Raw genomic sequence first — 71,663 nt, 5'->3', positions numbered from 1 at the left:
TTCCTCTCATTTGCGTACATTCTTTTTAATATACCGACAATATATGACAAAGTGAGAAAAGGAAGTATATCAGGTCAGAATTTGTCCACTTTGTAATGGAAATTATAAATAATATTTTTACTAAAGAATGAAAGAAAAAAATATCGCAGCTAGCTTGTAAAATTGATAACGCGCGGTAAATGCTGAAATAAGTACATGAAGGTAATCATCACATCTTTAAAACTGACTAGTGTACTTTTTTTTTTGAAGACACGATTATTTCATTTATCCAAACAATAATTATTTATTTTTTGCGAATCAAGTAACCTCTACCAAAAAAAAAAAAAAAAATGTTCCAGTCTAACATAAATATTCTCGTAATCTCCACTGCATAAAAATAATACAAGTTTATATTAAAAAATGTAATATATCAATAAAAATAGATATATATCTTTAGAAGTTTATTGCGTTTCCTTATTCTATAAGTTGATAAATTTTACCCTTTTAAATTTTACTCTAAACTTTGGAGTGCTAAAGTAAACTCTATTCACGCTAGTGAATAACTTGAAAAATCACATCATGTAAATTAGGGTTTGCAAAAAAAAAAAAAAAAAAAAAAAAAAAAAAAAAAAAACAATACTTAATCAATAGCACCTATATTATTTTTTAATATAAATATTAATCAATGACTTAGTTAAATTTATGCTATACATCTTAATTTTTTTAGCTGTAGGCCGACTCTGTTATAGTCCGAGTTTGTGTAGGCCGACTCCGTAATAGTCCGACTTAGTCATAGTCCGAGTTTGTTATGGGATGAGATCTCACGTAATCGTCGGGTCACTGTGCAGTGATATTGTACATGTAAGTTAGTTATGTATGTCTGACAATTTAATTTATAATTTTGAAATTGAATTACGTGGTTTTTACTGATAAATGGGAATTCGCAAGGATATTATAGATTGATGTATTTCGTATGATGTTCCCCATGTTCCCGCGACTGTTCAACATTTGATGATTAAATTTTATCATTTCCGCGTGTTCGTCAGTTTTATGAATAATAATTATTCACAAAAATAGCATTTTTTGTATATAATTACAACAAGTTACATTACTAACTAGCCTTATTTGTTAAAGACACAGCAATCATCAAGTTGTTAGAAAAGTAAGGTGTTCCGTTGGGGTACAAATCAAAGTGAAAAATGAGTATATATTGTGTGGAAAAATCAATAACATTGAGACAAACAGTTGTCTAATTTATGGAGCAAAATGAAACACAATGGTTCAGAAATTATTTATATTAATGTATTTTTTCTGTGTTTTTAGGTTTAAAATGTTTTTTTATAGTACAAATTTAAATAAGACATTATACACTGTTATACAACGTGGTGTATAAAATAAAATATATTTATTAAAAAACTTCATTCATTTTTTTATAAATCAATAAATGAAATACAGATAAGATTGAATGTTTAATCTTATAACCAGTTTTTGTTAATTTAAAAACAATTGTCTAAGAACTGTTCATGTTTAATTCTTAGGAGCAAACAGCCCTACAGTACTTAATTTACCCAGGAGTAGACTACTTGTAGTTGAAGGTAGACAGAAGGCCAGACTTAGGCAGGATGATTGAACAAAATCTGCTTGCAGATGGACTACTGAGGTACATAATTATAAGAAATATGAACACAACTGTATCTAACTATTATATAAATAGTGCATGTTTTTGAGGGCTACAATCCAAATTGACACCCCAAGGAAAACCATTGTCAACTGATACAAGGGATGTCAATTTTAAATATTACTGACTGAGTTCAAGGGCAACTTGTGTTTTATCAGACCCAAGATCCAAAGTGTCTGCCTGAGACAGATAGGCCAAAGGCAGACAATTTGGTTTGGGGATCAACAAAATTTATTTGCTTGAGAACACAGTCAGTAAATGTTTTGTTATACCTTTCATTTTAATATTTATTTAGATGTACGAGGGGTTATCAAAAAGTTCGTGGACTGAGGCTATAAAATTAGTACTATGTAGTCTGCGCTTTCAAAATTGATTTGGAACATAAAGCAACACAAACTAAAGAAATGTTGAAAATTTTAGCCTGATATGTTCATTATTTGCCAAATTATTATAAAATGAAAACAACATTATATCATCACCTGGCGCTGTCGTCGTTTATTTTCATGACGTCAGATAACGTCATTTTTTTTTCACTGTCCTCTTCTTATACCTCATACACTTTTTGATGAGATTCCCTGGAACTGAGTAAGGACTTAAACCCGCCTTGTTTATATGACTTTACAATGTCATGAACAGTGGCCTTCAATGAATATAATATTCCAGATGGATTAATACATTGGGAGAGATACGCGCTTGATTGTGCCGGAATATTTTGCTTTTGGGAGATCAATATCTACAACGCATGATCAACGTCATTTTTGATGGGATTGATTTTTCCCACCTTGAGTGCAAATCGACATTAACTGTGTATCCCTTTTTTCTCTGAATCTATTTTGATTTTTATACCAAATATTTTTTGAATTTGATTTTTCATTTCGTTTAAACATTCTTCATGCAATTCATTGAAATACATTCCTTGTCTCTTCAGAACACATTTTTAAAATGTTTTATGCATAGATTAAAAAGATAATGACATTAATTGTTTTCTAGGAGAAAATTATTTTTTCTAATAAAATTATTATTAGGTATTATGAGGTATTTTCACTTTGTATACTTGTCTTAAGAAGATGCCCATCATTTGACACTGAAAGTTCTGAAATTCTGTGAATAATAAACCTGAAATAAAACATTTCACTAAAATAAAACAAAAACTAAAAAAATTCTATAAAAAATATTTATGATATCAATACCCCCATCTGGATATTTGACATCTACATTATAAGTGGTGCTGTATTGAAATCTAAAATAAACTGTGGATGTAATGAGCCACCTTAAGCTCCGCCAATTGTGTGATGTACATGTAAGCGGTCCAACATTTCATCGACCGGTCCAACATCTCACTCAGTGGTTTAATTAATATCAATTGTTTTATGCCCGCTCAGCAAAACATTAGAAATGTATAGATTTGTATAGGAACAAATTTTTAAAAGTATAACAATAAGGATTGTTAGATGCATCTATACTAATCAGATTTTAGTATTTAACTTGAAAGTATAATACACTGTAACATGTAATGCAGCATTTTTACTGCTATGCATATATTTAATCCTTTTTTTATAGTTGTAGGCAAAAAAAATTGGACTCTCAGGAGGTGAACAGATGTTCAGCAAGAAATTCGCACATCAAGTGAGTGATGAACTAAAAAGATTTTCTCATTTTTCAGCAAGTTAAGATTTTTCCTCAAATTCATTAAAAATCATATCTGAGAAGCATTTAAACAAATAATATCAGATCAATATTCAAAAGAGAAAAGGTTCATAATTCACCAAACTAAAATGTTATCAAGTTACTGTTGTTTTTGATGATTTCAGATGCTGTGAATTACACTGATATCCCCCCCCCCAAAAAAAAGAACAGAGAGACCAATCATTAGCAGCTTGAGACTTGGTGCACATAACCTTGCCACAGAAAAGGGGATTTGCCTATAAACACTCCCTAAATGAAAGATTTTGTAAATTATTTGTTACACAGGAGAGATTTAAGATGTATTTCGTTTTTATTTAGCTACCAAAAATACAATAATTATAAGTTAACTTTTGAAAGGAAGTTGATGTATTTTTTTCTTGAAAGGAAAAGTATCAAATTTGTCTCATATACTTTTGATAGTCAATGTACAGAAATACTGAAAATAACACTTATTTATTAAGAAATACCATATATTTAGAAATCATTGTAATACATATTTGTTGTGTATTATTGTGTAAATTATATTATTGTGTGATTTATGTATAGCCTCAAAATCTAGATGCAGTGTATTGTATAAAATTGTATGAACAATTGGTGATTCTTATACTAATATGTTGCACCCTTGACAATTATTGTAATTGTGTTGGCGCTGATAAATATTTATATACATGTCATATATTAGTTCATGTACAAAACATATAAAGATTCTATAATATAACATAAAGTTTTGGCCTTTAACATGTTTAACTCAGCAAAAATATACATGTATTTCGTTCGCCAACCTTTACTTTTTTGTAAATAATGAAACCAGTATATTTTATAACAGAGGAAATTCGAACTGAATTTTTAAAAAGTTTTTTTGGAAACATGGCAATAATTTCAACAATTATATTCAAAATAATACATTATATCACATTTCAGAGAAAATGTATTATCTAACCGCCTGTCCTGTCTCTTAAATTATTAGCCTATATGAGATATTGAAAGCATATTCTTTGTTCAATAATAATTTTTAAAATGAGGAAATTCGAGCTAACCTGGCAATTTAATAAATATGAATACCCCTTTATTTTTTTGTTGTAAATGATTCATTCAACATCTATCTTTCCTATGGTTGTAAAAATATTTTTTTCTGAATATTTGATTTAAGTAAAAAAATTAAATGAAACAGAATGATTGTCAAAGACTTAATTATCACTTTATAAAGAGTACAGAGGAAATTCGGAATAAATATTTTGTGTCATTTGTGATCAAAAGTTTGTTATTTATTTTACTTTAGTACATTGCTTTAACATAAAACTTAAGACTTAAATTGTTTTTTTCATATCTAAACATCTCCATTTTTCCAAAACATCAATTTTAAAATACCACATTGGATTTTCTCAATTCCACAGGAGGAAAAAATGTATTTTTAGCATCAACTTTTCAAATGACCTTCAAGCAAAATCAAGGATGATGACCCCACATCTTTTTCTTGTCATTTAATTGTGCATATCTTGAAATGTTTCCATGCATAACTGCATTATTTTCTGAATATATAAAATAGGAAAAGAATCCAGAATGTATTTTTTGTCAAACCTAACTTATTCCTAGGAATAAAATGACAGAGGAAATTCGAAATAAATATTTTAAATATTATTTGTACAAACTATCATAAAATGAAATGTATAAATGGAAGTGTAACAGGAAAGGAGAAAATGCATGGCTGGACCGGGAATCGAACCCGGGACCCCTGTATCTCTAGTCAGGTGCTCTACCAACTGAGCTATCCAGGCCGATACCCACGGCCCTAACCATTACATTCCTCCCTCCTTAAATGGTCTTCGCCCTCGAAGACACAACCCAAGTTCTTATTGCCCCTGGCAGGACTTTCACCTGCAATTCCAGGGGTGGTCAACGGCACCAAATCTGTAACAGGAAAGGAGAAAATGCATGGCTGGACCGGGAATCGAACCCGGGACCCCTGTATCTCTAGTCAGGTGCTCTACCAACTGAGCTATCCAGGCCGATACCCACGGCCCTAACCATTACAGAAGAATTGAATGTATATATGTGTCACAATTACACCAAATTGCCTGTTTTGGGGGGTTAAGAATCTTTCTTATAGATTTGAACACCACTCTGTAAAATGGAAGATTTCAGAAACTGTTGAGTAAATTCGGGCTAAATTTGTTCTATAATTAGCATGAATACCATATCTTTTCTACCTTGTAAATTAATTTTCAAAATTTGAATACTCATCTGACAAAAATCTAAATATTTGACATTATATGATCAATTGTAAAAATTGAGATGAAATTTCATGTAAATTTATGAAAACTGAGAAATTTGAAAGAAATTATCAAGGAAATTCGGATTAAATGTTTTTATTGAATATTGAGGATTTCATGTTTTTTTCCCACCATCTCAATTCATGTTAGTTAGTGATCAAAAATAAGTTACAACTTTAATTTTATTGAGCAAGATATTTTTTTCTGTCAGCTAAATTTATTCCTATGTGTAAATTTCAAAAATTTCTCTGTGTAAAAGTACTATTTTTAGGACTGACTTTCAAACGACCTTGACCGAAAATCAAGGCTGATTACACCGGTTCATTTGGATGTTTAATAAGTGTACACATTCTGAATATTGAGTATTCAGAAAATCAAGATTCTGTGATTATAAGAAATATGAGAAGAATCCATCCTTAAAGAATATATAGTGGAAAAGCGAGACTGAGATCAAAGGTGAGCTTGTCTAATATAAGTCGTATGCCCCCAGGCCCGGTTTGATGAATGTAGGTCTAGTATGTTCTAGTCATGAGCCCAAATGGCGGAATTAAAAGGGGCCCCTGGCCCCCTACCTTTTGAGTCCAAAAAAAAAAAAAAACACAATATTTGATAAATGAGTGTTTTAATTGCGGCTGTGGGCCCCTTCCCTGACCTCAAACTGGCCCCCCTTTTCCAGAATTTCTGGATTCAGCAATAAGCCTCAGCCAGTCAAGAGTTTCCATATTTCAAGATATCTTCTTTATAGGTCACAGAGACCTACTGTTAACATAATTATGACATGTAACAGCTACCAAAATCAAAAATTTTCGAGTTGTATCATTCCTTTCCATTGGAAACGGAAGACCTTAATTGGGTACATCCCACTTATTATTTTTAGAATCGGTAGGAGAAGAAAGTAGTGCATACAAGTTCCTAAATTTGCAGACTTGCATAACAGAAATCTGGCAGATGTACTGAACTGAGCCTCATACTTGTTAATTGTTAGTATCTTTCCTATCATAAAAGCTTGGGAAATGTAATTTATGAAGAAGATCAGCCGAATTATTTTTTGCTAGCGCTCTCGAGCGCTAGCAACTACGTTAGTCCAAATTCCTTGAATACGCATGCTCGGCCGCCATGGTGGTGCATTCTGGGAAAACTGTGAGATCTAAGTACAGATAGACCGTACGATAACAATTTCGTTGAATCATGTTATTTATTGTGTAGCTTACACTTTAAAGATAACTTCATATTCATAATATTTCAAATTCTGGGTTTTTTTTCTTGCTGACGGAAAAGCCCGAGTCATTATCTGATTGTTCTAAACAATGACAGGGAGTTTTTTTTTTTTTTTTTACATCTAAGCACAACCAAAGATAGATTCTAATTTCTGATTGGTCAATTCAGCCAATCTTACAAATTCCAGAAACTGAAGCAAGAATTTACACTAAAAACAACGAATAAATCCACTATTTGTGTTAAAAAAATTCTGATGTGTATGGCTTTTAACCTAACACATTTCTTGACAAAGATGACCCACAGGACCAAGCTATTTCACATGCATGCGTTCCAAACTCTCTGGACTCTTTACACAACATACACTTTGAGTTATTTTCTATATTCCTTTCAACTCCCATGTATTTTCTTTGCTTAATTGCCAAGAAATCAGCTCATACATGTAATGTCTCAATCGGCATCCTCTTCATATTATAGAGAGCCCCCCCCCCCCCACCCTCTCCAGTAAAGGTCATGTATGTTCCTTTGCGCCAAAACTCCAATAGGCACCCCCCCCCCCTTGTTTCTTTACCTATGTGTCTATAAAATACACTTCACAAAACAATAATAACTTTATCACTCTCCAGCCTCGATAGAATTAAAGAATTCAGCAAAATAAATCACTTGATCACGGATCTTCCTTTCTATGTTTAAAGATTGCTATGGCGCTAGCTCACCTATCTTTTTAAAAGATAAACTTGGTGTATTGTAAAGCCAGTGAGAACTCTGAAATTTCCCTCTTTCACTTTCATTTTAGAGGTTCTACCGAAAAACGAATCTAACATGCCACCATCAATTCGAGCATTTCTGCATTGCAGAGAGCTGATGTTGTTATGAGAAGATAAATCATGTGTAAACTTTCTCAGTTTAGCGGAATCATGAACATTTTCGGCAATATGAATGTTTTGTATACAATGGTGATCAAGGCTTCGCGAACCTGCAGGAGCGGATCAAAGGATTTATGAATGAATAAAAACTATGGAAATGACGTACCAATTTTTTAATTTATACTTGCACTATCTAATGAAATGAATAATATACAAGTGATAGATATACAAGAAAACGCGAAATGATAATAAATGCAGCTGACAATCGTTATTTTTTTTATATAGATAAAATAAAATATTTATAAATTCAAGAGACAAAATAGAAGGAGAATGAATGATGGCAAAATATCACATGACGGGAACTGAATTTTATGAATGAAGATTTTAAAAAGTTACTTGTAAGTTGTATATGTTATATCTGTGTATTCTACCTGGCTGTGTGCTTCAAAAAGGGGGGGTCGTCTTGAACATAGTAAATAGCCATAACGTTTGAACGGTAAGTACTAGGGCTTTTATATTTCAAATATGTAATCCTTGTGAAAAGAACTTTTATTGGATACGACGAACTTTGACCCTTTGACCTAGACCTTGGAGAACACATGTGTACATCTGAATCTTTTTTTTATGTTTCGTTTCTATGGCAACTGTGAGCGACTCATTACAGTTATTTTAAAAGTAAAAATCACTTTGACACATTGCAAGGAATAAACATTGAAAGTTTCAAAACGATTGCCTGAGTAGTTATTGAGAAAATCGAAATTAAAGAATTTTAACTTTCACCTGGTTTCCATGGCAATAATCGATTATTTGAAAATTTCAAATGCGAGGCGCACAACTACAGATACTAATCATTAAAATAAGAAAAGTTTCATGACGAACGTTTAAGGGACCAGAGAGAACACTCTCGGACAAAATTTGTCACTTTTTACAGGTTTCCATGGCAACGGTAGACATATTGGAACTGAACGACCTCACTGCACAACTACAACCAGTGATCGTCCTTTGAGGAAAGTTTCAGGAAGATTGTCCCAGCCATCTCCGAGAAACAGCCTGGATAAAAAAAACATGCGTACAATATCAATATGTCGACGACTTCGTTCGGGGTGACATAATTATTTCAGAAGATATAATTTTTAATTATTAATTAGGAAATAATGTGATAAATCATGTAAATCCTATGAACCAAGATTTGGGTTGTACCCAAAGGTCAAAAGTTACAAATGCATATTGATCTCAATGTCAGAATTGCCGTTTGTTTCTCTCTTATCTAATGTGAGGGTACCCCCAAACATTCAAACCGCTTGTAAAAAAGTGTAAATCTATTTTCATGTGTTTCCTAAAATTATACATAATTACAAATAAAGAATCCAAAACTAAACTGTTAATATTCCTACAGATAAAAATACTATGCATTTGTTCATTCATCGATCCTTTTCAGATTAAAAAACTCCTTAAAACCTATTGATGCAAGCGTCAAAAATCGGCTGCAAACCAATTTATCGGCCCTTTCAAGAAGAAATTAGAAAAGGAGTGAAAATGAGATTACAAATCAGGCACAAAAAATTTCATTAAAACTGAAATGCTTGATCTATTATTAAAATATCTTATATTTATACGAGCGACATAAAAAATTTGCATGCGGCATTAAAGGATATATCTTTAACTAGAGATAGTTTTTACTTTAATAAAAGAAGCAATTGATAAGTGGGGTTCCTCGATCACTCTCCGCGGATGTTAACCCCCCCCCCAACTCCCTTTAGATCCGCCACTTCATTTCTTCTCGTTCTTGTTTTGGTGTGAGAATCAGTGGGAAATGGCTCGGCATATTGTAAAACACGTTTTATCATCGTCTGTTGGAACTAAATCTCCTAATATTCTGTCTGATAAAAAATAAACAGTATTAATCACATTCTTTGTTACATACTCCGTAGAAAATGTATTTACATACACGTCATTTTTAAAATATTAGACAAATCCTCTTTATTTAGAAAAAAGTAAAACTGTTTGTTTATACTTGTATGTGACGCGATCTTTGTTTTAGACTATGCCTAACCTTGCGGTCGGTGTTACTTAGGGCGTGCTTGATTGGTAGCTGGAATTACTGGAATTGGCAGAATTACAATCAAGTTCGCCGGAATTCAATTCCGGCACAGTTCTATCAATTCCGTGTTGAGAGGTGGTGTGAAAGGAATTAAAGATGGTGACTACTGTGTACATTTGTCAAGAGTGCCGATTAAAACATGTATGCAGTTTTTCCCTGTATTTGAACCCAAATACAGTCATATAGTACGAAAGCCTACAAGGGTCAAATTGGAAAATGAAGAAAAAAAAAATTAAGTCGTAATAACGACTTTTTATCTCGATATTACGACTTTCCTAAGTCGTAATAACGACTTTTTATCTCGTAATAACGACTTTTTATCTCGTTATTACGACTTTCCTAAGTCGTAATAACGACTTTTTCTCTCGTAATAACGACTTTTTATCTCGTTATAACGACTTTATTAAGTCGTAATAACGACTTTTTATCTCGTTATAACGACTTTTTTTCTCGTTATAACGACTTTATTAAGTCGTAATAACGACTTTTTATCTCGTTATTACGACTTTTTTTATTTTCAATAATTTGATATTTTTTACCTTTCCGTATTACGGAAACTTATGACCGCGCCTCGTGAAGTTGATTTATACATCAAACTGACAAAAGAAAATGAGTATCATCTGCTTATCAGGCAATACGACGGGGGGGGGTGGAGGCTTCCTCATTATTTTCTCAAACATAACTTTCCTGCTGATGAAAAAGTTTATTGCCGCCCCCAACACTTTTTGATGCAATATAGCCAAATAAGGGTGATGTGGTAGTTTAATTTAAATCTGGTACATAAAAGAAGTTGTTAATATATGGTAATTTGGTTATATATAGCATAGACTTTCACGTTGATATTTTTGAAAGTTTTTGTCTGTGAACGAGGAATGTAAAAGTACATTTGAACAGCAATTTAAGCCCTTTTTTGCAAAGAAATACATAATGTAGTCTACATAGGCATTGATAATTGGGGCTTACTGAGTAGCCCCCGAACATTTTTTGTTGGTTTAGCCCCCCCCTCTCAGTTTGCTTTCGACACGCGCTTATGTATCATATATAATATTTTGAAATGATTTCTGCAATGTGCAACACTAATGTCTTCAATTTAGCGGCATAATGATTTAGATTATAAGTGTGTAAACAAAACAAGTCCAAATATTGTCAATATTTACAGATTATAATAAATATGAATAAATAAATTGTCAAACTCTGGTGAAACTGTTTTGAGAATTTTATAACTAAACAATCATCGCATTTTCAGCTTCACGACACCGTTATACCGTGCACGTTTCCGTGTTATCTCCTTGCAGGCACGTAGCATCGTTTATGAAGGGGGGGGGGGGGCAAACCTGAGAAAAATATTTACTTACCTGAAAAAGTTGACAAGCAAAAAAAAAAAAAAAAGTCGTAATAACGAGATTAAAAGTCGTAATTACGACTTAAGAAAGTCGTAATAACGAGATAAAAAGTCGTTATTACGACTTTAAAAAGTCGTTATTACGAGAAAAAAAGTCGTAATAACGAGATAAAAAGTCGTAATAACGAGATAAAAAGTCGTAATAACGAGATAAGAAGTCGTTATATCGAGATAAAAAGTCGTAATAACGAGATAAAAAGTCGTTATTACGACTTAATAAAGTCGTTATTACGAGATAAAAAGTCGTAATAACGAGATAAAAAGTCGTTATTACGACTTAAGAAAGTCGTTATAACGAGATAGAAAGTCGTTATAACGAGATAAAAAGTCGTTATTACGACTTAATAAAGTCGTTATTACGAGATAAAAAGTCGTAATAACGAGATAAAAAGTCGTTATAACGAGATAAAAAGTCGTAATAACGAGATAAAAAGTCGTAATAACGAGATAAAAAGTCGTTATTACGACTTTATAATTTTTTTTTCATTTTCTAATTTGACCCTTGTAGGCTTTCGTAATATAGACCTATTTGCAAATTAAAATTTAATATTTTTCTCATAATATTATTCAAATCATGTTAATTTTAAGTTCACCTAAGAGCTGCACACAGCATGAAATTTTGTTCTTTACAGCATTCACTTGCACTTTCATCCTTCATTGCATCTTACAATAAATCATTTAATAAAATAGGAATAAATTCTTTATTTCTCGAGCTGCAGCCATATTGTGAACTAATTCTAATTCCAGTTTTACTTGATTGGTAGAATTTTTGGAACTCTCGGAATTGAAATCTGACTTTACAATCAAGCACACCCTAAGAGTCGATTCTCAAGGTAATGAAAACAATTCCACCGATAGATGGTGCTTGGGAAATCTTTCCTGTTTACATTCCATGGGCAAGACAATCCCTATAACCGGAGGCTGTAGGACAGCCTCCGTCTAAAAAAGTATTTCAAATAGAGATAGAAAACAATCCGTGTGTGAGAAGGTGTGGGACCACCCTTCATTTCACAGCCACTAGATCATAAATAATGTTGTTACTTTAAATATTGAATTTTTTCTATGATTTATCATATATTTTAAACTTTCTCCTGAAAAGAGTAAAAAATATTCCTTTATATAAGCTTTATATGTCACATTAGAAAACATAAATAGTTGGTTTTATACGGGAATAAAAGGTACGGAGTCATGGAAATGTTTTCAATGAATAAAGCTTCAGGTTTTATATTTCTTATTAATCATAAATTCAACTTAATAAAACAAAAACCTTCCTATATTTGTTGGGGCACTGATTATACAAAATGAAAATGACGAAGAATAACTTATTGCAAAGACTATCAATTTTGTTCCAAATAAGAGGTTTTCGAATTTTGTACAATTGAAACATCTAATGAAATGTATGGAGACAGCGAACAGTATTCAAGCTTATTATTTCCTATAGAACGTACGAAATGAGGACTTTAGAACGAGGTTGTTGATAGTCTTGATTCAGCAGTTGACTTTTTTTTTGGAACACCATTTTTTTTTTAAATTTATTTCTGTGTTGTACACTTGGGAAATCCTCACCTGGAATTTATGTTTCACAAAGCCAGAATTATAACAGTTTAATCGTATTTAGAATTAACTTCTTTATTGAAATTATCTGCTTTGAATGAACATATATTAGTATGTAAACAAAAACACGTACCCTATTACAGAACAAAGGTTTGGAGTTCAAAATCTGTCATTTATCTCGAAAACTGAAGTTCAAATTATTGATGATCATTAGAAAGACCTTAGTTATAAATATTTGTAAAAATGGAAAAACAAATTTGAAGTATGTAGCTGAAACTGTGACCTTGTCCTTTTAAAAGACATTGCAAGACCCGTAAAGAGGTGAACTTAAGAGATTGTGTAAAATTGCTTACTTCAGTATTTCTTATCAGACATACATCGACAGGGTAAAGGAAACCAAAGAGATGTCGATCTCAAACGAGTAAATTGCGTTTTCAGGCACACGGCAACAGGGGAGCCGGGGGGAGGGGGGCCCACTTTTTTACCCAACATTACTTTTACTACAAGAAATGTTCATTGAAATTGAAGGCTGTTTGCCCCCCCCCCCCCAACTTTATATTTCAGGAAATGAATTGAAAGAGATTGGCATTGAAAAAAGTTGGCCTCTACCACCCACCCCACCCCTAACACGAAATAGGGCAATTTTTTTTTTTTTTTGGCCAGTCAACTTTTTCCTTTTTCAGGTAAGTAATTTTTTTTTCTCTCTGGTTGCCCCCTCCCCTCACTTCCAGAACTATGCTACATGGCTGGTTTTAAAGATTTCTATTTGTTGATTTAAATTCTTTGTTTTTAATTTCAGACTCTCTAATTAAACCCATCACCCATCCGTCGGGGAAAGAAAAAAAATTGATTTATAGCAAGCGCAATTTTTAGGGGTATTATTTCATTGTATGGCCATTCTAGGTTTGTGGAAATAGAATGGACACAAAACCCATGGCTTGCGACGATGCTCAAATCAAGGAATGAAAACTTCAAATCGAATGGGTTAATGTACGGGGTATCAAAAAAAATTACGGTGCCCGAGCCCGATTTATTTTCCTTCTGAAAGCATGATTTGGGGAGCAGAATAATAACTTAAGCTGGATTGGACATAATTATCACAGAGGTATTGTATATAATTAAAATCATAATGGAATCATATTAGAAAAATCAAATAACGTCGTCCCTATATAATATTCTGAGTAATTCTTCGCGAGATGTATAAACGTTCGAATTTCCTCCAAAGACACACCACTTTTCTATAAATGTTAAATCGACAAGAAATGCTTGTAACTTCATACATTATGCACTTAATATAAGAAAATCTATTTAACAAATTGATGAGTATTTGTTTACTGTATGTATGACTTGCGCCACATGTGTTTTTTAATGATCAATTTAAAAACTTAACGATTTTTTTTCCAGATGTCGCTTGTACAACAGATCTTTCTCAGGAAATTTAGGTAAGATGCCAGCGCACTGGATTTGTGTTGTTCAAAGATGAAGTTAAGTTGTATAAAGGAAAATCTGTAATTTTCCCTTCAAACAAACAAAGGCAAGAGAAGTGGACATTCAAAGGCGAAAGCTTGTCCATTTCTCTATAGAGAATAGGTCATTAATGAGAAGAATCTTTCAATATGTAAATATAAGGTAGTGCAGATTATATTTTCGTCCAAATTATGACTGTGGGATTTACTGTTCAAAGTTCCAAAGGGGTTATATTTAAAGAGAAAATCTGTTTAAATATTCTTCTCATGTCAGAACAGCTGGTTCGTAATTATTCTACATAGTCCTCTATGGTACCAATGATACTGGAGGGGACTATAGGTTTCCTTCATGTCATGCATTTGTCTGTCAGTCTGTCCTAAGCTCTGCTTGACAGTCTGTTCTACTTGGTTTTATGCACTTATTTCTTAAACACTTAAAAATATTGAGCTGATTTAATTTTTGATTTGTGAGTGTGTCTTGATGAGTTCCAAATCAATGATTTTTGATGCAGTAATGGTCTTTTGAATTTCTAATGGTAAACAGAGTTCCACTTGCCAGTATGGGACTTATATTGCTAATGCAATTCTCTCAACAGCTGGGCTATGCATCTTTTTGTAGTTCTAGGCTCCTATGCCATTTGGGCAAAAGTGTGGCCTCAAATTCTGTTTATGTTTTTGGTGTTCGACATTTTTAGGAATTTATAGAACGTTTTTTTACGGGGATGTTTAAAGCAGACAATTTAGTGGTATTTAAGAAGCTAATCCTGTTTGTTGTCAGAAAGTTTGAAAAAAGGTTTTGCACAAAATACAGTGTAATTTAATTTTTAAATTGTTCATATTTATTAAAACTCTTTTTAAAAAAGTAAGTACTGATACTTATTACTAGCTGCAGATCTGTAGCGTTATGCTTTTACATATTTGTCTTTGACCGTAACGAGCTATACAAAAATGAATTCAAAGAAACAATCTCATATTTTATTTTCTCCTCAACTCTGTGATGAAACCTGTCACAAAGCATACTCTATGAATTCCAGCACCACTTCTCATGTTATATTCATTGTGAATAATATAGTTGATTATATACATTATGTACCTGTGTGCAGTGAAGATTTTTTTTACTTTTGCGATAGAAATCTTGACAACTTGAACATTGATCAATTTATAACTACTTTGATTATTTTAAAACAAATAATTTTATCTCAGACTTGAGAAGGGAGAGGCCCGCTTCATTAAAATTGATTTTTCTTCCGGCAAGATGTCCTTTTCAGTTCCCACTAAATTGACCATTCACACTCTTAAAACTGCCGGAAAACGTCCTGTATCCTGAATTTTCATGGGAGTTAGGAGGGAAAAAATCTGAATAAAATTTCCTTCTAAAAAGCATTACTACTAGCACTCGTGTATGCGTTTAGTCTATAAACCTTTCACTGTTAAAACTTTTTTCTTCCGTTGATAAACAACCAAAGATCAAACTATGCATATGTGTACTTAAATATGGAGAATTTAAATCATTTAATTTTGAACAAATATGGTTTTCTAATCAGGTTTATAAATAAAAGTTAAATAAGTGAATAAATTAGGCTCCTTCATGGATTGTGATTGGATACTATTATCCAACGAGTTACGTCTTCGTCGCTGTGCCTTTGCCGGAGGTATCCTTTTGATTACATGCAAAATTAACAAAAGAAAATCGTCTACTTTCAGTACCACAACGTCCCTGAACGAACTTCGACTCCTTAGCAGAGTTAAGGTGGTGGATAACAGCAAAATAGGAAGAAATGCCAAGCAATCTGGGAGACCCGTACGGATAATTCACGTGTACAACAAAACGCACGTGGGTCGCCTTGGCGACAGAGTTCTTGTGACCATAGAACACGAAAAGAAGAAAGGTTACATCGTGGGATGTAAACAGAATCAGCAACCGCTGATTCCTAAATTTGACAGTAACAATATAGTTCTTGTTGACGATAATGGTCAGCCATTGGGGACACGTATTAGGACACCGATTCCTTCGTGTTTGCGATCCAACACGGACCCTAACTTTGTTAAACTGTTGTCTCTAGCTACCACATTTGTATGATTTTATTTTGTGTATAGGTTTGCATGTTTGAAAGTCAAATAAAGAAAAATAAATGCCATTTTGAAAAGCAATGTCCTCATTGTTATGGGAACGATTGGTGCAGGAAAACTGAAAATGAATGATAACTGTAGCAGCAATAATATGCATATAGATAAGAACTTTATTGAATATAATCATGCAATTTAGTATGAATGTTTTGAACAGTATTTTCTTCAGAGAGATCTGGACACATTTAATCTTCGTCGTCACTTCCGCCACGGAAACGGACTCCGGCAGTGCTCGGAGTGGATGCTTGAAGAGTCTCTGTCGGAATACCTCGGCGTTTACCGGCTATAGCACTCCTGAGAGAATCCTCTCTGTACGGGTCTTTTCCCTGTTTTATCTGATTATGTATAGTCATAAGTTCCCTGAAATAAACGTTGGAAACGAGAATGAAAAAAGATCTTTGAAATACTGAAGCCATTTTCGATAGCCAATCAAAAAAATTCATTTGAATGCATACTTTAACTCAAACCGACGCTCCCGAGTTTCTTGTAGTGTTCTTTTGAGTTCATGGATTCTATACTTGCTGATGTCTTTCCCAGAATGCTGTAAACAGAATCAAATCTTGTAGTTTGCTTGCAATGTATGTATACATGTACTAGTTTAATAGGTATTTTAGAAGTAAACGGATACATTGTAAACTAAAATATGCACCAAAGTAACCCCCCCTTTCTGTAAATATTTAATAGATCAGTCCCCGATTTTTGACCAACCTTGATCAGTTCCACCACATCATCAGTGGAAATTAGGACGCCCTTTTCTTCATACGACTTAGGAAAGAGTTCTGTAAGATCCACGTCTTCTTTGTCGCAGAACTTGACGATGTACATCAGACTACCCATGAGTGGATCCAAGGATTTCTCCCTCCTGGAGGGCGGTAATCGTAGTGTCACATTTAGGCCCCGTTTTTCTCTCAGTTTGTGAACCAATAACGCTAACTCTGTATTTGCATCTGTTCCCTGTCCATAAATTGAAATGAGACATACTATAGTACTCTATTTCTCTGATTTAAAGATAATGTTTTTGTTAACTTGTTTTAAAGATATTTCTCGAGAGAGATACATGTTTTCTTTGAACACAAATAGAACTAATTTTTAATCTTCTTACATCAAGTTCTAATTTCTGTAACGGACTTCTCTTCTTTATTTTGGAGGACCAGGGTTTAAGAAGAGTCATGGCTCCCTCAGACGATATCAGATTATAGGACAGCTGTAGAGAATATAAATATTTATATGACTGGCTGGAATTATTTTAATTTTGCTAAACTTTATGTTTTAGTTGAAGTTATAAAAAACATTTTTCAAGTTTTGCATTTACTTTTTATTATTAAATTGAGAATTAAAATAAAACATTTTTTTTTTGTATTTGAAGCTGAAGGTAGAAATTTAAAAGGTTTTAATAATCATTTCTTCTGCTAACAACGTTTTTATATTGCGTTAGCTTTAGTTTGTCGTTATGAATGTAAGCGGCATCTATTAGCTCAAATACAAAAACAAACCTTTAAAGTTTGAAGAGCTTTATTTATGGGTAAGACCCTGGCAATAACAGGTGCGATATCGTCAGGAATTCTGTTGGCTCCGAGGTCAAGGAGGGTCAAGGTCGAATTCAGGCGAAGGCACTCAATTAAGGAACACCCTCCTTCTTTGCCGATCCCATTCATATTTAAAATGAGACTGTGCAGTCGTTGATTGTGCTAGAACAATTAAAAATGTTACAAATCAATATTATTCTGAAACTTAAGATTAAAAAGGTATTGAAAAATAAAGGTATATCATTGAGTAACAAACCTAACAGAAAAAAAACAACTTATTTTTATTTAATTAATTACAACGTTTTATTTGGAAAAAGTAAAATAGTACGTTGAAATGCAAAAGAATTTTTTAATTTAGTTTAATAGTGTCCGCTTTTTGACAGAAAATTATTATTTTAACATACTTCGATTTTTTAAACAAGCGCGCAGCTCTAAATCTGACCTTCAGTCCTGTAGCAATGGCCTGTGCACCAAAGCGAGTTATCTGATTCCAAGACAAATCTAAAATCTCCAGCGTACTGTTTGATTCTGTTAAAGGAAAATAAAGAATGGGCATACCGAAATTCTGATTAATGGGGCATGTGTGCAATGAATGTAGTAGAAGAGCTGTCCAAATCCTAGAATTTATATCATTATGATTTTACGAGGGGCCTGTTTACACTTCACATGTTCCAAATGCATGGTACTTCTGTACCATTAAAATGACCTGTCCTTTGATTATCAGATATAAACTCCCCCACCACCTAATATGCAACATTTATTTCTATTCAGGCAATACTGGGACCGTCAATGTCTCAAAATTCCCCCCCCCCCCCGGTGGTGTATATGAAATTAACTTGATTTGAATGAATTTCACATGTTAATTTTAAAACAAAATGTTAGGAAAATATAGCAGTAAGGTGGCCAGAAAAAGTAAGAATTAAATTACTTTACATAAAATTAAAACAGGAAAAAGAAATGAAATAGCGAACACTATTTAAAAATAAACTAAGCATTGAATTACATTGTAGACCTACCGACTTCAATAATTTACCAAAAGGAAGAGATGAAAACATTTAATAGGACTGCACATTTTCTGGTAAATCTCCCTTTTATATAAAACCAACACTTGCCTAAACTTTTCCCAATTTGTGCGGCAGCTTCATCCCCGATCCCGTTTCGTCCTAACAAGAGCTGTTTCATAAATTCATTACTCTGGAATAAATATAACTTCAGTCTACAGAAAGCAAATGATGTTTTCTTAATAGGTCTCTATCATCAATACCAAATTACGTTACACTGAGTGACGTCATTTTCCTACCTGTAATATACTGGCCATTAGTTTACCACCAAAATCCTGAATTTTGCACCCTGAAATAATCGGACACTTTTCAACAATTTTCAAAACAACTTTTCAACTACTTTTTTAAAATTAGCCAATAGGTAAAATATGAATTAGCCTAACCATAAACATATGTATATATATGTAAAATACATCCCCCTTTTACATTACTCAGGTCATAAAAATCGGCAAAAATTTTCACTGTGTGCAAAATTTAATGTGTCTTTTAATTGATGCTACAATTTTAGAGTAAACATCTACAGATGAATTTATATGGAATAAAATACTTTCAATATTAATGGTATGGAATTACATGTATTCACGTATCCATCCATACCTGTTAAATCTACTTTTCGTATATGAGTATTATTTGTGAGTATGTATCGCACCACCTTGGCTCCTGGGATTCCTACTGGGTTATTAGCTAAATTCTACAAAGAAATGCAAAACAAAAAATAAACCTTAGAAAACACCAATACAGTAACATAAAACACACAACGGAAGGTGTTTTATATATAGTGGGCGGTGAGGTGACTAAGGAAAGGATCGACATATTTCTGAATAAATCGAGTATTTTTAAGATATATAAACACGTCTCTGATGAGGCTGTAGCTCTACTGGGGTCTACATATAACAGAAGGATAAAAAAGTAACCTTTGCAGTTTTCGATAATGATGAAGTACGCACTATTTGTATATGTATAGTATATCATTAAATTAAATGTACGCACTAAATAAAAAAAATGTGTAAATTATATTAATATAATTAAATGAATGTACCTACTATACATGTATATGTAAAGTAAATCATTAAATTATGAAAAAATTAAATGTAAAACGTTTAATGAAAAATATGCTTTTGTTTCTTGAAGTTTTTGTTGATGATAGTTCACCATTAAAACAATTAAAAAGGGGGTTAACAAAACGTCTCTCTTTTTTTAATTTCTTTTTAAGGAAACAATACAGTAACTTATTTCATCAACATACTATTTCCGATACATAATGATTCTGGAGAAGCATCTCTGCCAGAGCATGGATGTGTTTTCCTGTCATTCCATTGTCTTCAAGGTCTATTTTTGAGAAGGTTAAATTGTCCTAAAGAAATGAAATCGAAATTAACTTAAAAACCGTTGAAATGTTAAAATATGGATACAATTTTAAGAGGACGTTATATTGATACATATATTCGTCTATTAATATCATTAATATCGAAATTATCCATTGGTGATAAATGTAAATGACGAAAATGCTCATACCTTCATCTCGTATCCCATTGCCGTGCAATCATTCTTGCTGAGATACCTATACCGGAGTCGTATGTCGTCATCTGTCGAATGACTTATGAGGTAGTGATTGGGTATAATGTTCAACTTCCTGCACATGCGCTTATATTCCGGAAACACTCCATCATCTTTGATTTGTTTTGTTTTTTCGTCAACGATTAGCTCAAGTCCAACTGAAATTGAGATTAGGCTAAACAAGAACCATTTTTTCAGGGTGGTGGGGGGGGGGGGAGACTGAAAATAATTGAATACAGTTTTAAAAACCTCGTTATCTTTGAACCGCTGGAACCGAGATATAGACCATGATCCGAGATATAGAGGTTAAAATATGTTTGAAGAAAAAAAGTTATGTCTTTTAATTAATTTTGATATATCTATGGTTTTCGAGATTTAGAATAACAAAGCTTTGACGTATTTGAACTTGAACTCAAAGATACTGAGATAGGTCTAATAAGGACACCGTACCAGCTGTTCTTTCATGTTACCTAACTCCTGATCTAAATCTGTATCGTAATCTTCATCTTCACTGGATATTTCTTCTAACCTCTTTTTCTCCAACCGACTCGGCGTTTGTATGTTCCAGTACTTTTCCAACTCAAGCTTTAATTTACTGTTTCTAAGTAAACGTTCTTTTTTATCGTTATATTGCTCCTCTGTCAAAATGGGCACGTACTCCCATGGTTTCGAAGACAAATGTTTAGAGACCGTAGACTTGACGCTTGTTGCGGAGTGGATAGGACTCGCAATGTAACTGTTCATTTGCCTTTTGCGAAACTTTGCACTGTTTTTTCTCATTCGGGATACATTGAGGCTTCCGGTTCCACTTCCGGGACTTGATGGTTCGGAAACGAAAGATAGCGTGGCGGATCTAGGAGGAAAAACTGATGGTGGTGATGTTGATGTGTTGATGTCATATCTGCTTTTGTCCAATGCAAAGGTCTCCATAGCTAAAACCCAGAGAAGACGTTTGTGATTGCAAATTCCAATACATTTTGAGAGCGAGAGAGAGAACAGAGAGAGAGAGAGAGAGAGAGAGAGAGAGAGAGTGAGAGAGAAAGACACAGACAGATAGAGAAAAAGAGGGGGGCAGACATACAGAGAGAAACTTACCGTTAAATTTTATATTTTTTACAGCTACATCGTCAGCCATAACTAATAACTCGCAATGGAATACACCACATAGGGATTAAATGCAACATTTTAATCCTGATTAATCGCCTTATTGTTTATTATGAGGTCAAACAGTATACTGAGGGTCCAACTTTAAACAATGTTCATTCCTTTTTTTTATTTTTGAAATTACTTAACCTTTAAAAGTATCAAATGAAAATAAAAAGTGATATATTTTAGCATTCTTATTAAATATTCAATGTTTACCTAAATCTGTGATTGTTTGCTTACTTTCCCCCTAATCCACATTTGTTTGCATATAAAGGTTTGTAAATCGCCTATACAATACCTTGAATACACTGTCATTTAAAGAGTAAATGGGAATTTATAATAGGAATTAATAATACAGATGTGCACTGGTCAAAATCGAAACACTCAGACGCTCTTGACTTTATCACGTTCGAATTTCAATAATATTGGTTCTCACGCCTTAAAATTTCGTTCAATGTTCTATCTTATCTCCTGTTTGTTTAAATTGACTTCGATTTTTTTTTTCCAAGAATGACTTCCAATTTTTGTTTTGGTGATTTGCAATATGAGTTTTTAAAAGTGTACATGGACAAATTAGATTTTTAGGATTAGCTTTTCAAAGCCGTAAAAGAACAATTGTTCAAAGTCATAAAAATAACAACATGTTCTAAAAATTATTCTTTGTAAGAGTTTTAAAGTGTCTTCCGATTAAAACCTAGGGATCAGAATTTTATGTTATCTAATTAATATCATAAGTGTATCTAAATCTTTTTAAAAAATGTCTATAATGCTAAAAAAAAAAGGTATTCTTAAACGAAATTGTTAAATTAAATTTGTCAAAAAATTTTTTTTTTTCTTTAAGGTTTCGTCAAAGGTCAACATGTCCAAAAATTTATTTTTACAATAGCCCCAAAATTATGTAAGGTATAAAGTTAAAACTTTTACAGTTTATAAATTTTCTATTGATTAACAGATAGAAAGTATCACTTCATCAAAAAATACTTGGAATAATATTAATTAAGAAAATTTCTTCTTAAAAATGCATATATTTTCAAAAAAATACACCTAATTAATTCCATGCTTTTAGTGAAAACCATCATTTCAGAAACAATGTTTATCAAAGAAGGGCAAGTTGGACTTCCACAGCCTCTGGAAAGTTGTTTTTCCTATTCATTTTGTCCAAATGTTAAGACTTGAAACTGAAAGTACATTCCAAATGGCGGATTTTATAGGGGTCTTGTCTATATACATGTCATGCTTTCAATAACAGCCTTTCAGAAACCACTCACGTCCAACTTGCCCTTCAATGATAAACATATATTATTTCTACAATGTTGGTTTTCACAAAAAGGACAGAACTAAGAAGGTGCATTTTTCTTTAAATATGCACATTTTCAGATACAATTTTTCTAAAAAAAAATATCTTTTTAAAATTATTTGTTATCAAGTGATACTTTCTATCTATTAATCGATGATATATTTAAAAACTGTAAACATTTTGACTTTATACCACTCATAATTTTGGAGCAATTGTAAAGATAATTTTTTTTGACATGTTGACCTTTGACGAAACCTTAAATTTAGTTTATTTTCTTCGAGAATAGGGAAAACCGTGCAATAGTAAAAAGCTCTTTATGCCGCCATCTTTTTTAAGATGGCTGAAATATTGAACATTAAATCAAGCCCATCTCTTTACCTTCCCCTAATATCATGCACAGCCATGATTCTCCCTCAGTTTATTTTGTATTTTTCTGCACATTTGTTGTTTAGAAAGTGACATAAACACGGCATTACATTATACCAATGTAACTGATATGCTATTGCTGCACCCTGAATTCTTTGTGCCACGCTAATCTCTTGTGTGTGTAAATTCTCGATGAAATCTGCAGATTGCACTTCTCTGCCTTGATAGCAAAAAAATGAATGCGCATGTTTTTTTACCCCTCGGGTATGAGTAGCATGGCTAAATATTCAAAAGTGAAATACAGTATACATATGTTAGAAATTAAAAACCCTTCTAGAAGCATTTTCCCCAAATACATATAGAATTAAATTATTCTTTGTTTATACATAAAAAATGAAATGTCGTATCACAAAAAATCTTAATAACATTCTTTCAAAATGATTTTTAAAATACATTATGTATGTTCATTCAGTATGTTCATTCATAAATGTTCATGTATTCATCAGCAAAAGACTAACGCACTAAAATAATAGTTTTTCATGAAATCCTGTGTTTTACTCTACATGTGATTTTTTTTTTATTTATTTACAAATAATTTCTAATTTATTATTTATTTGTCTACTTTGGTTCTAATGATATTAAAATGCCTCTCTATTTTTGTTTCCGTTTATACCGGTAGGTCTCTTTGTTTTTGTTTTTTTAAATTGTCTTCTGGTTTATTTTACTTATCTTTTTAAAAATACAAAGTATGTTCTTGTGTCTTTACTAAGCTTTAAAGATATTTTTTTTTAATAGAAAAGCCTTTTTGTGGAAATCCTAATATATGCATGCCTTTGTGTGCCCCCTCCCCCTCCCTCAATCAGTCCGAAAAGTTCGATTAATTTAAATAAATTGCATGAAATCCTCTTTTATACGTAAATTATTACTTTTTGGGGTGTTTTATGTAGTTTTTTTTTTTCATTTCTACATTGTTTCTTGTAATTTTGTTTGTTTGTGTGGTATCTATTTAGAAAACAAGAAGTAAAGGGCACGGATTTCCGCCCCGCCCCCTATGTCATATATGTACAAGGGGATAGGGGTGTTACAGTAGTTCATGGGTCAAAGATTAAGTTGACACCAATCATAAGAACACGGGTGCAACAAAAAGTTTATGAAAAACTAGTCATTTAAATTTTAAGGTGTCATATTTATTCTGTGAAGAAAGTTAAGAACTTATTCGCACTATATACTATCTAATTCATGTGATAAAAAAAACTTTCAAAAACGTATCAAAAACAAATTTTAATCTGAATATTTGATTACATTTGTGCGCATACATTATGTCCTGTGTGCAGTTAAACAATAAAGAAGATGAATTTTGATTCCAAAATTTTTGTTTACGCAACTTCCCATTTCGAAGCTTAAGATTTACTTGATCAACTGACGTAAAACCTTTTGCATCATAGTTACTTCATTCTAGTTCCATTATTTCCCGCCATGCGAACCAGATCTCTGCAACAACAATAAGGTTTGATAAACTTCTAAACACCTACACAAAGAATCGGATTATCCCAAAAGAAACCCCGTCAACGCGGCCAAGGAAGGCAGGACTCTTTGAAGTTTTTCTCCCCTTCTTTCTCTCTTTGTTTTTCAGGTACACATAAATAAGAAAGGGCACGTCACACTACTGTGTAATGAAAATTTTCCAATATTTATTATATTTACCCAAACGTTGGCTTCCTTTGAAATATTTCTATATAAAAGATGGTTCGCATCAGTTTATAGACACAACAACAACAATGTCCGTGATAATTTTTGTAGGCCTTCTTATTAGCGTGGTGCACGTGCTGGGAAGTCCGATTTCCATTCCTAACAAAGTAAGTTCAAAAGGAAAAAAAATTATTAATCTTCAATTCACTTACTAAAAAAAAACTATTCATAAAATGATATTTTTTTTTAGTTCTTGCCCAGTGTAATAAAGTGCCATTCTTATTAAGATATAAGCTGCAATAATTCTCGTGTAAATAAAGAAAATGTACTCATCTGTTCTAGACAAGTATTCATTTCTTCTGGATGTTTTTGCATACCCAAAATCGATGTTCGATTAAAAATATAGCAACTTTGTCGAAGTCTTTCGATACAAGTTTTGATTACTAATTTTGAATTATATCAAAGAGAACAAATCCTTTGAAATATGAATATAAGAAAAATCCCAATCAAGTCTATATTTTTAAAAAACTTTTCTTTCAGAACATGAAATGAAAAATGTGTTCATTTTCATTCATATTTTTTAAAATTTCGATTGAACTTTTTAAAATTGAAGTTGCATTCTAGTCCAGTGCAATAAAGTGCAGTTAAATTCTTAATAAGATTAGCAGAATTTATTTTGCAAATAAAAAAAATCCATTCATCAGTCAAAGACAATTTATCTTTTTGTCTGGATGTTATGCGCATATCAAAACTTGTCTGTCGATGAAAAATAAATGATATGCAACTTCGTCGAAAAGTCCTTCAACATACAGAATTACTGATATTTAGTTTTTATTTACATCAAAAAGAACAAATATAAATTTTATTGATAAAATGTGAATTGAAAACAATCTCATCTTGTCTGTATTTTGAAAACTTTTTTTTTAATCAGAAACGAAATATATAGAAAAAGTTTGGATTTTCAAAGAATCAATTTAAATAAGTTTATTTTGTTTGGTCTACTTGCAAGGCATTACAGTGTGTTGCATTTCATTGCAGCACAGTTTAGTATCATGATACAAGCACACTTGTTTCATTTGTCAAGGTATTGGAAATATTCCCCCACCATCCATCCTCCAAACACAGCCTATATATACATTTTCCCCTTGCGACTCATTGTAAGTTGTAAAATTTGCATAATTTAAATTTGTTACAAAGTTCGATAACTAAATTATGGCCCTTTGAACATCGAAGTTAAAACGTCCTTGACTCTCGGCTTTATATTATGCAAATGTTCAGTTAATGCTTACATGCAGCAAGTTTGTAAACTATATAAGACCTCTGAGAGTCATTTTCAGAATGATCAAACCGTTTAAATCACGGTGACTAATGGTAATGTCACGTGTTATTCAAGCTTGATTATAGTGCGAGTTGATCTCATTTAACAAGAACTGCTACGTTTAAAGTAGTATTGAAAAACGCAATTGATCTACGTTGTAAATCGGCCTTTTGGTTGTTTAAGTCTCAAAATCTTCATTCATTATCTAATCAAGAAATTTCATTTGTTTTCCACTGTTTTGCCTACCTCAACAAGTACATCACAACAACAAAAAAAATAACTTTATTATAAAGTATTTTATCAATTGCTAATTCAGATACATGTACATAGAAAGAGAACAGTCCTATTGAAGTTTATCTAATAATTATAAATAAACTTACTAGAAAGAACACGAAATATGAAAATGATTACATTTTGAACATATATTTTGAATATAAAATAATACCTGAATAAATATTGTCAACATGCCTTTTATTTTAAATACACTAGACATAGACAGTGCATTGTACTTCAAGTATTACAATGCAATACAGTGCAGTTATATCTTTATTTAAAAGTAATAATTTGCCAATTGAAAGAACTTCACTCAACACCAAAATTCATCTGGATGTTTAGCATAAACCCAATCAGATTTTCGCTATTAAAAGATCAGCAAAAGTAACCGTTGTTTGACGAGAACTCAGCTCTAAGTACTGTTATCAGAGTGAATTCTGTTATCCTTACTGGTGCATATCTGCGTCATTCTCAAATTTTCTACTCATCAGTTAAACATTTAAATTCTATCTAAAGTTTATACCTAAACTAGTTGTTTGACCGAAATAAATCATATACGGTATTTCATATCAATTTCGACATAATTTCTGATTTGTTAATTTGGATTCATATCAATGACAACAAGTATACCCCAAAATGTTAATAAAAAGGCATATATTACCATTCAGTCTGTTTTTCAAATCCTTTAAAAAGAAAAATGAATTAGAAAAGTTGTCATTTTCAAATTTATTTGCAATAAAATCACGTAAAACAGAATTGGACAGAGTTATATTGAGTGGCATTGCATTTTTGTCCAGTACTGTAAAGTGCAATTCTTATTAAAATTAGTTGTACTTACGTATTATCGAAAATAAAGAAATTTACCCATCATGCAGTCAAAGACGAGTGTTCACTGCTTCTGCATTTTGTGGATTTTCAATGAAACAAAGTGAGTGTTTATTTTGATTGGTCTATTTGCAAGGCATTACAATGCATTGCATCCGAAAGCAGTATGCTACGATAGTTTTATTTAAACAAGCACACTTGTTTCATTTTAGTTGTAAAGGCATTGGAAATATTCCCCACCATCCACCCTCCAAAGACAGCCTATACATACATTTTTCCCTCGCCATTTATTGTAAGTTGTAAAATTTGCATAATTTAACTTTGTTACAAAGTTCGATAACTAAATTATGGCCCTTTGAACATCGAAGTTAAAACGTCCTTGACTCTTGGTTTTATATTATGCAAATGTTCAGTCAATGCCTACAGGCGGCAAGTTATATATATAAGCAAATGTTTTCTGAATGATCAATGCACAGTACTAATGGTAATGTCACGTGTAAGTAAAGTTAGAATTTAGTGTGAGTTGATATCATTCAACTAGTACTGCTACAAGAAAAGCAAAATTCTAATGCAATTGTTTTGTAAAACACTTTTTCATTGGCTAATGCACTGATGTTTGAAGCAGTAAAATGAGCATTAACGAGCGTGAAAGCTTTTTCAAGTCATAATAGAGCAGTGTCCGTGACGTATAATATCAAAATAAGACATAAACAACAGTGCATGGATTGCATTAAGTTTGATTATAGAGTAAGTTGATCTCATTCAACAAGTACTGCTACAAAGAAAACAAAATTGAAAAACGCGATAGTTTCTTGTTTGTAAGTCGTGGATTTGTTTGATTGAATCTCTTCATATTAGTCAAACAAAAAAAGTTCATTTGTTTTTCACACTGTTTTGCCTATCTCAACAAGACTAGCGCATCACGTCAAAAATGTAACTTTTTTTATAAAGTATTTTTGTCCACATCATCTATTGCTTATTCAGATATATTAGTAAGCTAGAGAACAACCCTTTTAAAGTTTATTTAATGATTTTAAATAAACCTACTGGAAAGTACACTAAAATATATTAAAAAAAGGTTACATTTTCAACACATATTTCATAAAATCATACTTGAATGAATATTGACAAAGTGTGGTTTAAATAGACTATGAACTGATGAATTGTAGTTTTAAAACTATATTACAATGCAATGCATTGCAGTTATATCTTTATCTAAAAGAAGTGATTAGTAGCCAATTGCCTATCAACACCAAAATTCCGCTGGATGTTTAAAAAGTAACTGTTGTTTAAAGAGAACTCAGCTCGAAAAGATTAAATTCCGTTATCCTCTCAGGTTCAAATCTGCATTATTCTCTCGAAATAGTTACTCATCAGTCAAACACGAGAACTTAACTTTCCTAAACTATATATCAGACTACTGTGTGTCATTATTACTGTGTGTTTTTTGGATTTATATCAAAGACAACAACAAGCATACCAGAAAAATGTGAATAAAAATACTCTATTCAGTCTGTTTTTCAAATCCTTAAAACTGATTAGGGTAATGGTCTTTTCAACTGTACGTTCAATAATATCAAGTTTGATTAGGTTTGAAAATTTTTATTCTTTGGTCATCATTTTAACTTTTCACTTATATCATTTGTGTGCGTGTGTGTGTGTGTTTCATATCAACCATGTTTTTATTAGTCCCCTACCGATTTAGGTTGCCTGTAACTTTATAATTTTAGAAATTATCATTATTTATTGACTACATAATTTATTTGCTTATCATAAAACAAAATGTTCAGCTTTTTGTGTTATTTATTGTAAAAAAAAATTTTAAATGAATGAAATTTATTTATCAATTTGTTAAATTCAAAAATTGTTTGAAATCCAGGGGGATAACTGGGTATCAGTACACAAAGAACTGGAAGATGTTGAACGCGTTTTACGAAAACTTGGTACCAGGACAGATTCGGAGGAATTAATTTCAAATGTGAGCACAATATACCTTCATTGAAAAAATGTGAAATATGTGTAAACAAAAAATGAAATAAAATGAATGAATAAATATAAATTATATAATGCATGTATCTTTTTTTTTCATCCATAGGCTTCTATGAATAATTATCTGGATCGAAATAAACAAAGAGTGCGTAAAATTAAAACCAAAAATGTCCACAAGCCCGCAGAACAAGAAGGATTGGAGTTCGAATCTGACATGTCGCTCTCACCCGAAGAGCAAGAAGACCTACAAGAAATGGAATCTAGAGGGCGTGTCCGTAGAAAGGCTGTAGCCAATGAAATGAAACTTTGGCCCAGTGGGATTGTTTATTATCAGTTGTCAAGTGGGCTTGGTATAAATTAAGCAGTTTTATTGTTTACTATTGTCAAACGCTAGATCTACTTAAATTTTTTTTTTGGGGGGGGGAAGTTTTTCTGATGTTCTAAGCTTACAGATAGGTGTAATTTCGTTAAATTGCAGTTCAAAGATATTTTTAAAAAAATAATTTCTATAATTTATTTTGTGTAATGAGAAATCATCACATTTAATAGTCTTAATATTTTACATGGCATACTTTATGAATTGGGTATAATTTTGGGACTTTATAAATCGCTAAGATTTTTTCAAATTTCAAACAGATCAGGAAGCCATAACGAATATCAAGGCCGCCATGACGCTGTGGGAGCAAAGCACGTGTCTGAGATTTAGGGAGTACAACCAGAGATCGGGGTCCTCCGACAGGGTCATATTTGTGCCTGCACAGGGGTAACTAATTTATTACTGCAAGGCCTTTATGAACCGGGATTGTGGGAAGGGGGCGTAACGATACACTAATTTTGCAATTTTAGACTAAACAATAGAAACAGCCCCCATTGTTTCCTATGGGACCAGTCCTGAAATCATGAACGAATTTGTGATGGTTTTCTTTCTTCATAAAAAAAAACTTTGTCTAGCACTCCTGCAATACTTGACAATTGCGTTACATTTTTTCTGAATTTCATTGCGACTAATTTACAATATAAAATGTGTCAGTTTTCAAAAATTTTTAAGTGATCGGTTCTTTTTTTTTTAAGATGCCAGTCTCCCGTCGGTCGACGAGGTGGTCCTCAAGAAATAATGGTTGGAGGATACTGCAAACAATCGGTATTTTTCTGTTAAATCGGTATTTTTCTGTTACGTTTCGCTTTTATTCTACCTTCTTTTTACCAAGCATTCATGTTAATCGATTGAAACACTCAATGAAACAGCACTCGCTTGCTTGAAAATACATCTGTACATAAATATACATTTGTAATTTGTAGATTGGATCTATATCGCATGAAATAGCGCACAGCATTGGATTTTACCACGAACACTCCCGACCAGATAGAGACGATCACGTGACTATTTACACCAATAATATCAAGCAGGGGTTCGAGATGGACTTCAAGAAAATTGGTGTTCGAAGTATAGAAGACATTGAACCTTATGATGTCTCCTCTGTTATGCATTATGGTCCAACGGTGAGTTGCTGTTTTGTTTACCGTCACAAAACATTGAACTGGATAAAATTCAATTGCTAAAAATGTAATTTTGTTATAAGGAGATATTTTATGACGAATTAATTGTATGTTGCAGTATATGAGTAAAGATGGGCAGTCAAAAACAATCGTACCACGCATGAAGAACCTTCTTAACACGATGGGTCAAAGGGATGTTTTAAGTTTTCTGGACGTGAAAACTGCCAATGATCTGTATAAATGTTCAGGTAACTATTTGGTGAAATTGTTATAATTAAAAGAGAAACTAGCAATATTATAATATGTATAATTCATTGCACCTTCTCTTATATCCATTGACCATTCTAGCTAGTTGTCCGGTTCAGTTAAATTGTAAAAACGAGGGATATGTTGGACCAAACTGCGCATGCCTTTGTCCAAACGGGCTTTCCGGAAGAGACTGTTCGGAAGTTGCTCAAAGCAACACAAGTAAGTTGAGTTTAATTTTTTAAAAATCAATTTTAAAATTCATAAGATTATCAGATCTGATAATTTTTTAAAAACCAATTTATAAAAATTCGTTATTAAAATTATGAGATCGATGTATTTTTCTTTGCAGACTGTGGAGGCGAACTAACGGGAACGAGTGGCGTTTTCATGTCTCCAAACTATCCAGGGGATTACACATCCTATGCCGAGTGTACTTGGGTCATTAAAGTAAGATAAAATTCCCAGTAATTGAAAATGTTGTTTATTTCCTTTCATGCCAGCTTATAATTTGTCCCTTAAGTTTTAAATTATTTATTTTGTTTTCGTTGCCTAGGGACCACCCGGATCTAGAATCACACTAACTATGGAGGATTTTATGGTAGAAAGTGACGCCACGTGTTACTATGATTGGCTAGAAGTGTTCTTGGGTGGACCTCACATAGGTGGCGCTAGGTAAGCAACTGAAAAGTGGAGGGGGGGGATTGAAAAAAATTAAGACGTTAAAAAAAATTAAAAAGTGTAATCATAACCTCAATATAGACTTAGAATAAAGCAAAAAAAAGTTTCAAATAAGTTCGGCGAGAAAAGAACTGCAACATTGATTAGGAATGGAATGGAAATTCATTGAGCTTTTCTTTTTTCTTTGCAGATTTTGCGGTGAAGAACAGGGAGACGAAAACAGACCCCCACGGACATTAGAGTACCCTGGCAACACGCTGATGGTCAAACTCCACTCCGACGACTCAAACGAATTTACGGGATTTAAGGCGAGATACACCATTCAAACATGAAGATATGGACATCAAATAAGTTTAAGAAATGGACTTAAAGAGAATGGTCACACGCACTTTTTCATGCGAATTTATAGACATGCACTGAGATTAGAAATTTTGAATTTGTTTGTTTTTCAAAAGCGAAGTGAAAGATTTTATTCTTTAATTTTTTTCATAATATTTGTAATTAATTCGTGCATATGGACCACGGCGGAGAATCTACGTCATCGGACGGGATTAGGACACACAAAAATGGAGGACAAATGCTCCGCTTCGATGTAAGAAGTTGATATTTTTGCATTTATAAAGAATGAATATTAAATCAGTATCCTGCCTAAAGTATGCCAAAGAACGTCAACTACAACAGACAATGTACGTTTGCTCGTGATAGAATCTTATTGTTCCAAACACTTCGACACAGTTTGAAAACAAGTGAGAAAAAACCGGGATGTGGGGTACACATTTTTAAAATTCGACCAATTATTCGCATGTTCAGATGTACTAGACATTTTATTCTTCCGCGTTTACACTAGAACTAATATTTTTAAAAAATCCTGATTTTTCAAATAGTTTATTATGCTTTAATTATCCAAGAAAAAAGTATAAATCATTTTGTTTTCAGAAATGATGTAGGGCACACCAACACTAAAACGGATATGGGACACACAATAAGTTACTTTCAAATTGAAACATCGAGCATTCATATCTTAAAGTTTCCATTTAAATGACTGCCGTTTGATAGTATATATGAACAATAACCTGTACAACTCATCTTTGTAACACTCATCCAAATACTTGATTCCCTTGGTTTGCTTGTATCCATACAAAAATTATAAGTTGAAAACGCTGGTCTGATCTCCAACAAAAGCTTCCAACATGAATTTTAAATTTTGACTTTTATTAAATTTCATGTAGAAATTTACCGGTGTTCACTTCTGCAGATCCACAGAAAGAGGGAGGGGGGGGGGTCGAAGTCAGGAGATTGTGTTTATTGATATATCCATTTTAAGTTACACGACATCCGCCGCCCCCCCCCCCCCCGCCTCCCCGAAAAAAAAACACGAAAAACACACACACACACATACAAACTCACGAAATAAGTTTTTTTTTAGCTTTGTTGCTCACTTTATTGCTTGTCAAAATAGTTTGGAGTCAGAAAATTCTTTGGACTTTGTGTGGACTGCCCCCCCCCCCCCCCCCCCCCCCCCCCCCCCCCCCCCCGAAAAAGTTCTTAAATCTGCATATTGGTATTAATAAGATCTTTGACACTAGCATGTCTTTTAATATGGGAAAGAGATCAAGAACGTTTCTTATGCTCAAATACTTGCAACAACTGACCTTCCAGGTGATAAAAAGAATTTATTTTCCCTACACAGTGGTCTAAAAATTGATCGGGAAATTCCAAATTGCAACAAATAGTTTTGACATTATTTCTTTTTTATGTATAGCTACGAAAGTACTTTTTACAACAAAAAAATCCCAATTTATACGGCTGGTAATGTTTATTTAAGCCGGCTCCTATCATTGCTTTTGGCTAATATTCCAGCGAATGTAAATAAGATGACATGAACTGCTTTATGAGTACATAATATTTAATCACTGATTCATACATGTGTCTTTCCTGATATACTTTATTTTATCAAATAAAATATACAACATGACTGTCTTCATATAGTCATGTTGTATATTTTATTTGATAAAATAAAGTATATCAGGAAAGACACATAATAAAACAATAATTTTTTTTTCAATTAATACGATGATGTTAACTTCGAAGTACAATATTCAATTTTGTCTCTTTTTCTCAAATATATGGAGTCGGTAATTAACTATTAGAATTTTGAAAGAAGTTTGTCAGCTGTTGCAAATATTTGAGCATAAGAAAAATTCCCTAATCTCCGCTTCCTATCAGCACACACACACACACAAACATCTAATAAAAACAAACATTGAATATGCAAATACAGAAACTTTTCGAAGGGGGGGGGGGGTGTCCACACAAACTCAGAAAAAGAAGTTCTGACTCCAAAATATTTTTACAAGCAAAGAAATTGAACAATCAACCTCAAAAAGCTATATATATGTGTTTAATTGGGTCTGGGTCGTGTTACTTAACACAAAAATATCGTAGAGTACGTAAAATCATATACATAGACTCCGGACTTCAACCCTCCTTTTAGATCCGCACATGTAAATACTAGTATCTTTCAATATGATATTTAATAAAAGTCAAAATTTAAAATTCATTTTGGCAGCTAATGAGCTTTTGTGGAGGATCAGACCGGCCATTTCAACTTATAATATTTGAATTTTTGTATGGATACAAGCAAACCAAGGGAATTCCAATCAAAGAATTTTCTGACTCCAAACTATTTTGACAAGCAGAAAAGTAAGCAACAAAGCTAAAAAAAAAAACTTATTTCGTGAGTTTGTACACGTGTATTTCTTTTTTTTTTTTGGTGTTTTTTTTTCGAGGGGGGGGGAGGGGGGGCGGATGTCGTGTAACTTTAAATAGAAATATCATAAAATTAACACAATCTCCGGACTTCGAACCCCCCCCTCTTTCTATGGATCTGCAGAAGTGAACACCGGTAAATTTCTACATGGAATTTAATAAAAGTCAAAATTTAAAATTCATGTTGGAAGCTTTTGTTGGAGATCAGACCAGCGTTTTCAACTTATAATTTTTGTATGGATACACAAGCAAACCAAGGGAATCATGTATTTGGATGAGTATTACAAAGATGAGTTGTACAGGTTATTGTTCATATACTATCAAATGGCAGTCATTTAAATGGAAACTTTAAGATATGAATGCTCGATGTTTCAGTTTGAAAGTAACTTATTGTGTGTCCCATATCCGTTTTAGTGTTGGTGTGCCCTACATCATTTCTGAAAACAAAATGATTTATACTTTTTTCTTGGATAATTAAAGCATAATAAACTATTTAAAAAATCAGGATTTTTTAAAAATATTAGTTCTAGTGTAAACGCGGAAGAATAAAATGTCTAGTTCATCTGAACATGCGAATAATTGGTCGAATTTTAAAAATGTGTACCCCACATCCCGGTTTTTTCTCACTTGTTTTCAAACTGTGTCGAAGTGTTTGGAACAATAAGATTCTATCACGAGCAAACGTACATTGTCTATTGTAGTTGACGTTCTTTGGCATACTTTAGGCAGGATACTGATTTAATATTCATTCTTTATAAATGCAAAAATATCAACTTCTTACATCGAAGCGGAGCATTTGTCCTCCATTTTTGTGTGTCCTAATCCCGTCCGATGACGTAGATTCTCCGCCGTGTGGACACAAATAAAGTGATTTAATCTCGCATTATTTTTTTTCTAAGTATGTGTACATATTATATAAAATGTTTTAAATCTGGATACATCATGTAGTCCGGAATAATTTTCAGCACTGGTCGATCAACTGTCTGATAACACATCTGTATAATTTATCCACTTCTGAATGCCCTACAGTCGTAGAGACGGCTGTGAAGGATTGGAAGGTGGATTAAATACTAGTATGCAGATTAATTGGTTAAAGACAACTGCAGAACTGTAGCTCCATATACGAAAAAAATATATTAACAGACCAGTAGATATACAAAACGATAGTATAGTTGATAGGAGTCAAAGAAATATTTTGAAATCGATTGAGGTAAGAATTTGGAGAAAAATAATCTAAAGATGAACGCAACTTTTTAAATAATAAGTGCTAATCTACAAATCCTAGATCTAAATATGTCCTTGAGAACGTGTCATCCGTTTTAGAGATAGCACCAATTTTGGTACTCCGTGTTTTAATTTAGCTCTTTTGCCACGGAAGATATACCACTGAAGTTTGCGTGAATTAGTTAAAAAAATACTTAAAAGACAAAATGTTAAATACTGATGTCCCCGTATGGCAGCTTTTGGCGAAGTTTCTAAATTGCAAGTCAAACTCCCAGGTCAAAGGAAGAAAAATATTGTTTTTCTGCCAAAGGAAGGACTTGTCTCTATAATTTGTAAAAAAAAAAAAATATGAAAGACCAAGCATTTTACCATTCAAAAGTTTATATGTACAGGATATAAAACTTTCTAAAAAGCGGGCCAATCTCCAAGGTCAAGTGTGAAATTAATGGTACCCAGAGGAAGGGTTTGGAAATGTTAAGGCCCTAGCACCAACTGTTCAAAAGGTGTGGCTATATAATTTTTTTCAAAAGAAGATCAACTCCGAGATGAAGGTAAAAATTGTTGGTATCCAAAGGAAGGTCTCTCACAAGGAATACGTCTGTGAAGTATTCGTATGAAGAATCATAATGGGGCTCCGTTTTAATATTTTAAAGGTATTTTCTGATATCAAAAAATCATTTTATAATATCAGAAATTCGATTTTTTGAGAAGAAAAATCGTTTTCTGATATCAAAAATCATTTTCAGTTATCAAAAATCATTTTCTGATATCAAAAATTCACATTTCTGATATCAGAAAATAAAGAAGATTTTATGATAACAAAGATTCGAATTTCTAATATCATAAAATCATTTTTTTTTCATATCAAGAATTCGAATTTTGAAATCATTAAATGATTTTCTTATATCCGGGCAAAAAAATCGAATTTTTGATATCAAGATCTATTTTTTGATATCAAAAAATATAATATCTCTTTTTGATATCAGAAAATACCTTAAAATTAATATTAAAACGGCGCCTCATAGAGTTATGACCAAAAATAATGTTTTAATGGGGTCTAGCTGCAGAACTGTAGCATTGAAGTTTAAAGTATCTGTCTGAGAATCTGTCACTGTGTCCGTTCATTTTTTTTTTTCGGAGTTCTGCAGCTCAGTAGTATCGGGTACATACATGTGATAATTTCTAGACCCAGATACTGTACAGCAGCCTTCAAAATACTGGAATTTGGGTGAAAATACTGTACATTGCTAACCAAAAAACGGTACAAAATATCGACCAAAAAACAATGTAAGGTGTTTATTTTTTAATAATAAATTTCAAATCAATGTTCAGGTGCACCACTGCATAACATGTATTATGATTTAATTATTTTTCATTTCGGCATAAAACTAAATTAATAATAGAACTTAGTAAAAAGTACAGTGTTTAAAAACACTTTATTGTATGAATCTGGTCGTTTCCATTCAGCTGCATTATTAAAATTGTACTAAAAATCATTTCTCTTAATCTGTGTTTAAATAGACAATACGAATGCCTGATCAAATAATGGATGAATTTTCGTTTGGCTGTCACAAAGTGTCTCCGATTCTTGTGAATGGTGTTTGCTTTAAAATGTCTTTACTTTTACTAAATTACAGTTTAAAAGAATCCTTGATAAACCTGTCCTATTAAAAAGCAATCAGCCAAACAAAATGCTTTGATATCTCCTAATTACGATGTAATTATTACGGGAATATTTCACACCTTCGTTCATGCTGTTTTGTTTACATTTATCAAGGGCAGTAAGTCACGCATACTTCGAGATTTCCGGTGTTGCGAGAGCGGGAATGAAAGAAAAATGGCGGTTTTCGGTAAACATTTCAAAATACGGTACACATTTTCATTTCCCGTGAATTTTGTTGTACCGCCGGGACACCGTGATGGGGGTCGAAAAAACGGGACATTTCCTGTACCGCCGGTACATATCACATGTATGCGGGTATGTAACCTTAGAAAAAAATTCAAAAAATCAAGACCTCCAACATAATTGTTCCGCACGAAACATAACCCACTATACGATAACATTATGTGTAACTTTGTGTATTATCTACATTTTTTCTAGTCTGAAATTGGACCTAAATAAGATTTGTACGAACGAGTTACTATAGTACGACTTACTTTTTTGTCCATTGACATTTGTACCTCACTACACGAAAGAGTTCTGGCGCGAATGGAGATAAACATTAACAAGAAGTGAAAAACTAAGAAAATGTTTGAGAAAAGAGGACATGACCACTCTAGTGACTTATTGTCAAAGCCTCAGCAAACACATACAAGATTTGAAAGACAGTCGGGCAATTTTTCAAATTGTTCTGAAAGGTTTTTATTGAAGGATAGGACCTTCAATAGACAATATGCACATCTTTATGCAGAAAGGCTTTGGGAAGTTCGTCCAAAAGTTGAAATTGCTGCTAGAAAAAAATGGGGTATTGATCATATTTTACATTTGGCCTAATGATAAGCTAGTAGAAGTAACCCATTTGCTTCATAAACTTTGATATGATAAAAGCAGAGAATAATGCTATTTTGATGTATGTTTAATAATATGTTTTACGGTGTGACCATTGGGGCGAGCGCAGTTGTACCATCAAAAACACTTGAGATCAGCCACTTCGAACGTCAAGCCACACTTGACATCTCGACTAGCTGTGACATCAATGATCATACGACGTCACAAAGCTCGTCAGAGCTTACAGAGATAGCCGAGCGTCTGATTGAAACTATAGAACTAGTGCAATTTTTGTCGAAAAACATTGCAGAGTTATTTCTTGTTTCTTTGAAAGATTTCTACAAACTGAAAGCCTGATATATGCATTACGTTATTATTTTATTTTATTTATTCGGCAATATTCGTGCAAAGGACATTGGGTAGTGCAGGAATTCTGGGAATGTTGCACAGAGAAATTTGGCTGACATATGTACAGATTTCAATCTGAATTTCCTCTGTTCTTACTCTATTGAGCTCACTTCGCGATAACGCTCGCTATAAAGATATATGTTTTACGGTTGACCATTGGGGCGTGTGCAGTTGTACAATCAAAAATACAAGTTTGTTACATTGATCAGCCACTCTTCAAACATCAGTCAAGTTGCACAAGACATCTCATCTTGCTGTGGCATCACATGATCGATTAATGCCATTGAATGGAGCTCTACAGAGCTTACGAAGACAGACGAGCATCTGGTTGAAACAGTAGACCTAGTGCAATTTTTGACTATAGAAATTGTACAATATATTTCTTTTGCTTTTCAGATTTTTAAAAACAGAAAGCCTTTTATTTAATTTATTTATTCACCATTATCGCATGCAATCCTGGAAGTAAAGGAATTCTGTGAAGGTTTCACTCAAAAATTTGCCTGATGTATGAACAGATTTCATTCCGAATTTCCTCTGTTCTTACATGTTAGTCTATTGAAACGAGTGTTGCCAAGTCGCTCACTGTGCTAGCTATGAAAATAATTTGTTTTTGGTGTAACCGTTGGGGCAAGTGCAGTTGTACAACAAAAACACAAGTTTGTGACATTGATCAGCCACTTCAAACACCAAGTTGCACGAGACATCACGTCTTGCTGTGACATCACACCACATTAAAGCTCAGTCCCCACATAAGAAAACAAAAAGAGAAGGCACTGATCTACATTATTGGACTTTAAGGGGAGTGGACGGGACCGTAGGGAGCTATGGTATAAAATTTCGTTGCAAAAGCTCAAAGGCTTCTTGAGATATTGTGCAGAAAAAAGTATTAAAACTGTCTTAGTTTTTATAAGAAATGATGACCTTGACTTTTGACCTCAAAATCAATAGGAGTCTCATTTAAGGGTGTAGGGAGTTATATAAAATTTTGTTGCAAAAGCTCAAAGGCTTCTCGAGATTACTTGAAGAAATTAAAGTGTTACAGAAAGTCAGAAATACAGACCAAAATTAATATCCCCGATTTTCAGTTCAGGCGACAACAAGCATAAACAAACCTTCATACTTTTATAGGTAAAAATGTGTGCATGTTAACACTTTTAAGTTTATTTTATAAACATGAAGCCCATAATTATATGGAACTAGTCAAATTTTGAAACTAAACAGAAGACTATACATTCAACACAAATACCTTTTTTTAAGTCCAGGTGATTTAATCTCTGTGCATTTGTAGCATGTTCTCTCATTTATGATAATTGGAATTTTGTAGGAAAGGATATTTGTATAAGGAAATTACATGAACTGCAGAGTGATGAAACCTGCGTTGTCACTGGGACTCTGTTCAAACACATGGAACTGAAGCCAAGCATTTTACAGGAAATCAGTGAGGAGGTAAAATATAGCTTATAATTCTCTTCTTTCATCTTGCTATATTTTGAAATACATGTACACTGTATCTGCTCATAGTTAAAGAAATGTCAAAAGTTTAAAAAGGTACAAACCAAACAAACAATTAATATATTGATAATAAAAAAATAAACTTTTCCATTATTTTAAAAAGATAAATAGTAAGAAATTTGGTCAATATGTCTATATTTGTATTTTTATGTGTATTTTAATAAATAGTAATGACTATTTTATATTTTAATGACTATATTTATATATATGTAGCATAATTTAATGCCCCAGCCCGTGAGAACTAAGTTTGTGGATGACTCAGACAAGCTGTACTTGGAGGATGAGCTACAGAGAATTATCCTGGTGGGAGACCTGGACGTTCAGACGGCCGTCACAGGTTAGGATATAGTTTCAAGTCCTGAGTTATCACATGTACACATAACAAAAAGTAGAATCTGTTTAAATTAAACATTACTAAAATACATATACCAAGATGTAGAATACATTAACATGCAACTTTTTTTGTACATTAAAAATATAGCTGCAGAAGTGTAGCTCTCTTCTTTTAAAAAGAAAACACTATTGGGAAAACCCAAGAGTTTCAGATCCAAGCATATGTAATAAAAAAGGTAGCAGCAAAACAGTTGTCGTAAATTGAAGGTTTTTACAATGCTTGGATCTGTAGCTTTTAGGTTTGATGTCAACAAGATAGCTACAGTTCTGCAGCTAATTAAGAATACTGGTTATTTTTTTTATAAATTTAGATAGGTTATGATAGCATGATCATTTATTGAATACTTTATTAATTTTTGCCATGTTATTAGAACTTATTTCAAACTACTGCAATTTTAAAATGTTTTGTTTATAGAACACAATAAATTAGTTTATGGCATCTTGTGTTCATTCTCTTACCATATATATAATTTATTTAAAACAATGCCTTTTAAGAGTGTTTTGTTCTTGGAAGGCGAAAAAAGTTGGGGGGGGGGGTAAAAAAAAAGTTTTTTTAATGCATTTATACAGTTTCAATTTGAATATTTCAACATTATAATTTTTTACAATAATTTTTGTCTGATATAGGTGTGATCATCGCTGTTTATGGTAAAGAGCCAGATGATGACCGTGGAAAGTTCCACGTGGAAAAATACTGTTTCAGAATGTTGAAAGAGCAGGTCCCCAGACCCATCTTAGAAAAAGACAAGTACTAAGATTTTTTTCAGCCTTGTTTCCCTGCTTTGAAAATCTTTGCCCTGATTTGTCAGTTTGGAAGATTTGATTGAGTTTATTTTTTTTTTTCATTGGTGTGTCATTAATATGAAGCTTTTAGCAAGCTTAAGCTTAAATGTTGTGGAGGGTAACAATTTGATACAAATTTTAGAAAGAAAACTTATAAAGAAACTGGTTTCTTGATCATTAAAAGTAACAATATTTTATATTTTAAAGTCTTTTTCACATGATTTAAAAAAAATAAGTTTTCTTACCAACATTTTATTTTGCTAATTTATGTAAATTTTTCATGTTATTCTTTCAGGTATTTGATCCTGATCTCAGGACTAGAGTTGGGCAGTAAGGAGGAACAGAGCTTCACCCTGCAGCTCTTTGTTGACATGGTAACGGGGATGCTGGGTAATAGCCAAGAACAAGGTCATTGTTCGGAGATTTCCAGAATCGTCGTCGCTGGAAATTCCTTGAGTTCTAGCACACAAGACAAGGACAGTTTGCAAAAGGTAAGACATGAAGGGATCATAATTTTAGGTTGTCTGAAGAATACAAATACAATCAAATGTTGTTCAAACAAGTTAAGACTGAGGAAAAGTTTATGATAGTGAATAGAAAAAAGTGCTTGGGATTTCCCATTTGCATCTTCCCCGGTACTAACATTACATTTGAGACATCAGTGTTCGAGATACTGAAGTTAAACTACAATATGTTGATAATACTCATGTATAACACATAAATATGTTATATAGGGATGTTAGTCTCAAAAAGAGGAATTTTTAGGTCTTGATTTAAACCTGTTTTTGTTTGCAGGCAAAATATCTTAGTAAGAAATCAGCTGCTGGGAGCGTGGAAGCCATAAAAAGTCTGGATGATGTCTTCACACAACTGGCAGTAAGGCTTATCTTCATTGTTTTAGATGACAGCTGTCTTCACAGTTTTCAGTGGATTGTCAATATTTTTTTCTGTGATTTAAGTTAATTTTACAAAACAAATTGTTGGAACTTGTTCGTTCCTTCAAGGCTTAATTAAATAAATGTAATCTTCTATAAAAAGATACTATATCATAGTTAAAGTTCATAATCTCAGAATTTTTCGTATGAACAGTTTATTTTTCAATTGGCTTATTTATTATGAAATTTCAAACAATTTATTGTAAACTTTTATTATGTGCTATTTTTAGAGTTCAGTTGATGTTGATTTGATGCCAGGGGAATTCGACCCTGCCAATTACACCCTACCCCAGCAGCCACTTCATAAGTGTATGTTTCCCCAGGCATTACGCTATCCCACCTTTCAGACTGTGACCAACCCTTATGACTTCACAATAGAAGGGGTTAGGTTGGTAAACATACATTGATTTGAAATTTAATAAATATAGAATGGAAAATCTGTGAAAGATCTTGAGATGAAAATGTATATGTACCATTTACATGTATATATACATTGCAGAAGAAAAATACAATTTTGAACATACTGGGTAATGTATAAATTAGTTGAAATTTATTAGGGAATGAGAATTGGGGACATCTGATTCTATCTTATTGATGATGATATCAAGATGAGCTTTTTAAGCTTATGTATTTAAATCATTGAATAATATACAGTAAAATTTGGTTACAGCAAAGTCCTTGGGACCTATGAAACTACTTCCTTATATCCCTAATTCGTTATATCCATGTAAGGAATTCATTAAATATTTTATATATAGCTGGGGATCCAAGATAACTTTGCTATATCTATGAATTTGCAATATCGTGTAATTACTAATTAAGATTTTCTGTAAAGGTTAAGAAATTAATTGTTTTTCTTGTTCGTTTACAGGGTACTTGGAACATCTGGCCAACCGATCCAGGATATCATTAAATACAGCACCAATGAGGAACCACTCGACATCCTAGAGAAGAACTTGGAGTGGGGGCATCTAGCACCCACTGCTCCAGACACACTCGGTAGATTGATTCTTTTTCTTGTATAAAATATCATTGAAAAGAATTGAGATTTTTTTTCCATGTTCACACTGCATGTACTTTCATTTGTGGAAAAAACATGGGCAATTTTTCATTTGTTCAACATTGTTTTAATACAAAGTATCATTGAAGGAATGAATTGAAAATTTGTTCATGTTTATTTTTTTTTTTCCATGTTCACACTGTGAGTACGCCCATTCATGAAAAATTATTTCATTTGTTTGTCATGCCATTGGTGTAAATACTGTGCCTGTAGTAGCCATTTTGGAGAATTTTAGTCAGTTCAATAACAGTGGATTTGCACTTCCTTAAATAATATTAAAAAGTTAACGAAAACTTTGGTTTCTTTTTTACATTTATACATAGTTTGATTCAAAAATAAAAGTGACTGGGATTGGGTATAGACAAAGCCTATTTTAACTCTCTCCTAGGTTCCTTTATAAAGTAAATGTAGGTCTAAATGTTTGGAATCATTTTGAATCCTTTCCAGGTTGTTATCCCTTTTACAAAGAGGACCCCTTCATTATTGAAGATTGTCCACACATACTGTTTGCTGGAAACATGACAAAGTTTGACTCCAAAATGTTCAGAGGTAAGTCACGTAGAGACCCCAAAATAGTGTACACTGATTCTATTCGTAGAAGTTTAAAATTATCAGTATAATTGTGCTGTTTACATGATCCATTCATATTAGTTTGTTTATTTGTGTTTTCATTCAAACTGCACATTTCTCACATGAAAATATCAATTTAAACAATTGAATTACCAGAAGATTATTTAAGACTCGAAGTTTTCTACCTTCAATTCAAGAATCTATCTTAATCCAGAAAAAATCACACAGCCTAACTTTTGCTGGTGAAGGGCATCTTGGCGTGTGATTTAGTCGTGCAATGACTTCTGACCCCCTACAGCAAAACTCGTTTAGTACGAACACGGATATAGCGAATTTACGGATATAGCGAAGTCATCTTGGATCCCCAGCGTGATAAATTTAATGAATTTCTTATACGGTTATAACGAATTACGGATATAGCGAAGTAATTTCATAGGTCCCTGTGACTTCGTTATAACCGAGTTTTACTGTACTAAGTTCATACAGAATCTTCAATAGGTTTATCTAAGAATATTTACATTTCCAAATAAATTTCCTTAAGACTCTTTGCAAATAGGAAGACTTTTGCTTTTTTCATGAACTTCCATGGATGAGCATGAATATCTCCTTGTTACGTCATAATACCGCACTTGACGTCAAAACTATAGTGCAAACTGTTTTGCTTTAAAAATGACAGTTGAATTGCTTAAATTCTGTGGGAATTTGTGAATGAATTTATTTTTTGAAGATTCATGAGATATATGAACTACATGGATGATGCTTCTTGAAATATGCCAGCGTGAAGTGTTGTAGTTCGTAACCTCATGAATCTTCAAAAATTAAATTCATTTCTTAAATGAAAATACAAGTGTATTTGCTTTTGTAGAGCATCTCCTACTCCCCTACTAAACATTTTAGATCCATCCCTCAGTTTTTACTTAGCCTAACTTTTGCTGTTGTAGGGCCTGGAGGACAGGAGGTTCTTCTGGTGAGCGTTCCTCGGTTCTCACAGACAGCTACAGCAGTGATGGTCAATCTCAAAACTCAGGACTGCCATCCCATTCAGTTCTCAGCCTCCTTTACATCAGAACCCAATAGATAGCAGTAGAACATTTAGATCTATTTATATACAAAATTAAATGTAAAAAATATGTGTTTTTGTTTTTCTTTTTTCAAATGAGATTTAGCTGGGTCTGAAGTGATTGGATCAGACAGTATCTGTATTGTCTTGATATTGGTCGTGTATGAGATAAATTGTCTGAAAGGAGGATCGTAAGGGTGTGTTGATGTTTATCAATATCCACTAAATAGTATCAAAACATGAAGTCATAATGTTTTCAAAAAGTTATCTTGAATACAACATTGATTACATCACCATTGCTTGTAATCAGGAAAATACAATATAACTAAATACTAATGATTACAAATCAGTCTGTAATTGATTACAGTGTGATTACTTGTTACATCCTTGATGTTTATGAATGAATTAATGAGATGAAAGGAATACAGGGGGCATTAGAAACACACATCAGAAAGGGATTCCTGAAATGTGTTTATAAAAGTGAACTTTGTTAATCATATGGGTACAGAAATCATTTCTTAACAGAAATATGTAAAACAAAAAGCCTATTGGTCACATTGCTCATCTGTCACACTGACTAGGAAAAGACAGAAATCGGATCAGTATTGAAAAATTAATGGGGGGGGGGGCAAAACTTGAATTTCCACTACCTCAACTTATCATGGCTTCCCCGTTCTTGAGCAGAACCGATTCATAAAGACTTTTTCCCTATGTATTCCTATCTACATTGTATTTAAAACTAGGATCACTCATTGTGATCCCACCTTAACCACCCTTAATTTGAACCTTGGTACTTGAGAATCATGTAGAAGTAAAATAATTAGGATTTACTGCATTACTTCATTTATTTTAAATAGGGGAGATAGATCCATTCAGTGCTAAAGAAAATGAATGATTTTTTCCCTCTTTTTTCAAACATTTATGAATAATTCTGGTAGATTTCCTTGTGAAAGTTGTCAATGAGTATTTAAAGTTACACAGTCATTCAGGGACATAATACTGAGTCATGCAGGGTGTGAAATGGAAATCCGTATTGGGAGTCATACAGGGTGTAAAATGGAAATCCATATTTGGCGATGCCAAGCCAAGTCCCAATATGGATTTCCATTTCACACCCTGTATGACTCCATATTAGGTCCCTGACTGACTTGTTATGAATTTATCCCGCTGAAGACCTTTTTAAATATTATAAAATATATGTGCATATAATGAAAATATCAAGTTTTAATCCAATAAAACTTGACCTTGTGACCTTGACTGTTACCTATATACTGAGTACTAAAAATAGCTTTTATGGACTTTTGCCAGAACTTTTGAATCGTAGGAGATAAAGACTTTATATTTGTTATGCATACTCCACTAATAAAGTTCTTTCAAATGACACCAAGGGCAATGACCTTGTGACTTTGATTGTGACCTATTTGCTAAAAATAGCCTTTTCAAACTTTGTTAGTACCAGGGACATAGTGTTTACAAACACATCTTGTGGCTCGAGCTCTTTAATTCTATTGGTATGCGCAATAATTATTTATTGCTCTTTTCAAAATAGTTACATTTAATGTCACAAATCTGATTTATGCAGCAACAAATCTTGTAGAGAGTGAGAGAGCAGTTAAGACCGCGGAACATTAACTGGCAAAATTGGAAATATACAGCTTACGTCATTTCTATCTGTTACAATCAAAACATTCAGTGATAGACAGCGTAATGGGCGGGTACAATTCGACGCGGACGTTTGGAAAACATCGGATTGAAATTGCAGATCAAAATTCATTTTCAATCCACCCCAGCTACGCTACAATTCGACGCGGACGTTTGGAAAACATCGGATTGAAATCAATCGGAGTTCCTCGGATGACTCGTACCTCGCACATAACCTCGGACGTCAACGGTGATCTTCCATCTTGCTGATTCAGTCATGTGATCTTATTTGAATTTCGTTCAAATATTTTACTTTTGAAATCCGAGTTACTTTGATGCACGCCCAACACTGTGTTCTTGCTTTCAAAGAATACTAACATTTGGTTGTAATTAATACGAGAAATTACACAAATAATGAATTTTTTCTATGAACTTTAGGCAGAGCGAAATATGAAATGAGTGACAAGGCAGTTTCCGGCGGAGAAATGTAGCGATCTGATGCGTATTCCTCCACCTATCACATCCGAGGTTTGAATGGAGCGTAGCGGAGTCAGCCGAGGATTGCCGATTGGATTGAAATTGCAGATCGAAATTCTTTTTCAATCCACCTGAACTGTTTTCAAAGCTAAGAGTGAATATATGATCCAAAAATCAACTATTTTCAACTCCCGAATACATTTTGTTTGAAGTTCACATTAATACGAGTTTTAGCTTATAATTTTTATGGACGAAAGATGACAGAAGACAAAGATTATTTTTCAGGAGATATTTGATTCTAAGCTGGGGGGGGGGGGGGGGGTAAAAATTGTCGAGTCAGGTCATGACTTACATGTAATGTTTACATGACAACAGATTTTATTTCTAGGATTATTAGAGTGCATGAGTTTTATACTTATTCTCACTGAAAAATGTTGGAAAACTTTATTTAAATTGTTAAGCCCCCTCCCCCCCTCCCCTAAAACAAACGTATATTTACCAAGCAGAAATAAAATATTTGTCCCTACATATATTTCTTTGAAACACTTGACAGAAAATTCTGATTTATATTAATTATCTTCAAACTAGACGAAAATTGAAATTATACTGTCTTTTGGATCAATCAGTAATGTGCCTTCGAGCGTAGCTGAGGTGGATTGAAAAAGAATTTCAATCTGCAATTTCAATCCGATGTTTTCCAAACGTCCGCGTCGAACTATAGCGTAGCTGAGGTGGATTGAAAATGAATTTCGATCTGCAATTTCAATCCGATGTTTTCCAAAAGTCCGCGTCGAATTGTACCCGCCCATTACGCTTGTCTATCACTGAATGTTTTGATTGTAACAGATAGAAATGACGTAAGCTGTATATTTCCAATTTTGCCAGTTAATGTTCCGCGGTCTTATTTCATTTTGAGACTTGATACCTGCATTTATTTCTCCAACAAAATGATATATTTAAGATATCTTGACTTAAAGTAAGGGATCAATAGATGAATTCAATTAATGCTCCTGTGAATTCAGATTGATTCACATATCTTTCAACTGAAGGTAGAATTAATTTTAAGTAGAATTGTTGTTTACAGAAGTTTAAACTACTTGGTAATTTTCAAGCAACAAGACTGCTAAATTAGTACTTCAATTGAAAGATATTTTTCAATTTTGAATTCAACAAGAGCATTTAATTGAACTGATGCGTGCATAAAATCAATAATTGCTCCTGAGAATTGAAACTCTGTATCCATATGCGTCAAATGATCTCTTTAATTCAGCCTTGATGAGTATACATATTTTTTTCTCTTTAATTCAGCCTTGGTGATATACATATTTTTTTCTCTTTAATTCAGCCTTGATGAGTATACATATTTTTTGTATGTGGACATAATTAAATCACTGGGAGTAATGAATTGATTTGATGCATTCTTCGGTTATTTGGTAAGCATCATGATTTTTAAGAAAATGAATGCTAGTGTTTGTCATACGATTCCTTCACATTCGGATAAACCAATTTTTAGGTTTTTACATGTCACCATGCAAGGCCATGCAAAATTAATTCCTTGGTTCTCAGACTTTTTTTTTTAAATATGATGAGGGAAGGGGACACTATTTTTACTTTTTATTGCCCCCCAAAACATGGTGAGGCTGCTTTTACATTGTACAAAACCTAAAAAAAATAGTGATGGAGGTGATTTGTTTTTTATTTCATTGAGTTAGCAATAAAAAGGGTCAACTGGGCACCCTTGGAAGAGATGGGGGGGGGGACCAAGAAATTAATTTTTATGGCCCAATCACTCAAAGAAATCAAATATGATTTAATTATTGATCTTCAGCTCATCACTTGACCGCTCTGATCTTTTACTCGAAAACATCAGTTTCAAATATAAAAATTAGAAACATCAAGAATATTCTTTATTTTGCGTTAGAAATAATTTATAATTGCTAAAAATTGGACTTGGGCTGCCTGTCTATGTGTGATGTGCCTGAAAAAAATCATGATAATGTATATACACATGTATAGGAATAATCTTAAATTCACATTTCTTAATTTTCTTTTTTAATCTTTAACATTAATTGTGTAATTACAATGATAACTTCAAAACCAAGACTTTTTATTGGACATTTACACGATACATAGGGGAATATAAGAGAAACTTTTAAGGTTTTAGACTTTATATCAGAAGGACATTCAAGTAAATATATTCAGGGACACGTAAAATATCTGTGTTACTTACACAAGAGATCTACACGGATTTTTGTCCGCCCGATTTTCCGCAGGATCCACATGAGCTTGCGGCCTTGGCGTGGTGGTGTTTGCAGGACTTGTTCTTACATTGTAAAGCCCCACATTTGTCGCATTTAAAAGCTACTCCGCCGCTTTTGCATCCTGGACATGCCATTGTACTCTGTATAAAAAAAAAAAACGAGTCTTGAAGAAAATATTTTCTCTTGTGTCTAATAACGGTGAAATACTTGTATTTATTACTATTTAATGTAGATCTCTCGTCATGTTTTGAAAATCAGTCCAGCAGATATGCATGTAAGGTACAAAAATGTCTTTTGGTCGAGCAATGTTAATATACCCCTGCTATTTTTTTTTTATTTCAATGTTTATCTATATTATTTTTAAACATAGTTTAATTGAATTCATCAAAAGGATTTAAAGCGCGGTCTTATACGAGGGTTGATCTAAAAGTAATGTCACACTGTTCCTTTCCTTTTATATATTTTAGAAAAACAACTATAATATATATAAACGAAATATATTTGATTAAATAATCTTTTGTGTTCATACACAGGGGCCTGTAGCATACTGTATTTGATTTTACGTAATCACTATATGTATACAAAAAGAGATTTTTGTATATATATAGTGATTACGTAAAATCAAAAACTGTATGTTACCGGCCCCTGTGTGTTCATATGGAAAACATGAAATCGTATACCATTTTTTTTTGTGGCAAAAATTATTATATTGCAAATACATGTAAATATTTTCATTTCATGCTTAAAAATCGGTATTCAAAGTTAGATTAAATCTAATTCGAATTCTCAAAGATTTGTGATTAAATTTAAACTTTTTGGGGGTGTTAAAAGTAATCGTTTTTAAGACTTCAAAGAACCTTGAATCATATTAGGATGCAAGTCATAGGCGTCGGAATCGTAAGGGGTGGGGTGGGGTGGGGGGCTAGGGGGAGGGGGCCTAGCCACCCCCACCCTACTTTTTTTTCAAAGATAGACATAATATGAGTATTGAAAATTGGGGCTTACCTTTTTTCGTTGTTTTGCCCCCCCCCCCCTTTCAATTAGCCACCGGCCCACTTTCTATTTGCTTCTGTCGCCGACAAGTAATTAACTTTACCCTTTTCAGAAAGATTCATGGAAATTATTTAGATGTTTTTATTGTACCTCATATTTCAATATATATATTGGTAAGAGCTTTTAAACGTCAAAAATTCCGTTTAAAATCTTCAGTTTATGTTCGAGATTCTGTTTCTTTAAGGTATCTTGAATCTGTAAAATGCTTTCAATTATCAATATATTTCTTACGATAATTAACAACAATGAAGGATGTCATTGTCATTTAATATTAAGAATTTTCATGTAAAATCTATTTATCGAAGATTTTTTTTCTCTAAAAAAAAAAATGGGTGAAATCTAGAAATCAGTTCAAAATCATAATTAAAACAGTAATGCAAGTATGTCCAACACCTCTTTTTTTATATTGTTTTATCATTTATAATAATACTCATAGGCACTCCCCAGCTTGATTGTTATTCAAAAAAAAAGATCTAATTTACTTAACATAAATACATAACATAACGTACGTACCTGTAGGTTTTTTTTTTTTTTTAAGTTGGGGGTGTCTATGATATTTTTTTAAAATTACTGCAGGTGTCTAAGCTTCTAGGAAAAGGGAAAAAAAAATACTTTTTCACTCTGGTCTTAAATTAACACAGAAAGGGTGTAATTTGCCAAATATGAAACTTACCTTTGCAAATATTCTTTTAAAGCAAAGTTCTATGTTCTTTTTAATACTTTGTTACATACCTACTAACATTCTCGTCTTTTATACTGAATCCGCGTAAAACTTAGGGACGTGTGCAAAACTAACAGTCTGGTCATTTTAATCCGGATTTCCCGGTGTTACTTCGAATATAGATTACGGAGGGTAGTACGGGAAACGGGAAACAGCGTGCTTTTAGATGTGTAATCATATTAATCATTTATATAATAACCCCCTTCCCCCGCGACAGTGGCTGACTAAAAAAAGGAATATGATGAAGGGTTATTCCCTTTAATTAAATATTCATTTCACACGCCAAAAAATTGATAAAATAGAAATATTTAAAATATCAAAAATCATTGCACCCCCCTTATTATATATATGAGCTTGATATCCTCTGATAAGTTGGACATAAAATCATTTTACAGTAAAAATCCCGGATAACTGAATCGCATCCATACACATGTTATGTGTTCGGTTCATATAAAACAGTTGTCTTAAGGAAAACTTTGTTTTCAATTTATATTTAGAATTAATATTTACAAAATTGTATTGTTTTAATTGTCTTTCACTAATTAACAATTTTCAATTGCCAATGAGTACATTTAGTCATGTACTATTTACTTAATTTAAGATCACAGCATAGGCGTAGGAACGGGGGGGGGGGGGGTCCCCCACACTTTTTTGCAAAGATAGACATTACATAGACATTTAAAATTGGGGTTTTCTTTTTATTTGTTGGTATAGCCCCCCCCCCCTTTCAATGAGCCACCCCACTTTTAATTTGCTTCCGACGCCTATGCACAGTGTCCTCAGATATTCATAAACAAAAAATTGCATTACCAGGGGTTTTTGAAAGATATCAACTGATGAAAATTCTTGGATGATTCAAAGAAAAATATATAAAAAATAATAAACATATATTCTTGGTGTTTCTTTTGTCCAAAATTGTTTTAGAAGTGCACACGCAACGCCATATATATAGATATTAAAATACAGCACACAGTTCCTTCAAAACTCCATTGAAAAAGATAAAAAAAAAAAGTTCAAACTATACGTTGCGTATATCCTTAATCTTAACATTTCATGCACTTCATCGACTACCGTATTTTTCTTGTTTGTAAACATAATATTACGGCTATAGGAACGTGTCCAAAAACTAGTCTTGATCACAGGTCTTTAAACACTGTATCCCGGTGTTTTAAATCGACAGTATATACTCTATAAAAATAAATACCAATTATTTACATTAATTTGAAAAGCATGTGATATTGACCCCTTTGCAAGTGTCAATATTAAAAGTGTAAATATTTTAAATATGTTAAGCTTAAAACAATAGTGACGCAATTTCATTACATGTTTGAAATGTGTTTTTAAACATGCAATATGAAATTTAACAATTAAGAAACAGTGGTAAATGTCAATAACAATTTTCCCACCTATAACCCCCCCCCCCCCTTCCTAAGTTATTTTACGTGTTTCTTTAAAACAAACATACCCAAATTACTATAACAACGCTGCACGCATTGTAAATTCTAAACGGTTTAAATAAAACAATCAATATTTGATTTATCGATTTATAAACAACCTCTTCGTACTATATTGATATTCATGCAGTTTTGAACGAAAGGAAAGGATATCAATAATATTTACATGTTCTTCAAGTTGTGAGAATACAAACCAAGTAACTAGATGTTTTGTTTTCCGAAGCTCGTTGACGACGATCGTAATGTATTTCAAAAATAATTATTTGTTAATACTTTGAAAAAAAAAAGATTGTTGTTTTATCAATAATGCCCCAATTAAAAAAAAATGTTTTGGGGTTGTACGTCTTCTTTGGCGGAAAGGGGGGGGGGGGGTAAAAAAAAAAGATGCGTTGCGGGTCGTTACATTTTAATATATGGGGATCAAAATTGAAATAATGTGAGTTTTCCATAAATGAAAGTTTTATTGATACTATAAGTGCGAGTCCTATTGCCTTTAACTTTGCCTTTTGTTCTTTCTTTCTTTGAAAAATTTTAAAATTTAAAAAAATCAACAAAGAAACGCAAGTTTTAAAATTTATTGTTAATTGAGCCAAACAAAACCGTCCAATATTTTAGAAATAGTACCTCTTTCACTATACAGAATTCATACTTCGAGAAAATAGTGGGATATCTACAAAGATTTCTTAATCTTCATAAAAAGGGCTATACTTGCACTGCCGGATTTAGGGGGGGGGGGGGGGGCAAGCCACCCCCCCTCCTTTGTGTCCAAAAAATACACAGTATCAAATAAATCAATGTTTTTGGTGCGGCTACGGGCCCCTACCCTGACCTCAAACTGGTCGCCCCCCCCCCCCTTTTCAAAATTTCTGGATCCGCCACTGACTTGATCAATTAAGTTTTGAGACAATTTGGATCCGTAAATTTCAAAAACTGATATATACTTAATGGACTTTCACATTTTATTTGTTTTCATTAAATATTACATTGTGGCTATAGAAACGTGAACAAAATCACAGGTCTTTAAATTATGAAGATTTAAAGACAGCTAATATTTATTTACATTGATTTGAAGAGCAAGTCACTACCCGTTCGCACTGATCGGTCAATATTGTTATGAGTTTTATAAAAATATGCTCTAAAAGACAAAACGTGTCCATGAAGAACGAAGTTAAACCGAAGTTAAACAATGGTTAATAGTTGACATTTTTTGCCCAATCGCATCTAAACCCAAAATCTATTTTATTTGATCTTTGACCGACATCGTTTTGACCGACATCGTTTCATGACTTGTTTCTATGGCAGTGGTATAGTTCGGTATAATTTCAGTAATTAAAATATTTTAAAAATAGATATCTATCAAGAATGTCATCACGTCATATACTGATGTTTGTCTTTAAAAGCAATGTCATGCAAAATTCACGTAGGTAAAGCTATAATTACCGAGTGTTCAATTTTAACTTCATTTCACGTTTGTTCAGTTTAAAACATAATTATTTAAAATGTTTTTAAATTTTGTTGTATTTCATTTGCCGAGGACAACCAAATCCTCTGTTTCAAATGCCGTTTGTATAATTTGAAATTTTAGCGAGACGCAAATTTAGCGATTTATCTAAACAATGGTATAAATTTTTAACGAGCGGTAGGATTAGCGATTTTATTATGGTTATTTTTTTTAAAGCAAAATTTATACTAATAATATGCAAGTAATTGTTATAGAGATTCAATTTTAGCAATCTCAGATCCCTCGCTAATAATGCCAAAATTGAATCAAATATAATTTTTTTATTGTATAATACTCCCACATGGGTCAGGTAATACATCATAGAAAACGCCTTCTTATGCATGTTCTTACCTTTTTTTGTTCATGTTGTCAATAGCAAAACTTCTAGGTATTCTTATACTAAACTATATTTAAACTTCACGCTTCTGCGAAGAAAGCGTTGTTTGCAAAACTGAAAATTTACTTCTAATACAAGCAAATTCAAAGAATTGCGGTCCCCCGCTTTCGGTGTCTTTGTGGGTGAGGTATTATTTTATATGACGTATTGTGTGTAATATGAACATCCTATCATATGTCATTTATTTAGAAAGTAACATTGAAGTTGATTTTTTTTTAAGGATGAAAACCCTAATCCTGACCGTTAAAAAGTTATGGCCAAAGTAAAAAGTTTTTTTTAAAAGCAGGTCAACTCCAAGGTCAAGATCAAATGGTCAAAGTTGTTGATATCCAATGAAAGGTTTTCTCACAAGGTTTACATATGTGAAGTTTGAAAGCCCTAGCCCTTACTGTTCAAAAGTTATGGTCAAGGTTAAAGTTTTTTCATAAGTACGTAAATCTTTAAGGTCAAGGTCAAAAGGTCAAAGTTGTTGACATCCAAAGTAAGGACTTGCCACAAAGAATACATATATGAAATATAAAAGTCCAAGTATCTACCGTTCAAAAGTTGTGACCAAAGTTATAGTTCTTTTAAAAAGTAGTTAAAACTCCAATGTCAAGGTCAAAGGGTAAAAGTTGGCAGCATCAATTGAAAGGTCTTCTCAAGGATTACATGTGTGAAGTACAAAAGCCCTAGCCCTCACCGTTCAAAAGTTATGGTCAAGGTTAAAGTTTTTTCATAAGTATGTAAATCTCCAAGGTCAAGGTCAAGGTCAAAACTTCAAGGTTGTTGGTATCGAATGAAATGTCTTGCCACAAGGAATACATAAATTATGTGAAATATAAAAGTCCTAGTATCTACTGATAAAAAGTTGTGACCAAGGCTAAAGTTTTTTAAAAGTAGTTAAAACTCCAGGGTCAAGGTCAAAGGGTAAAAGTTATTGGTATCCAGTGAAGGGTCTTTCCACAAGGATTACATATGTGAAGTATGAAAGCCTTAGTGTATTTCAAAAGTTATGGTCAAGGTTAAAGTTTTTTAGAAGTTAAATCTCCAAGGTCAAGGTCAAAAGGTCAAGGTTGTTGTTATCCAATGAAATACCCTTGCCACAAACAATATATATGTGAAATATGAAAGTCCTAGTACCCACCATTCAAAAGTTATGGCCAAAGTAAAATTTTTGAATTTTTGTGTGAAAGTGGGTCAAACTCCAAGGTCAAGGTCAAAAGGTCAATTTGGCGGTACCCAAACAAAGGTCTTGTCACAAAGAATACACATGTGAAATATGAAAGTCATACCTCCACTAAATCAAAAGTTTTTTTGTGACGGACAGACTGACAGACTGACAGACGGACAGACTGACAGACTGACGGACAGACGAATGAGATTTAATGTCCCCTCGCTTTCGCGAAAGCGGGGGACAATAACCACGACTGTGTACTACGGGGGACTATATTGGGAGATTAAAAAAGGATCAGCAGAGAGTCTTGTTAAAGTATATTGTATTTTGTACTCATTATTTACATTTTTTCTCTGTAGTTTTTTTTTTCTTGATAAAAAGTCATAATGGAGAATGAGAGGTCTCTCTCTCTCTCTCTCTCTCTCTCTCTCTCTCTCTCTCTCTCTCTCTCTCTCAAAGAACTAAACAAAACTATGTACATGTAGATAAATATAAAAAGATTTATGATATGCGCAACCCTTCCCTGGCATTTATCATTTCGATACTTTATAAAAAAAAAGTGAAGTTTCCAGTTTACTTTGGCTATTTCTATATTTTCCATGTATTTAATAAAGCTAGCATTTCATAGCCGCGGCGGACACGTTAGCTATATAAGCCTATATGTATGAAAAAGGATATGGAGATAACGAACAGTATTCAATCTCAAAGTCCATAAAACAATACAAAATAAGAGCAGAGCAAACATGGACCCCCGAAACATCAGAGGTGGGATCAGGTGCCATGGAGGAGTGAGTATCCCCTGCCGACCGGTCACATCAGCCGTGTGCTCCTTGTCATGATCAGGAAATAACGGGAAAAATCCGTCGTCAATTCAGTGTATAAATAATGGCCTAACAATTGGTATGAAAAACGTCAGTCAGCATTTGACTCAATGATAAACTGTATGTGCTGACAAAATCATTGTATCGACCATAGAACTTACGAAATGATGACTTTAAACGAGACTTCTGATATTCTTGTATCGTCAACTTGCTTGTCAATAATTTACTTCGTTTTAGATATTGTTCATACGCAGAGCATGCTCTTGCATATCGAATCAACTGAGATATATATACTCCGCATGCAGGTGATGAAGGTATATTGCTGCATAAATAAGGGAAGTTGACGATAGAAAAGTTAAAGTCATCACGTTTATCATATAGCTTGGTTGTTAGATTACCATTGGTGTCTTTTTCAAGTAAAATATCCAAGTATGAAGTAGAAGTGTCGGACTCTGTCGTATCTTTTATCTCAAGCTCACCAGGATATATCGTGTCAACGTAGGAATGGAAATTATCATTATTAATTGACAATACGTCGTCGATATATCTAAATGTCGAGTTGAAGGCCACAGGAAGTGTTTTCTTCTTTTCGCGCATAAGATTTTGTATAAATTCTGCTTCATATGAATATAAAAATAAGTCTGCTAATAGCGGGGCTCAATTTGTACCCATGGGGATTCCAATAGACTATTGGAATACCTGGTCTCCGAAAACTACATAGATGTTGTCAATCAGAAACTCAAGCATCTTCTTGATGTCAACTTCAGAGTACTTATGTGTGCAATCAGAATCTGTTTTAACAAAATAATTTTGCAAATGACCAATGACAAGGTAAGTAAATTTACGAGTTCCATTTTTATTGAAGAAGCAGCTGTCAATGATATCAAAAAGCCTGGATTTTAATTTGTCGTGTGGAATTGTTATGTATAAAGTTGAAAAGTCGTAAGTTTTTAAGCTGTTGATTTTGTAAAGTCTTACGATTTCGAAGTGTCCAAAAGTTCTTTAGAATTTTTTAGTATCCACATCTGATTCACACAACTTCTTGAATATATAATTGCACAGTACTCTTGAAGTTTTTCCTTCACTACGTACTGTCAATATCTTAGTGAGGAGTAACGAAAGAGGCTTGGTTGAACATTCACTGGAACCTGCAATGTATCTTTGTTTGTAAGGATTATGAAGTTTTGGAATCCAATATATAGGGTAGTTCAAATTCATTTTGGCTCTGTGGAATATTAAAAGTATTCAAAACTGACAGGTGATTTTGAAGAAGTTGTTCCTTAGAAAGGGAAGTATGAGTATAAGTAGGATTACCACTTGCAGAATTAAATCCAAGTTCTTCTAGAATGCAATTTATATAATGAGCCTTACAAACAATGACAATGTTATTACCTGCTTTGTCGACAGGAACCAGTACGTACTGATCGTGTAATCTATCTAACTCCTTTTTCACTTCTGGTTTATTGAACACAGAAGGATATATGGTTTTCATATTGCCCCTCAATCTTTTAATACGGGACTATAACATGGATCTGATACATTTAATCCATTCTGACAAGGTGTCAACGTCTCCTTTTTCATATCTTGCCCATCGTCTGGCGTAATTTTCCACAGAATCCATAATATTTATGAAATTCGGACGCCAGTTGAAAGATCGGGGTTCCCTATATTTAGGACCTTTTAAAATAAGTGATCTAAGGTCCTCATTATGAACTATATTTACGTCACCTGTAATAACGTGTCCAGTAGGACTATAGTTATAGGGCGAAGAGGAATATGAACACGAAGGAGGATTATATTTCAGATATAGTCGGTATCCAGGCCATGTAAAGTGTTTTGGTAATTGAAAAGTTTGGAAGCAATGGTCGATGTATATTTGTAGGAAATGCAAGGTGTAGTCTTTAACTTGAAATATGGTGGAATACAAGACTGGACCCTTTTGTGATTAAGAATATTACTTATATTAACCGCGTCAATTCCTTTGTTGGCATATTGAAGTTTAAGGAAAAGACGGATTGATTTAGCTGCATTTTCTTCCGTGAAGCGTGCGGGTTTAAAGAGCCTATGATATGCAATATCCATAATCACAGATCCGAGTCTATAATCATTTATGGATTTAATTTTTAAAAGATACTGATAAAACAAACACACTTGCATAAACTGAGTACAATAAATTTTAAACAGAGATCGACAGACTACTGGCAAATAATTTGAAGCTACAGAGTCTTCGGTCATCTTGTCAAAATTCAGCATGAACTCCTATGGTCGTTATGATCAACTTGTGTGTAGATAAATACTATGAATAGGTCAAGTCGGAACATCACTCGGCCTTCTCCGTCAAGTCGAGACTTGACGGAAAAGGCCGAGTGATGTTCCGATTGACGAATGGGTCTGACGTTTTCCACAATTTTGGTAGGCCATTTTAATACAATTCAGACTACATATTACTGAGTACTCCGTTTAATTAATCATGGATTCACTCCGGGTGTGACCGGTCGACGGGGAATGCTTTCTACTCCTTTGGCACCTGATTCCACTTCTGGTGTTTACAGAGATTCGTGTTTTTTGCTGTGTTTACGACCCGAGTTCTTCACTGGATGATTAAATGAAAGTGTTTCAATAGGAAATTGGGATGTCGGTGTTTCACAACCACACTGTCAAGAATACTCCCACCCCCTTCAGATTTAGATATTTCCTTTCGTAACAACTTCTACAATAACATTAACATAATGTGTAAAAAATCATAAATTAGTTAAATTTTAGTACAATTGGGATCTTAATGTCAATAATTAATGTGCTTTAAGGATTTCCATACTTTATGTTTGGAATGAAACATTATCATAATGACTAAAGGATTGCGTTTAAAATCTGTCTTCTCCGGGATCTTTAAATTCTATATATGTATTTAGAAAATTAATATACCCGTGGCCAGAACTAGTTTTTGGACAAGTTCTAATTGCAAGAACATAAAAGAAATTACTAGTATGACATTTAATCAGATCTTATTTAAACTAATTTGAAATTTTAAAATCGGTCAATTGAAAACCATTACAATTCAGTGTTTTAATAAAAAGCAATTTTTTAAACTATCAGTGGAGTATCAGTTTGCAAGAGTACATGTATGTGAATTACAATTCAAAAAATACCTGTATGTGTTTATCTGTGTCTATGGAACATTTTATTCAGAACTTTAGGCTGTCCAAAGTCAATTCTATGTTTAAAGTTATCCGCACGCGTAGGTTTCGGAGAAATTGGCACTTTGAAAAAAAAAAACAAAACAAAACAAAAACAAATCAATATTTTTTTTAATGTTTCTGTTCTGATTTGCTTTTACATTAAGCACCTAAAAACTACATTCCAAAGAGATTTACTTTTACTTTAGGAAATGTTAATTGAAAGGTTGGTTGCCCCCCCCCCCCCCCCCCCCACACACACACACTGTATTTTACAGGGAATTGATATCCGGCAAATGTAGTACTGAATGCTTCAAAATGGGTACTGAAAGAAGTTGAAACTGAAAAAAAGATGGCCTTACCCTGTATTTTCAGAAATTTCTATTTTCAGTAACCATGGCAACACTGTTCATCAAAATCAAAAACTGATGCATAGAATTATGTATCTTAGTGTAGTCTACCTGCATGTCAAGTTATATTTAAATCCGACCAACACTGTAGGAGGAGTAGCATTTCAAAAAATTGTTTACAGACAGACAGAGGGATGGATGCTGAATGCATTACTATCTCTGACCAGTAGAACTAAAAAAGAAATAAAGCACTTAAGAAATAATTTTATAAGACCAGTAATATATTTTTTAATGATCAAAGTACCCACAAGGAATAAATCTTCAATTATAAGCTAAAATCTGTTCATTTATAAAGAAATTAATTGAGAATCAATTGCTTTTATACTCTCCTCTTCTGTTAGTTCTCTGTTCAAAAACTTCCACTTGACAATTTTCAAGTTTTTGAGAAATTTTCTTCTTTTAGCAGGATTGCTAAGATCATAGTCTAATCCTTGAAGTGTTACCATAGAAGAAACCTCAACACTTTTCTGCCATTGCTTTGCCAGTTTCAAAAATCCATTTCTATTTCCCTTTGAGGTTTTAGAATTATTTTGTCTTTGTCCCTTTTCTTCTTCATCTACCTTCTTTTTTTTGTTCTTTCCATCACTCTCTCCCAATTCCTCATGATCGAAATCTTTTTTTCTTTTCTTTCCTGATTTTTGAGCTACGTCTCCATCCACTAATGTTGAAGGCAGGTTGGTAATTTTCCGCTGCTCTTTCACTTTCCTTTTGACTTCCTCTTGCTCCTGACAAACCATTCTTACCTGATCGAGATCTGAAGAAAATTGCATCACAAGTTTCCGAGCACTCTTTAATTTCTTGTTTTGTCTGAGAGGATGCACATTCTTATCGGATTCATGTTTCAATTTCTTTAACGTCTTTACGTAAGTCCGGACCAGGTTCTTTTCCTCTTTATGCACAAGAGGCAGATCATTTAGTGTTGTAATTAGTTCCTCAAATGAGCATTTCTTCACAGCTTTACTATCGATAAAGACTTGAGGCATACTTCCCCCTTTAGCTTCATAGTGACTCAACATTTGTCTAGGTCCTGTGATTTCTGGCCTACCACTAACAGCACTAGATATACAGAGTCCCTGATCATTCTTGACCTTGGAAACCTTCCTTTTCTTTAGTACATTCGCAGATGGACCAGGGTCTGTATAATTGCATTCATTTAGATATTGAGGGTCTACATTTTGCTGTCGAATGTTCTCAAATACTGGTTCCCCTTCATCTCTCCTTGAATTTGGTAGAGGTGTTTCAGTTTCATCTCTACTCATATGCTGAACTCTAGAAACTGGTTCCCCTTCATCCTCACTTAAATTTTGTTGAACTCTAGAAACTGGTTCCCCTTCATCCTCACTAGAACTTTGCTGAACTCTAGAAACTGGTTCCCCTTCATTCTCGCCAATTTCTGATTGCTGCATGTTTGAAACACAATCATTGCCACCTTTCTTCATGTCTTTGTGTAAACTCACAACTTTACTTCTGTCCCCTGCTGACAGTGTTTTCGAAGATTCATCATTTGTGTCTGAAAGCCAGTTATTATCTTCATCGCACGATTCGCCTTCTCCATCTTCCTCGACGATATCTACAAATCAGGTAAAAATAATACGTATAGTTCTCATCTCTGTAAAGATAAACAACCTATACATTTAATATATATATATTTAAGTGCATTTCTCAGTATTTTAGCCAAAATTTAAATGACAGTTATTTTTCGGAGTAAAGAGATCATACCTCTCTGAAAGGTAAAGTACTTCATCTTCTTTGGTTCAAAACTTTCCATAAACTTCTCCTGATAAGTATTACTGCAATAAAAAAAGAAATGAATAAGTGATTTCATTCACTTTTCTTAGAGACATAGCCAACATAGTTTGAACTTTATTGTATTTTTCCTGAAGTTGAAGAGTTCCAATACTTGAAGGAACTGTTTGCTACATTTTTTTGTCTATATATGGTGTTGTACACTTCTTTTGAAAAAAGTTTGGATAAACAAAACATCTAGAATATATGCTTAGTAATTACTGTAAATTTTTCTTTGAATTTTACAAGAATTTTTATCATCTGATATCTTTTCTAATACCCTGGTAATGCATGCTGATTTTTTTGTCTATGGATATCTGATGGCGATATAATCTTAAATTAAGAATATCTTGAAAAATAATAAACAAATAAGGTATGTTCCATATGTCCTTAAAGTATTATTTCTTATCTATGCAGTAATTTTTATCACTCTTTTTAGAATACACCATAAAGGATAAATACTGTAGCATGATTCTTAAATCTTACAGTATCCCAAAATAATTTAACCTTAAAAATTCAGTTCTTCTGTTTTAGAATGTTTTGTAATATCTTCTGTTTTAGAACTTTTTGTAATATCTTATATATAAAATATATAAAAATACCAAATCAAAAGTAGCTGTCTAGGTTTATAGCATTCAAATACTACTGTAAATCACTTTTTATTTGTGAGAACTTTATTTTCGCGTTATTACGCGAGACAGTGTGCTCGCAAAAATTTTATTCTAGCGTATAATAGTATTCCTTAATATTATATAGAGCAATAACCACAATTTGTGAAAATTTTGTCTCACTAATCAAGAGTCAATGACTATCTCGCGAAAATAAGGTGTCGCGAAAATTTAGTGATCTACAGTACGCAGAAAATATACTCTTATTTTGTTTGAACAAATTATGACAACTGAATCTCGACTTGTATCTGATTTACCAGTAAAACCAAATAGGAGACAAAACAGGACAAGAGGAAAGATGTCAATGTAACAACAATCTGGGTTTTCTTCTTGTGAACAGTTGTGTTAGAATTCATAAGATAATGGTCAATTCTCTATGAGATAGAGCAAGGTATCTTCTAAAGAGACCATTTCAGTGTTGAACCATGTGATGTCTAAACATAGTGTTTTTGCAAACTTATTCCCACATCCCTACCATCCATTCTCTTTCCAAAATGTTTGGTGGGGGGATGCATGTTCAGTAGACTTTACACTAACCTTTGATACATGTCTAATGGTTCTGACTCATCATCTGGTTCTGCAATTGTGCAGGGTAAAACTGCACCATCTGGTAACTGCAATCAAGAATGAAGATAAAGTTCTGTTCAAGATGAACCCAATCCATCACTACACTCCCTTTCTTGTTAAAATGAAGAGTAAATGTAAACCTGGAGCTTGTATTGCACAAATATCAGAATTTATACATGCATTTCGTAGTTTGTACATTTTGGCAATATACACTCAATTTGCCCTTAATCAATATTTGACTCCAAATATATTACTTTGGCATTTTGTAAATATATGAATCAGTATACAGTAAAACTTGGATATAACAAAGTTACTGGCACCAGCAAAATAACTTCTCTATATCCGTAATTCGTTATATCTGTATATAAGGAATTTGTTTAATTTATATAGCTAAGGATCTAAAATAACCGCTATATCTGTGAACTCGCAATATCTGTGTTCATACTAAACGAGTTTAACTGTAATACACATTTGTATAAAGCACCTTCTTTATTGTGCCAAGAGGTCCTGCATCTGTTTTAAAATTGGAATACCCTCACAGTACATTTCTTTCATGTGAGTAAAATACATGTAATACTAACCCAAGGGTGAACTGTAGGAGCAAAGATGCCCAGAGATGGATAAAGTTCTCCATACCACCTTGTACAGTTGAGGAGACAGGTTTTTGCAAGAACCCTATAATAAAAAATAAACTGTACAATTTGCCTGCAAGGTAAGATTTAGATATAAATATGGCCAATATAACTTTGAATTCTAAAATATTATATTATACATGTAATACCCCTACTTATTGGGGCACTGAATATATATATATATTTTAAAATACATTTTAGCAACATTATCAACACATAAGTACAAAACAAGTTAAGGAGGACCATTATCTTGCCTTTTTCCAAACAGATAGTCATAACACTTTAATTTGTCTGCATATCAAAAATCATCAAGGGAGATAACTTCCCTATAAAAATGTTCTTTAAAAGTGCTTCAAAGATATACATGTAAAATGTATATATATTAAAATGAATGGAATTATTATTTTTATAATCAATGTAATCAATTCTACATGTACATGTAATTAAAATAGGAATATTTAAAAATTAATATCAGTGCAAAATACCCATGATTCTACAAGCTATAATCAACAGACAGCCTAAAGGACTTCCCTACAAACCTACCATAACCTGCTAATCAGAGCCATTAATGTCAGATTCTGTGGTACCAAAGTTCCAATGGACAACTGTTGCTTCAAATGACTTCATTTTGTCAAGGGGCTTAATTATTTAGCACAGAAAGCAATGAATAGGTACACTGTAAATAGATACTGTAGAAGTACTTTTTTCCCCATGGTATTAATTTACGCAATGTACGCGGTCACAAATTTTCCGCAGAAATTTGTCCAAGCATACTTAATGTAAATGTAAGGCATACAGAGACAATCTGAGAAAATTTACTACCCACGGATTAAATCGAAATTGAGATTCCGCTGAATTTTGACCCCGTGGAAAAATAGTACGTCTACAGTAACTGAATATATGTAATGGAATCTAATCTTGCTAGCTATGCACAAATACAGTAACTACATTAGGCCTTCAGGCTTCTTTTGTAATATTAAGAAATAAGTTCCGGTACTATTTCTACAAGTATCTCTCCATCTCAAAAAAGGTAATGTGTTACTGCAAAGTTTTTTTTTCAATCTAAGTGGTAAATACATCAAAGAATATGTTTAATTCTCACTCCATGTTTTTTTCATTGTAAATTGCGGGTAGTCAGTGGCATTTACTCAATGTACTGCATTTTAATTTTTTCCTCTATCACACTGAAAGGATACATATATGCTGTGAAGCAGTATTTGGTTGTCTGTTTGTAAAGTTGTTTGGCTCCCATCAGTTTGACTAGCAGGTGCTCCATCATTTGTCGAGAAGGAAGATAAACACTTCTGGCCATCAAATTGCTCCTGATAATGGAAAAGGAAAATAAAAAATTTAAAAAGTATTCCTCTTTTATAAAAAAGAAATTGTTGGCACCTAATACTGCATAGAGTAACTGTATTATCTATAAAAACTGATTTTCAGGCATAGCTTTGCCAAACATCGAATTAGTTTACCATTCTTTAAAAGATATTGCTCACTTACTGCTGTAGAATGTGCAATAAATTGTCCACAATCTTTTCCACTTTCATTTCAGCAAATTTTGCCAAACATACTTTTATCTACACAAGAAAAAAAGGAATGTGTGAATTTCATGAAAATCTAAACAAATGCAACAAAAATTAATTAAAAGACAGCAAGAGGTCAATTGTAAGAATGGTGAACATAATATTAGAACATACCCTTTTTAGAAACTGAAGAGTTTTTTCACTCCGCAACTGGGCATTCAGTTTGTAGATGATACGACACAGAGCAAATTCCTCTGTGGAAAGGACTATCTGTTTCTCTTTAGCCATTTGCATCTCTTTCAGAGCCATTAAAACCATTTTCACTTTACCTGTATTTATAATATGAAATGAAGTTTTATTGTTCTTTGTTGGTGATTACTCATTTTATACAAACACTTAAAGCCATATATGGCATATGTATAATGAAAATCATTACACTAAAATTATAAGAACTTATTATTTGTATCATTACTTTATATAAAGATAGAACTTTTCCATAAATTACAAAATCTAAGTCAATTGCTTTATAAAGATACCACAATTTAATTGGGATTCTCGGAATTTTCTCTGACTCGGAAGAAAATACAAAAGATTTAAATAACACATTACAGAGAAGATAAAATCGTATTATTAGATGAAACAAGGTGTTCTCCGTGTTCAGAATTGTATGAAAAGTCTAATTTAAATGTATTAACTATATTTCTTACTTAATTGTGTATTTTTCAAAAATAAATTTTTTTGATCAGTTATGCCATATATGGCTTTAAACATACACTTTAATTTGAAATGCCATTTTAAGAATTATGATTCATATACATACAAAACATGGTATATGCACATGTACAGTGTTAAAGTGTTGAAATCATACTCTTAAAGGGAATTTAAGAGTAAAAATTTGCCTTGAGACACAGCTTTAATTGTCATTTTTTTCTATTATACTTTAGATTAATATATATGTATAAGCATTGAATTCATATTTTGGGATGTCTTCGGTCCTATAACTCACCTGGCCGTGCCGCCAAATTGAATACCGCGCGTTAGCGCTGTATGATAATTTGTCGGCACGGCCAGGTGTGTTATACATGTAGGACAGAAGACATCCCAAAATATGAATTCAATGCTTATATTTACATTCTTTAATTTTTCCTCTTCATAATTGTTTATTTTGGTTATCTTTAATATGAATTTATCGCCCTTCAAAACTAGTGTGCTTTATAAGAGCCGTTAATTGTGAAATTGGTGACGTCGTTAAGTTAAATCACGCAAACGAACATTGCGAGGAAAAAAAGTGACAGGTTAATTTTAAATCCAAATTTGTTGTATTTTTACTTGAATTCAACGGGGTAAGTTTTTTTTATCAAATTGTATCAAACAATGTACATTTTGGTGCCCATAAAGTATTGAAAATGCATATAGTCCTACTCGGCTACTGTGTATTCTAACGCGTGGTAACAAGGTTTCGCGTGTGTTATAGAGATTTGAACGTCATGGATTTCTAATGGATTTCATAAAGAAAATCACACTGAATGTAAATATATGCAGATGCAACGCTGATAAATGCCATGAAACAAGTTGCTTAAAATTTCTCAATGTGTGATTTGTCAAATACTGTAAACATTAAAATCAGCAAGTACATAAAGATTACCTTTCTCTGTCAGAGGGTTGCAGAGAGATATTACTGGCGGGGGTCTCAAAGAACGATTATTCCAGACTGTTTGTAGTAGTGTATCTGAACCAGCCATTTTCCCTTGTCTACCACGTGGTGAAAGATTCTGGATCAAATAAACGCTTTGAATTGGATAAACATACAAATTCAGAAGTTAAAGACAGTGTCGAAAGTGATATATTATCATAAGAATGAAACATTCTTAGATTTAAATATTTGACAAAATAAATTATATTTATTATATACTGAATTTATTTAATTTTATTTAAAAAAAAAATTAAAACGCGGATTTTCATCCGGCTATACTTCGAGTACTAGTTTGTCCTCCACGTTCAAACTTCCGGTGAAAATAAAAAAATTCTCAAATCGTAGTTGCTATCGTTTTAGAAGGATGGGGCTCTGTAAATGTCCCAAAAAGAAAGTTACGAATCTCTTCTGCTTCGAACATAGAGTAAATGTTTGTGAGAACTGTTTGGTGGCAAACCATGCAAAGGTATGCTTTCCAAAACGGGCAAAAGCGACTTGATAAGTTGTTTCATAGAAATATAGTCCAATCCACACTTTTCAAAAGTTATGTCCCTTGGTTGCCATCTTAGGACATAAACCCATGCAATCCACACAGTAGCCTTTGTAGTATTCAGGTTTGCAACTTCGTCTTTAAAAAAAGCTCTGTCTTTTGTGTACTGATTGCCCCAAAATGGGGCTACTCACACATTGAAAGAAATAAAATTAAACACAATGAATTTATCACATCACGCCAAAATATTTGGTAGCATAAAGAGGAGAAATGACGTTTCTTTCCCTTTTGACCTTTTGGTTGACCCCGCAAAGGGAAACAACTTTTGCAAAGTGTGGATTGGACTATTGTTGCATATTTATAAAACATTTATGTGCAGAGCTCGAGCACTGTAATACTGTATATTAAATGTTTTTGGCTACTAAATGTTGTACATCTGAAAAGTTTCAATTAAATAAGGACTTTGACATGTTTCAGGATTTTTGTTTAGACAAAAATCAGTCATTTTTTCTTATTAATAAGAATTTACCCGTGAAGTTGCACATAAATGCTATTATTGCAAATAACTTTCTGATTTTTGTCTTTTTCAGTGTGTGATCAAGTCTTATCTGCAGTGGTTACAAGACAGTGATTACAACCCAAATTGTAGCTTGTGTCACCAATTACTAAACGATGAACAGTATGGAGATTGTGTTAGATTGACTTGTTATGGTTAGTCCATCTTTATTATGTACCTTCAATTAAGCACTGAATTCCTATTTTTTGAATATTATCAGCTGTATTAAAGACACTATCAGTAATTGTCCCTGGTCATGCCAAAAAAAAAAAAAATGAATAAGTGCATAAGCATTGTTGGAAGATTATTTTTTGGCATGGACAGGGTGTTACACTAGCAACAACATCTAAAAGCAAGAAATCAATACTTATATATACACTCTTTAATTTTCCTATTCATAAATGTTAATTAAGAAATAAGATATCATTTTTAGAGTTTAATTGGAGTATGACATGAAGTCGGTTATGTGATCAAATTTTATAAAGGGCGTTATTTTCATTTATCTCCATCAAAAATTTAATGCAATTCAAAACTGAAAAAGGTTAATAGACATATTTTAAGAGCCACTCTGGTGTGAAAAGTTCAATAATACAATTGATTATTGCAAGGGGAAAAAAATGACATAAACAATTTACAAGGGTAGTTGTTCCACATTCATCTAGGAACATAGTCTTTATATGAATTCAATTGTTCTTCTCTTGGGAGATATTTATTTATTTTTTATTGTTTTTCAGATATTTTTCACTGGCCCTGTCTGAACCAATATGCCCAGCAATTCCCTGCCAATACAGCACCTGCTGGCTATACATGTCCCACCTGCAGTGCTGGAATCTTTCCTCCATCCAACATGGTGTCACCGGTGGCAGACAAACTAAAAACACTCCTCTCCACAGTGAACTGGGCCAGGGCAGGCCTGGGATTACCACTGGTACATCTAACGTCTTTATGTTTTGAAAGTTGCATTCCATTATTGGTATTACCATGATATTTTTTAATGTCCAGATTTGTGTAAATTTGACAAAGCTTCATAAGAGTGTCACTGTGCCTTATCCAATGAGAGATTTCAAAATTCAGTAGCCAAGTTTGTAGTTAATCATGTATAACCTGGGAAAAATCCTTATTTCAAGTCCCACTTGTTTTGCATGGTTTCAATATAGCAAATTTTTTTGATTCATTGATTTCACTTTATTCACTACATTTTGTAGATAGATGAACCCCAAGAGCTAGTCCTCCCTCCCCCACAGGAGACCCCTCCACTGACTCAGAGTACCCCACTAAAGTCCGAGGCCACATTACCCACACAGAACACTCTACAGAAATCTGGCAGCGTTCCAAGTCATGTGACCACTCCTTACTCCACAGGATTTTCGAGCACACCAGCTGCTTCTCCTTACCCCTTAGGGGCCTCACCAAACCCCCAGATGGGGAACTCTTACTCCCCCGTGTCACCTCCCAACTACAACAACAGACCAAGTGCGCACGTTCCCCCTAATCAGCACAGTGTGATCAGCGTGGACGAGGGGACCTCAGCCAGGGGCCAGGATAAACTCTCATTTGGAGGTATGGACAGGGCTCAATTCATTGGGCTTCGGTTGTCTTGAATTATGTACCTGTAAAATGAAAAAAAAAGGATAAATTTTCATTTTTCATCAGGAAGATTCCATAATACCAAGAAAACTGATGGTGAGATTCATTGAGTTAATATTTGCACAAAATCTTACTGTCCCATTCTAATTCAATATGTATTAACAGCTCCTCAAAAAATATCACTAACATATAGAGAAATCACACATATCCCAAGGTTCCTTCACCTTATTTTTTCTCCCTAAAGTTAAACACTTGCATTCTCAGTTTTTTTCACAGTGATAAATACAGATCAGCTAGTACATTTGTTGTGCATTTTTATTTATTTTACAGATCCCAGAAAGTTATTTGATTCCACAAAAGAAGACACAAATTCCATATTTAATACATCACAGGACCATGATGAAAATAAATATAGAAGAAGATCTGCTATGGAGTGGCTCACCAAATGGCTGAAGTAAGCTCTGTTTGATTAAAGCAACAGCTGTCAGGTGTGGTACCAATCTGATTAAAATCAAATCTTTGTTACGCTCCGAAATTCTGATAGTCTCTTTATAGAGCAACCATCAGAATTTGTGAGTGTTACAAAGATCTCATGTTAATCAGATTGGATGTGGTATTAGACACTGCTAAAATCAGGCTCTCTATGCTGAAAAATATTGCCTTGCTCAAATTTAAGTATTTTTATGCCCCGCCATGAATATGGCAGGGGCATATAGTGTTTGTCATGTCCGTCTTCCGTCCTTCCGTCTTTCCGTCCTTCCATCTTTCCATCCTTCTGTCCTTCCATCACACTTTGCATTTAGCTCAGTTCAAAGCTCAGTTTCAAAGAAACTATCCAAGATATTTCCATCAAACTTCATAGGATGATAGATATTGATGAGAGCTATGCAACTGTATGAACATTTTTTGACCTTGACCTTTCCTTTGACCTTGACTTCATTTTTCTTAAATGACTGTTTAGTTCAGTTTTAAATATACCATTTAAGATAGTGTTTATCAAACTTCATATATGCTGATACATACTGATGAGAGCTATTCAACTGCATGAACATTTTTGACCTTGATCTTCCCTTTGACCTTTGACCTCACTTTTCTTAAATGAGTGTCAAACTTGATATGCTGATACATACTGATGTAAGCAATTCAACTGCATCTATTCAAGATATTCTGAAATTTCATACACAGATTCAAATTTTCATGTTGCATTACTGATATAACCTCGGCAGGGCATTCATGTCCTATGGACATATTTTTAGTTACAATTTAAGTACTGCAAAAGTACATTTTTTTTCATGGAATCACAATTTGTGTTCAATTTAGGAATGAAAAATTACCTTTCTGTAATAAATTGCAACTTTATGTCATATATGTATTTTTTTTTCCAGAAAAATATTTAAACTATAGAGTACATTTCCTCTCATTCTGGACTTTTTCCAATTTTTTTTTTCTCTTCATTTTAGGTCCCGAGAGAGTAAACATGGGAAGAAAGATCCCCTGACTTTAAGGAAGCGTTTTCTGATGGTTTTATTAATTGGGGTGATAGGATTTTTGACAAGTATTGTGATATTCTCAAAACTAGGTCGAAGTGACGTTGACGATGACCCGTTTGCAGGAAATCCTCAAGTGAGAGTGATAGATAACATTCTTGAATAATATGTCTGACACTAAAAATGTTTATCTGTTTTAACTTTTTAATAGAAGTCAACAAATACATGTAATTTGTATACACATTGTTATCTGAAGTGAAAATTATTGGTTATTTTTATTAAGACTTGGTGAATTATTTTTTAAATGAGTTGTATTTAACAGATTTATCATGATTTTTTTTCTTTTTTATCCTGAAATTTGATAAAGTTCTATTTTGGATCATTTTTTGGCTCATATTTTAATACGTGTAGCATAAAAACAATAAATATTTTTCTCTCAGACAATTTTACCAACGTTAAGATTTGGTATTGATACTGAACTTAAGTCTTTAAAAAAAAAAGCTCCACATGATATCATATATTGGTACTCTTTTGTGATTTGGATATGAAGTATTTTGATATACAAGTTGGTAGAGGTATATATTTTAACTTAA

General features: G+C 32.9%; 6 protein-coding genes and 2 long non-coding RNA genes across 8 annotated transcripts; 5 read left to right on the top strand and 3 right to left on the bottom strand.

Annotated features, from left to right (window-relative positions):
• The first annotated feature begins 976 nt into the window (after positions 1-976).
• Positions 977-4,896, top strand: LOC134246204 (uncharacterized). The gene is made up of 3 exons (XR_009987591.1): positions 977-1,639; positions 3,224-3,283; positions 3,469-4,896. It is a non-coding gene; the product is annotated as an uncharacterized LOC134246204 (long non-coding RNA).
• An 8,857-nt stretch (positions 4,897-13,753) lies between these two features.
• On the top strand, positions 13,754-16,383 carry LOC134246233 (large ribosomal subunit protein uL14m-like). Its single transcript, XM_062728563.1, has 3 exons — positions 13,754-13,856; positions 14,156-14,193; positions 15,922-16,383. The coding sequence occupies exons 2-3, from the start codon at positions 14,156-14,158 to the stop codon at positions 16,295-16,297; spliced, it is 414 nt and encodes a 137-aa protein (XP_062584547.1). The 5' UTR covers positions 13,754-13,856; the 3' UTR covers positions 16,298-16,383.
• A 64-nt stretch (positions 16,384-16,447) lies between these two features.
• Positions 16,448-22,023, bottom strand: LOC134246234 (leucine-rich repeat-containing protein 74A-like). Its single transcript, XM_062728564.1, has 13 exons — positions 21,584-22,023; positions 20,959-21,420; positions 20,447-20,646; positions 20,178-20,285; positions 19,529-19,622; positions 19,171-19,220; positions 18,983-19,064; positions 18,313-18,398; positions 17,838-18,032; positions 17,447-17,548; positions 17,053-17,298; positions 16,800-16,885; positions 16,448-16,704 (listed from the first exon to the last, which is right to left on the bottom strand). Exons 1-13 carry the CDS (start codon positions 21,621-21,623, stop codon positions 16,530-16,532), a joined length of 1,926 nt encoding a protein of 641 aa, XP_062584548.1. The 5' UTR covers positions 21,624-22,023; the 3' UTR covers positions 16,448-16,529.
• Positions 22,024-25,048: 3,025 nt separating this feature from the next.
• LOC134246203 (protein SpAN-like) lies at positions 25,049-32,329 on the top strand. The gene is made up of 11 exons (XM_062728525.1): positions 25,049-25,153; positions 29,282-29,380; positions 29,498-29,741; positions 30,028-30,154; positions 30,463-30,532; positions 30,691-30,891; positions 31,007-31,136; positions 31,237-31,356; positions 31,487-31,584; positions 31,691-31,809; positions 32,006-32,329. The coding sequence occupies exons 1-11, from the start codon at positions 25,076-25,078 to the stop codon at positions 32,145-32,147; spliced, it is 1,428 nt and encodes a 475-aa protein (XP_062584509.1). The 5' UTR covers positions 25,049-25,075; the 3' UTR covers positions 32,148-32,329.
• A 5,727-nt stretch (positions 32,330-38,056) lies between these two features.
• LOC134246202 (DNA polymerase delta subunit 2-like) lies at positions 38,057-45,087 on the top strand. Its single transcript, XM_062728524.1, has 10 exons — positions 38,057-38,273; positions 40,029-40,150; positions 40,430-40,553; positions 41,237-41,357; positions 41,688-41,883; positions 42,188-42,268; positions 42,558-42,715; positions 43,199-43,326; positions 43,835-43,936; positions 44,899-45,087. Exons 1-10 carry the CDS (start codon positions 38,057-38,059, stop codon positions 45,036-45,038), a joined length of 1,389 nt encoding a protein of 462 aa, XP_062584508.1. The 3' UTR covers positions 45,039-45,087.
• Positions 45,088-49,026: 3,939 nt separating this feature from the next.
• On the bottom strand, positions 49,027-51,240 carry LOC134246201 (uncharacterized). Its single transcript, XR_009987589.1, has 3 exons — positions 51,123-51,240; positions 49,366-49,536; positions 49,027-49,113 (listed from the first exon to the last, which is right to left on the bottom strand). It is a non-coding gene; the product is annotated as an uncharacterized LOC134246201 (long non-coding RNA).
• Positions 51,241-60,369: 9,129 nt separating this feature from the next.
• Positions 60,370-66,999, bottom strand: LOC134246187 (uncharacterized). Its single transcript, XM_062728513.1, has 9 exons — positions 66,903-66,999; positions 65,432-65,586; positions 65,235-65,311; positions 64,931-65,056; positions 64,278-64,355; positions 63,684-63,777; positions 63,073-63,149; positions 61,802-61,872; positions 60,370-61,652 (listed from the first exon to the last, which is right to left on the bottom strand). Exons 1-9 carry the CDS (start codon positions 66,997-66,999, stop codon positions 60,370-60,372), a joined length of 2,058 nt encoding a protein of 685 aa, XP_062584497.1.
• A 276-nt stretch (positions 67,000-67,275) lies between these two features.
• On the top strand, positions 67,276-71,399 carry LOC134246247 (zinc finger protein-like 1). Its single transcript, XM_062728580.1, has 6 exons — positions 67,276-67,416; positions 68,031-68,151; positions 68,731-68,924; positions 69,202-69,556; positions 69,914-70,037; positions 71,044-71,399. Exons 1-6 carry the CDS (start codon positions 67,315-67,317, stop codon positions 71,234-71,236), a joined length of 1,089 nt encoding a protein of 362 aa, XP_062584564.1. The 5' UTR covers positions 67,276-67,314; the 3' UTR covers positions 71,237-71,399.
• The last annotated feature ends 264 nt before the right edge of the window (positions 71,400-71,663 follow it).

This window comes from Saccostrea cucullata, unplaced genomic scaffold (assembly GCF_032062105.1).
Source record: "Saccostrea cucullata isolate Sc308-1 unplaced genomic scaffold, CSIRO_AGI_Scuc_v1 ctg205, whole genome shotgun sequence".
Lineage (NCBI taxonomy): Eukaryota > Metazoa > Mollusca > Bivalvia > Ostreida > Ostreidae > Saccostrea > Saccostrea cuccullata.
Note: the sequence above shows the minus strand (reverse complement) of the source record. Positions and strands in the feature narration are given on the sequence as shown.

Bases quoted from the DNA above. Each gene is read 5' to 3' on its own strand.
- LOC134246202 (XM_062728524.1), top strand. From the start codon at position 38,057: ATGTTTGAGAAAAGAGGACATGACCACTCTAGTGACTTATTGTCAAAG. The intron at 38,274-40,028 runs GTATTGATCATA...GGAATTTTGTAG, and splicing joins TGCTGCTAGAAAAAAATGGG to GAAAGGATATTTGTATAAGG. The intron at 41,884-42,187 runs GTAAGACATGAA...TTTTGTTTGCAG, and splicing joins ACAAGGACAGTTTGCAAAAG to GCAAAATATCTTAGTAAGAA.
- LOC134246187 (XM_062728513.1), bottom strand. From the start codon at position 66,999: ATGGCTGGTTCAGATACACTACTACAAACAGTCTGGAATAATCGTTCT. The intron at 65,057-65,234 runs GTAAGTGAGCAA...TTCCATTATCAG, and splicing joins TTATTGCACATTCTACAGCA to GAGCAATTTGATGGCCAGAA. The intron at 63,150-63,683 runs GTTAGTATTACA...TCTTGATTGCAG, and splicing joins CTCCTACAGTTCACCCTTGG to TTACCAGATGGTGCAGTTTT.
- LOC134246247 (XM_062728580.1), top strand. From the start codon at position 67,315: ATGGGGCTCTGTAAATGTCCCAAAAAGAAAGTTACGAATCTCTTCTGC. The intron at 69,557-69,913 runs GTATGGACAGGG...TTTATTTTACAG, and splicing joins GGATAAACTCTCATTTGGAG to ATCCCAGAAAGTTATTTGAT. The intron at 70,038-71,043 runs GTAAGCTCTGTT...TCTTCATTTTAG, and splicing joins TGGCTCACCAAATGGCTGAA to GTCCCGAGAGAGTAAACATG.
- LOC134246234 (XM_062728564.1), bottom strand. From the start codon at position 21,623: ATGGCTGACGATGTAGCTGTAAAAAATATAAAATTTAACG. The intron at 17,549-17,837 runs GTTTGTTTTTGT...TATTCTCTACAG, and splicing joins AAGCTCTTCAAACTTTAAAG to CTGTCCTATAATCTGATATC. The intron at 16,886-17,052 runs GTTGGTCAAAAA...TTCTGTTTACAG, and splicing joins ATGTGGTGGAACTGATCAAG to CATTCTGGGAAAGACATCAG.
- LOC134246233 (XM_062728563.1), top strand. From the start codon at position 14,156: ATGTCGCTTGTACAACAGATCTTTCTCAGGAAATTTAG. The intron at 14,194-15,921 runs GTAAGATGCCAG...GTCTACTTTCAG, and splicing joins ATCTTTCTCAGGAAATTTAG to TACCACAACGTCCCTGAACG.
- LOC134246203 (XM_062728525.1), top strand. From the start codon at position 25,076: ATGTCCGTGATAATTTTTGTAGGCCTTCTTATTAGCGTGGTGCACGTG. The intron at 29,742-30,027 runs GTATAAATTAAG...AATTTCAAACAG, and splicing joins TCAGTTGTCAAGTGGGCTTG to ATCAGGAAGCCATAACGAAT. The intron at 31,585-31,690 runs GTAAGATAAAAT...TTCGTTGCCTAG, and splicing joins AGTGTACTTGGGTCATTAAA to GGACCACCCGGATCTAGAAT.